The 63,728-nt window shown below is 37.5% G+C and overlaps 2 long non-coding RNA genes and 1 other non-coding gene across 3 annotated transcripts; 1 reads left to right on the top strand and 2 right to left on the bottom strand.

The window, feature by feature from the left end:
* Positions 1 to 19,143: 19,143 nt before the first annotated feature.
* On the bottom strand, positions 19,144 to 19,305 carry LOC126957825 (U1 spliceosomal RNA). Its single transcript, XR_007726981.1, has one exon. It is a non-coding gene; the product is annotated as a U1 spliceosomal RNA (small nuclear RNA).
* Positions 19,306 to 19,666: 361 nt separating this feature from the next.
* Positions 19,667 to 46,274, top strand: LOC126956465 (uncharacterized). The gene is made up of 5 exons (XR_007726385.1): positions 19,667 to 19,791; positions 21,386 to 21,530; positions 28,074 to 28,166; positions 45,415 to 45,485; positions 45,632 to 46,274. It is a non-coding gene; the product is annotated as an uncharacterized LOC126956465 (long non-coding RNA).
* Positions 21,216 to 48,287, bottom strand: LOC126956468 (uncharacterized). Its single transcript, XR_007726388.1, has 4 exons — positions 48,200 to 48,287; positions 42,210 to 42,331; positions 21,833 to 21,907; positions 21,216 to 21,509 (listed from the first exon to the last, which is right to left on the bottom strand). It is a non-coding gene; the product is annotated as an uncharacterized LOC126956468 (long non-coding RNA).
* Between the last annotated feature and the right edge of the window lie 15,441 nt (positions 48,288 to 63,728).

Genomic DNA, 63,728 nt, shown 5'->3' with positions numbered 1-63,728 from the left:
GGATACATCCAGCTTAATTCCATGTACTCCCACAGTTTTCCTCAAGGAGGCACCAGCAGGAACCCTGGAGCATGCATTAAAGTGTGCTTTCAGATGCCTAATAGTTGCTTCTAGCTGGATAGACTTCATGAAAAAGTCCACAAGATTTTTTTTAAGGAGCTTTAGCATGCTTGTTTCTGTAAACAGCAATCTTGTTTCTGTAAATACCATGACCAGAGTTGGCAGTGAACCTACAATATCATTACCCGATGTACTTGCAAAGGGTTATTATGTTCCAAATTTAAGTGATGTGAATTTAGGTGATGCAAAGTCCAGATCCCCCTTAATGAAGGACTTGTTGGTAGTGCTGTCAGCAGATATCCTTCCCTTGTCAACCCTCCAGGGCTTGCCTCCATTGTGGACAGCCATCTTGCCCAAGGTCAGATCCTTTCCTAGATGACCCATGTCCAATAATAGATGGCAAATAAAAGTCTAGCTATCTTGGTTTAACTTAGGACAACGCTAATGTTCAATTTTACCTCCAAGGGTCCTCACAGGATTGGCCAATCTCTTTCGGGGCCATCACTGCAGTTTTGCCTTTAATTTTTCCCCTTTTCTGATTCCTTCCACTGCTCCCCCAAATATTAATTCCAAGAACACTCCTCATGAAACATCTTTCATGTAAAACTTTATGTCAGAGTCTGATATACAGACCAAAATTTGATTTATTACCTGGGGTCCAACATAATCATTTACCTGCTGGTTGGGCAATGCTAGGCATTGAAAAATGCATTAAAAAGTCAATCTGTTTTTCAGGAGAATGGAAAGCAGTGTGCATCATCAATATGACACCAAATTCTCTTCAACAATGATTAGAATATTCTTTTTTGTGTGTGTGGAATGTGGGCCAACCTCAGACCTCATCTATGTATTCTTAAGCAGTTTCCACTGAGTCATATCTAGGCAACCCTGCTGAGACAACTGGCCACAGAATCATCGATACCAGGCCCTGGGGAGGAGTCAGGACCCAACAGAGAAGTGAATGTGCTGTGGTGTCGGGTGGAGCTTGAAAGGAAGGCGGGTAATAGGTCTTTTTATTTATCCTCTTGCTATTGTCTCTCGATCAATTGGTGAGCACCTCAAAGCAGGTGCAATTTTTTTATTTATCACTGTCATTTTAGTGCTTATCTATGTCTGCCAAATTGTAGACAGTTTTCTTAACTTGAAATCATCTAGACAGACTCTGAGACAAGGACCTGAGAAAAGTAGTTTGGAAGGTTCAGGAAACACTGATGTAGAAGAGGGAAAGTGAAAAGAGAAGGAAGTCAGGACTACAAGGTGTGTATTATCAAGAAAATGTGACTGTGTATGTGCTGGGCTGTTGGAGATTAATTTCACAAAAATACCCTGCGAAACTTTAAGCACAGGTACCTCAAAGTTACTCCACCTTAGGGCCAAGGGAGGTGGGATATTTATGCCTCAATTCCTGTGGTTATCTGGTGAAGGCTTTTCCTGAGGAGTGATAAATTTCAGATTTTATAACTGCTCTGTTTGGGAAGAAAGGCCATTCCGGGTTTTGGAGAAAGTCCTCAGGTAAAGAGGGGCAGGTGTTGGCAGTTAGAAGTTAGGTCAGTGCATACTGAAGAGAGTCATTGATTGCGTCTGCTATGATAGCTAAAAATATATTTCTTAAACTCAATAGCTATAAATGAACCTCAGTACTCGTAAAAATATCACCCTCAATTGTGTAGGTATTTCAGGAATATTCAGAAAGACTAATTGGCCCCATGTTCAAACATAATTGCCAGATATGAAAATGATGACTATTCAAAATATCTCAAGAACAGACTGAACAGAAGCAGACTCAATTTACTGTTTGCTGGTAGAAGAAAATTCTGGATAAAACTCATATTTGCAATAAAATAGGAATAAAGAAAACTTCAGTATAAAGAAATGACCACAAAACAGAGGCAAAGCTCAGGGGAGAAATAGACTGAGCAACAGAAGAGACCAGAAGCAGGAAGGACAGAGAAAACAGGTGCCATGGTTCTGCATGTTTTTTAATGCTAAGTATTCCCACCACACAAGGTCTGGTTAGGGGAGCATCTTGGCCTGCCTGCAGCTGGTTACAGGCTCCCTGAAGGGTCAAGGGACTCTAAATAGTTATGAATGGAAGTGATTTGTGCAAGTTTGTTCCCGCTTGCTATAGGGAAAGTCAGATGGCTACAGGGAGTACAAGTACAGAAGGAGTTCTGTGGTCATGGTCTACCTGGTATTGCCACTTGAATGCTTTGATCAATGGTTCTAAATGAAGGATTAAAATTTACGCTTTCTAAATTTCCGGTTTTCTTGCCCATTTAATGTTCCTAATCAATGGGCATATTTATCTTGGCTACACTTGTTGGCGTAAAGTGCTAGGTGTTTCGGAAAGACTAAAGGTGAGGAGGAGACAGAAGTCTCCAAGGGACACCAGACACAGACATTTTGGGAAGTCATTTCATTTGAAATTAGCCCCCCCACCCCGCATTAAGTACCTTGCTCACTGTGGGAACAGAATAAATAATGAACTAAAATTATTCTATGAACTATTTTGGATCTGTGAAGGTATTGGAATTTAACCCAAAGCTTCAATTAATCACGATAGTTTTTCAGGTGTGACACTTTTCAAAAGAAACAGAAAACAGTGGCAAAATTAGCTGTGAAATGTAGTCATTTAAAAGTACCAATTTCTCACTTTATCTTAGAACCAGTCTATAAGGTGTCAAGTGTGATGACTTTGAAGAGTTTGCTTCCACATGGTCAATGCTGTAAAATGAACTGAGTTTACAGTTTTTCCCCAACTTCTAGAATGTAAAAATCTCTATGTAAAATGACAGCCCTGAGTCAAGTAAGAGTTTCATACAGTAAAGACTGATTTAACTATGTTTACAAGAGAGATCAGCTTATTAGAAACATGAATAGTTGAAACAAAAAAAAATTCTGATTTATTCTCTTGTTAACTAGACAATTCAATGAACAAACAAAAGCCTGCACCCTAAGGCGTCTTAAACTTTCATTAACCAGAGAGTAAAGGGGTCTTTGAAAGAGCTCACCCCTCGGGAGTCACTTCTAAATTTAACAGAAAATACTGAGAAAATCTCCTTCTGAGGGACAAAATTTTTTCTTCTTTGGATGAATGACTTAAGGAAAGGTTGGAAATAGAAATAGTGAAATATCAATTAGTGGCAGAGAAAAAGAGACAAGTGCTTTAATTATGAAGTAGACTTTTTGAAAACGATTGAGCCAAGTATGAGGAAAGGCATTCAACTTTGGAAGTAAATGGTTTATTATTTAGTGTTGGGAATTATATATGTATACATGTCTCTCTAACACAGAAATCAGGTATGTTCCATTAATTTTACTTATACAGGATAGATAATAGAACTACAGTATTTAGCACATATTTTAAATAATTTTTAAAATGTGTATAAATATTATTTAATTCTGTGACTTCCCACAATTTTAGAATTATTTTTATTTTACAGATGACAAAACTAGAGGGCCCAAAAGCTAACATTTACCCAAGGTCACATTTTTTAATTGGTAAAGGAGTTGTGGAATGTAGTCTTTGTTCTTCTGACCCCAAAGCCTTTTCCTGTCACCATACTTATAAGTGTGAATTGTTCTGGTAATTTGTAACAAGCCTGAAGAGCTGAGAGCCAAGGTACCTTGCTATTGCTGTTCTTTCCCTTCTGCAGATGTGGAATTGAGGAAGATAAATTCCTGGAATTGCTTCAGCTCACAGAGCAGTTCAGCAAAACAACTGGAATCAGGACAAACTGTCCTTGCATTCTCCCTTTCTCCTTCCTGAAGGGGAACGGATTTCTCACACATGTTCAGAGCTTGATTGGATTGGGCATGCCAGAGGGTGGTTAAGCACACTTTTTCCCAGGTATGACGTATATCCGTAGCTACTCAATACTAATGTTCTTTCTGAGAATTTCCTTCATGCTCCGTAACTTCAGGTCCAAGTAGTTAACATCTCCTTTTACCTTCTTGAGTTTACCTTAGCACACAGTCATAACCATTAAGCTCTTAAATAACAAGAAACTTTAGGAGACGGAAATACAGATTAAAGGTGTTTGCCGGAATTTCATGTGTCTTTGGGCAAGAGGCTCTAAGTTCTTTAGTTATGGCGCCTAGGAAAGGAGTATCCTGTGGACATAATTATTCAGCTTTCACAATTATGAGAACCATTTACTGTGGATTCTTTAGCAGCATCTTTGCTATTGTTCTTATCCCCCAGTGTGTGACACATCACGGGGCATGGCATGGTCTAACTGTGCCATGTGCTGGAGTGCTCTGCTAGACATTGCATTTTGATTGGTAGCAACATTTTGTGAAACAATTGCAAATAGTTTACCTGAATTTCTATTACTGCTTTTGAAATAACTTTCGCAGATATTTATGTTTATTATATGAATATCTTCAAATGTTGATACCCTGACACCTGGCACCTAACTAACCCAAACCTACACTAATTCCCACCCAAAAATCTGTTCTCATAAACCTGCTAATTATGGTATAGTCTATTTTCTTAGTCAGGGCGGCTAAAATCTTTACATCATCTTTGAATTCTCTTCTTTCTCAGGCAATCAAATACTGTTTTGTTGTTTCTGCCTTCTCAATGTTTCTATAATGCTGTGATTCCCAAATTCAGGTGCATGGAATACTAGTATACAGTGAGATGTTAACAGGCTTTCCATATGATCAAATGAATTTGGAAAATGGTGCATTAAATAATGTTAAATATGCTTCTCTATGGCAAGATTTCTCACGTCTTCAATATGTTTGTATGCCTCTCAAATGTTTAACAGGATAATGTAATAGATGATATTTCTAAAATTTGATCAAACACAATCCCTCCAACTTGCCATAATATAAATATTAATAATAATGTTGACTCTAATAAATATTTAAAGACGTTTATTGGTAAACAATAGTGTTCTACTGAATATAGTTTGGGAAATAGTGCTGAATCCACTCTTTATTTTCTTGGCACTTTTCTATTTGAACTCAGTCACCTTGCTATAGGTTTCTGGAGTGGACACTTAAGAGTTACCCTTATTTCTAACTTCTCGTCTCTAAATCTAGTGTTTTTGCTGGTAATACCTTTTCTCTTTCCAATAAATAGGTCAAATTATTTTATCCTTTTCCTGAAAACTATTTAATTTTTTCTAACGTCTCTAGAATAAATTATTTATATAATAAACTGTTTGGTACACATTCAAAGTCATTGCTGATCAAGCCGTAGTACATTTTCTATTTAATCTCTAAACAAATCTATATGCTTTGCTGATGGTACCCATTAACCTGAAGCAAACTTCTCTTCCTTTTTAAGATTCTTCTAGTGCGTCTGTAACCCAAGTATTACCTGGACTAAACTACTCCAGTATGACTTGCTTTCTCCACTTCTAAACATAGAAGATGATGGCACTAATTTTGAGCATTCTGCCTCACTGATACACGTTTCAAAGGAAATATAAAAATCAAGTGCAAGAAAATAGGAATCACACCCAATCCTGTCACTTAGTAATAACTGTAGTTATAACTTGCCATATAGATTTAGAGTAATATATATTTATATATCCATGTCTGTCTGTATATTTATATCTATATTTATATCTATACCTATATTTATCTATAACCATCTTCACACACATGAACACACACTGACACACATACACACATGGAGGTCATGCTGTACTGTTTTTTCCAGTTAATGGACATATTAGATGACAAAAACAAAATCCCATAGGGAGTTTGGAGCATTGTGTTGAATTTAACAAAATGCATTTAAAAATTGGTATATAAAAATAAATGCAAGTGGGTTGAAAATACACAAAAGAGGGGGTGGCTTTGTAACAATATGTGTAGAAAAGACTTAAAGGTTTTAGTCCAGAGGAGGTAATGTGTATCCAAAAGGGTAAAGTGTTAAGTGACTATCAAAAAGTTGATGGGACCTTAGCATTACTGAAAATTTTGTATCGAATAAGAGACAAATGTCAGTCTCACTCTAGTTTTCTTTGTCAAAATGTACAGACAGTGATGTGTTTTATTCTGGGCCCCAACAGTTAAAGAAATATAAACCATATAAGAATCTGTTCCTTGGGAAAGTGATCAAGGTGGTGCAGAAAAACAGATGAAGGCACTACCCAGGGCAGAGAAGTCCCAAAAAGATGTGAAAACAAACTCTCTTCTAATTTCTGAGGAGCTGTCATGTGAAGGAGACATTCGACTTACTCCAAGTGTTCAAAAAAAAAAAATAGTGTTTTGGTCAAGTACACGAAATACTATCAAAATTTAACACACTTAATTTGCATTAATTCAAAGATTCTCACATTTTGCTCTATATTGAACACCAGAATCAAATAACACATTTCTTCCCCTAACATATTGAATACATGATATTTCAAAGTATTGTTTTGTCTTATTGGTTTTTTAATAATACCTTAGCATTATATATATATTTTTTAAATGATTATTACCAATTTACCCTTTATAAACACATCCCTGTTGCTTTGTATCATTGCCAAACTTTGATATAGATACTCTTTTTGCTTTTGGCCATTCAGAAAGGTATCAGTTGGTGTCTGAAAGTGGTTATAATTTGCATTTCTTTGAATATATTTTAATATGTTTACTGCTTACTTGAATGTCCTCTTTTGTGAAGGGCCTGTTAAATCTTGTCCATTTAAAAAATAGCCTTTTTCTTATTAATTTTAAGGAGTCACTTATATGTTCTTGATACAGACAAAAGGTAGATACCAACTTCAGAAAGTACCTAAGATTTGACTTTTCTAAAAGCAAGAGGCTGTCTCTGGAAGAGTTGAATGGTTTGCTGGTACCTGGGAACCTCTGTACCACTGGGAGTGCCTTTTGTCTATGTGGCTGTGTGTGACCCTCCTGGTACTTATGACTCTATGTAGTCAGTAGGGTGTCCTAGAGGAAGACCTGGAGAGACTTCTTAGTGCCATTGCTCATTTCACTTGGGGGTCTGGGACACCTGACCATGCCTCATCTCTCAGAATCTAATCTCCCAGCTAAGATTTTGGGATGTGAAAGGGAGAAGAGATAGGGCTAGAGTTCAACAAAAACAGTATTTCCCTCTGTTTTTGGCTGATGTGTATCTCTACCAAATTCATATGTTGAAGCCCTAACCCCCATTACCTCAGAATGTGAGTATATTTGGAGACAGGGCCTTTAAAGAGGTGATTACATTAACATGAGGTCATTAGGATGGGCCCTAATCGAGCATAATCTGCGTCTTTATAAAAACGGTAATTTTGGATGCATGGAAAGACACCAGGAGTGTGTGAGGGCAGAAGAAAGACCATGTGAGGAAAAAAACAAGAAGATGGCCATCTGCAAGCCAGAGAGGGTTCTCAGGAGAAACCAATTCTTCTGACACCTTGATCTTGGACTTCCAGCCTCCAGAACTGGGAAAAAAAATAATTTCTGTTGTTTAGCCACCCAGTTTGTGGCATTTTCCTATGTCAGCTCTGGCAAACTAATATATCCTCTGATCATATTCCATATATATTTTACTACTCTCCATTACCACCTTTTCCTCCATTTCTCCTCTCTCCCTTCCTTCCGGAGATGTTGGAAAAGCACCTTACTCTGTGCATGCCCTACCCTAGGTACTGGGATCAGAGCAATGCCTGCACATTCCTGATGCCTGCACTATGGGACGCTACACCACAGCTATGAACAACTATGTGCTATGGCCAGAGACATTACTGTGGATGGCCATTGCTTCCTCCTCATGTGAAAACTGGTCTTGTCTCTCACCTGTTAGAGATTTACAACTGGGTTCTATCATTTTTTTCTCACCTATTGTGGATGACAAAATTCACCCCAAGTATACCAGTGGATCAGGGGTACTTAGAAGGAAGATGTCAACATCAAAGAATTTACCTTTCCCACTATTGCGATTTTACTCCCACTTTCTTCTTCAAAGACATCACGGGAAAATACTAAGCCCACATCTATTCAGGTCTAAAGAAACCAACAGCAAGCTATCCTATTTTTCAGCTACTGAGAGAACTGGGTAAATTTGAGGGTAGGGAGTGGTAGGTGGAGGGTGGGTGATCACTGCTTAGTGAGCAATTTTCAGTACCAGCCTATAACCTTCAAGTCACCCAGTTTGCTGGGAACCTGAAAAAAATCCCATTTCTTTGACACTTATCAGTAACCCAGGCCACACTTCCAGTGTCGTAGGAGCCACTAAATCATGTCCTACAGCTCTCAGGCTCCTAACACAGGAAAAAAACCATAGATCACTTGAGTGGTTCTGGGTGGATGGAGATGACACTTTGCTACGGCTAATACAAAATATTATCCAAAGGCTTGTTTGACATTTGTTTCCATCAGGCGTTTACCTTAGGATCCAGGGTTCTTAGCATGGATTTTATAAATTGACTTCACAAGTTCTGAAGCCTCCAGAATTCTATGCATGTGTAGGTCTATTTTTTTCCTCTGGAAAAAGATTCTCTGGAAAAATCTTCTTCTCTGGAAGAAGATTGTGATTCTTAAAGGGGTTCAGAGACTACCACAATAGTAAGAGTTGTTAATTTTTGATACCTACATAGAATTGACTTAAGCAGAAAATTTTGTACCTGTTTCTGTCCTTTTTCTAGGAGCATGGGGTAGAGAGTCTGTTTTTACAGTTATTCTTGGTAAAACACATGTGGAGTTGCCACATTTGAGTTAAATATTTTGGTATTACCACATATGTTTCAAATCATTAACATAACAAATTAAGGACTATAATTTTTTGGCATTTGTTATTTTAAAATAGTTCCCATAGATCTCCAAATTATCCCTTGATGAATTTCAGTTTCATAATATAAAAAAAGATAGTGTTTTCTTAACAGCGTTGTTTGATATGATTCCAGGCCCATTACCAAAAAGAAGAGCTTGTCTGAGTCATTCCAGGGGAGGCTGACCAATTTTTTTCATAAGAGTTTTTAAGGTATTTTTAAATTTTCAATTTTATATTTAGCTTTTCTTTTCGTGCTCTGCTTTTACAACAACTGACTCCAATTAGATTTTATAGAGATTTATAAAGCAGACACATATTTTTCATTTTTTGTCTTCTCATATGTATTATCCACTATATACTTCAAATTGTTTTTTAACCAAACAAAACACTGACTGCAGATTCCTGCCAATTATTTCATTTTCTCATAATGATTCAGAGCACATACAGAATATTTAAATAAAATTAAAAGTAGCAATTTATGTATTTATTTGAGACAGAGTCTTGCTCTGTTGTCCAGGCTGGAGTACAGTGGCACCATCTTGGCTCACTGCAACCTCTGCCTCCTGGGTTCAAGTGATTTTAGTGCCTTGGCCTCCCAAAACCCTGGAATTACAGGTGTGAGTCATTATACCCTGCCAGAAGTAGCAATTTAGTTGCAACAAGACATTGAAAAAATTTCAGATGGTTGTTAGGACTTTGTGTAGCTTTCATAAAAAAAAAGAAATCTTCAAACTGTTAAAGGCAGCTTCAAATTAAACACTAGAATATTTAATCAAGTTTTGTATTAAAACTACTAGCATCTTTTATGGACCTAAAGTAACCTTTTGACATATTATACTAACTTTTGTTTTTTTGGTTTGATTTCAAGAGTACATAATTACATTAATGTGGGTAATAAATTATGTGAGAAATATAAAGGAGATTGGAATACAATTTCAACCTGAGTCATCTTTCAAATTTAGTTTTCTTCATTAAATACGACTTTTGCTCTCCTGTTCTTATATAAAGGAGGAAAAAGTTGGGTTGTGTCAGGCAACTAGAGTGGAGAATTTAGCGTGGTTGGATGTTCAGTGGGTTTTCTTAATAACTTCTTCTTTCCCAATTTACGAGTATCCATTAGTTCAGGGATTGAGCAATCTCTCAGGGGAAGAAAGTCGGGGGAATTATTAAAAGTGATGATCCCTTCTCCTTCCCTTGGCATGACACTCATTTCCTTTCCACACAGTGTGTTCAAATGACCAACCATGGAAAGTATGTTTAAATGACCAACTGTTCCCTGTTCAGTCCTGTAGAAAGGGAGAAAGCGTTATCTAAATGGAGCATTTCTTTATTTAACTGTCTATTATGGATGGCAAGTGGATAGAGAGAGAGGCAGGGGTAACGACTGTGGAGAAAGTGCTCTGCTAGGTTCTTGTAACCCAAACCAGCAGTGCTGCAGGCGTCCAGCATGCTGCCCTCCTCCCTCAGCCTGGACAGCCACAGCTCCTTCCCTATTAGGTCTCTCCATTGCTCACTTACATAGCAGAATCCTAGGTATATTTGCACCATCTCGTTGGTTTTCTCTTTTACCTGCCTACGCTTCACCCCTGTCTACTTCCAGAGTTCTCTTTTCCAGCCATTCATTCTAACTCTAAATTCTTGCCAATTTCCCCTCCTCACTGACCTGGGTTTTCCCTTTTTGCAGCATTCATCATTTTCTGGGGAAGTCTTGTAAAAGACTTTGGGGGAGCTCCTGAGGTTCAGGTAGCAAGAAGCCTAACAAGGGGAGAGTGTGTCTCTCAACATTGTCTCAGCTATGTGATGACAGATGAAAACCATCCCACTAGCTGTGGGGCATTAACCAAATAAAACAAAGTGCTGTCTGGCTGAGCCTGGTCCATGAGCAGAGCCTCAGCTAAGTCAATTTAAATGACTTGATCTATATTCCTGAATACTTACCAAAGGTGGCAGATTGAAGGTGAGAGTCAACAGCTGTTGATTTGGCATAATGTAGGATGAATTTGCAAGATCACCTGCTCATTGAGTCATTGAATAGGAGATCCGGATTGCATTCTGGCTGGTTTCAGATAAATTTTCCCATTGTGGGCTTTAATTTCCTAACCATAAAACAAAGGCTATAGGGAGAGGTAAAAGCACTGGTTTCTAAAATTCTTTTTTAAAAATTTAATTTAATTTTAAATTTTCAAAAATTTTAGGCAAATCTCACCTGGATGGTTTCTAAAGTTCTGAGCTCCAAAATTTAATGATTTTAGGACAATTTTATCAAAATTTTGTTTTGTTAGCTTGCCCCTGTATTTAAAATTCCACATTTAGAGGTGATTTTGTAAAACTCATGTTGGGGAGGGACAATAAATTATGGCAGTGTTAGCATTGGAATACTTTTTTATCAGGAAGCTAGCTATAGAATGCAGCAACATGTAGGTGAAGCTTGGAAAAATATTGAGCTTATAAAGTACATTGGCAGGGGATAATTTCCCTATAAAAACCTGAGCCTCAAGATACTGGGTGCTGAGAAACGAGTAGAAGGCTGAGAGATGGAAGTCCCCAAGACCAAACCTATATTTATGTTTTTTCAAAAAGCAGTGTTATGTTGCAAGAAAATGGAACTTCCAGAGAAAGTTGCTATGGTTTAGATGACTCACTTCAAAGGTACAACGATCAGTTTCCCCAGGATTTATGCTACTTCTCGGAAGAGAGAGAGTTTGTAGAAAAAATGTTGATGAAGATTTAAAGATCTGTTCTATAAACCTAAGAGAGGAAGGAAGCAAAGATACTTGTGATTTCATACTACCTTCTGTAGGTTTCACAGATTTGAAATTTGAATCTACATCAAAGGAGCTGAAAAGAAAAACATTAGTCAAGGCAGATGAGCAGATCATACCACACCTCTGCCAGCAGCACCAGAAAACAAGGAACATTCAACGTGACACTTGGGCCCAGGAAGGAATCACTTCAGTGGGGGTCAAAGAGGAGAGGCTGTACAGGCAAGGTACCTGGGCCTGGTGTCAGATAGATTGGAAGTGAAACCTTACTCTCCCCTCCTAACTGTGTATTTAGGCAAGGGGATTCACTTCTGTGAGTTTCAGTTTCATTCTCTGTAAAATAGGGGTTGCCGTTTACTCCCTAAAGTTGGGAAGTGAAATGAAACAACTTGTAAAGAATGAGATATCACTTGTTTTCAAAGAGTTGTTACTCATATAATTAGCAGGAAGACCCTGTCCTTAGGTGGACACATCACATTTAAAAAATGAAAAAGTTCTTCCCAATAATACTGGTTAGTGTGAGACTAATTCCTCAAGATTGACTTTGCTAGCTTCAGTTCCCTCTCCTTGCCTTCTTGACACAGAAAGAAGTGAGCCATGAGCAGGATTTGCCGGTGTCTAATGTTCAGGCATGGAGAATTCCACGTAAGGGCCCAGGATCTCTAAGTTTCCAGAAAGTTCTGGGAGATATTTCACAATCTCAAGATGATCCATTGGGCACAGGATTCTCTCTCCCTTTACATGCATTAGTGAAGTCCAAATTGTGATCTAATATCCCATACATAGGAAATCCTGTCATGTGAGTTTTTAAAATGTGAAGGGGCAGAATTATGGAGAATTATATCTTAGACTATGCACACTTCAGTATGAGTGAGTTGCATGTGGCAATGTGCTGAGAGTGATGACCTTCCATTGTGTGCTAAAGTGACTTCCCGTGCATTAGCAACGTTTTTGGAATTAGATTATTTAAGTTGCACTTTCTAAAGTTCTTTATGTCTTACACATGAATTGATTGTGCTTTCCTATACTTCTGAAGCCATTTACTCTACCCAAAAAATAATTGAAGCCAAGTGTTACTGTCTCTTATTGCAAACAGAACATATGATTTGCACAATGAGATTTTATTGCTTGGCGCACATGACTTTAGCGTGCTTTAGTGTGAAGTAAGTTTTCCAAGTCTAGAGGATTTGGCAAGTATAAGAGATTGAAGTTTTCATTTTAGGTACCCCCTCCCCCAAGTGTCTCCAAAGATGACGGAGATGATTGATACACTAACAGATGTTTTGTTAACATCACATTTCCAGAACTCTTCTTACTCAGGCTGATAGCATTGCATCTGGTTAGCTGTACTTACCCTTTTCAGCTTGTAATTTTCCTTTGGCTAAATTATTATTGACATCAACAAGAGGTGGACTTCCTCAGGGTCATGTAGAACACAGAAGCATGCCTAAAAGAACACAGGGCATAGAGATACCTTTTCTATTCATTTAAATTTCAATCTCTTTTGACACGAGGTCTCGCCTTCAATCCAAAACACTTCAGCCTTCCTGGCTAAGAGGGCTAAATGTGCCCAAGGCAAAGAAGCTGCTGTTTTCTTCTCTTACATATTTCTCACTTCTTTCCCCTCTTTGATTCTGTAGTGGGCTTAATGGTAGCCACAGAAAGCTGTGTCTGTGTTTTATGTCTTAATTCCTGGAACCTGTGAATGTGATCTTATTTGGTAAAAGGGTCTCTGCAGATGTAATTAAATTAAGGATCACGGGAGAGTGAGCTTATCCTGGGCTATTCAAACACATGTATCTTTATAGGGTACAGATGCATAGGAGACACGCAGGAGGAGGCAGTGGGACTGCAGAGGTAGAGATGAGAGTGATGAGGCCACAAATCAAGGATTGTCAAGATCAACCAGAAACTTGAAGAGGCAGGGAAGATTCTGCCCTAGAGCTTTCGGAAGAAGCATGGCTTTGCTGAAAACTTGATGGTGGGCTTCCGCCTCCAGAACTGTGAGAATACATTTCTGTTGTTTTGTGCTTCCCAGTTTGTGTAATGGGTTACAAAGGATAGTAGTATAGCTCCTTTTCACTTTCTTTTCTGCTCCATTTCAGTTTTTCTATCTTTTCTGCACTTTTCCATTTCTCTCTCTCTCTCTCTCTCTCTGTCTCTCATTGTATCACTGCCAAGACAAAGTACATAACAGTAATTGATGCATGTGGGTATGATTTTTTGCAAAGTTGACTGACTGTTAAGCCAACTGCCCATGTTTTAAATATTAATGAAAATACAAATTACTTGGCAGTTTTGTTAAAAATGCAGAATCCCAATGTCCACCCTAACACATTTCTGATTTTATTGGTCTGATATGTGACCTGTGAACCAGTATTTTTTAACAAGAATCTGAGAGATTCTTTTATAGATGGCCAACAATCCATACTTAGGAAAGACTAAAGTAAGGCATGGTTCCCTTTGTCTGCTATCAATAACTGATACATATCTGGGGTATAGGATTGTCAGTCTAAAATCCCATTACAATCCAGGAAGTAGTGTCTATAGAATGCCAAATCCCAGGCCTCTGTAAAAATATAAGTAACCTCAAAAGGATTTGGTTAGACTCACATTTAACAATTCACAGTGGCTAATTCAAGGAAATGAGGGTGGTTCTTTAACCTTTGAGTGGAAAGCCTAGTTGGGGGGGTGGGTAGCATAACATTTCCCAGCATGTTCCTTACTGCCACTGCCTGGGAGCGAATTCTAGACAGGCCTGGCAGGCCCATGTTCCCACACACTGGGCCAATTTTTGTTCCTGGCTCAGTGCTGTGCTTACTTAGAGGGGTAATAGCTTTGTCTGTTTTGCTCCTCAGTGGGACATATCTCCCATCTATTTTGTTTAGGAACTCTAAACACGTCCAAAGGGAAGCTCAGCTGTGGAACTCTGAATAGGATCTGGCTAGAAGCAGCCTCAACACACTTTTTTTTTTTTTTTTTTCACTCTTCTCATAGTCCTTTTCAGACCTGGGAGGTTTTTCAGAAGACTTGCTGCTGCAGGCTGTTGCCTGAAACCACCCATCAAGGAGCATGTCCACCTCTTACTTCTTGGCTGGCTGTAAACCTTGGTACATTCAGCACAGAAAGTGGAGGCTGAAGAGGGTCATCAATTTGTGCCTGAAGGAGGCCGTTGTTTACCCCTTATGAAAGCAATGGGAAGCAGAGTCTTTTCCTCCTACTTCCCAGAAGCAGAGTAAACATACCCTTTTGAATGAGAAATGCTGGTATGTGAGGCAAGTTTCCTATAAGAACCCAATTGCATCTTGTCTTTACTCTTTCTGGATGCCTTCAGCTTATACTGCCCTTATCTCTTTCCTATCTCCTGATAGCCCTCCTTAGACATTTGACATGGTTTCCTGATGACAGCCTGTCTTGACTCATTGTTTAATTGCTGTGCAGTGCTCAAACTTCTCCTTCAGGCAAACAGCGTAAATACACAGCACATTCTTTAGAAATTGATTTAAAGTCTTGCTCTCTATAAACAAGTACCCTTTTTGTATAATGATGGATTTTTCTCTGGGTAGATACCCAGTAGTGGGATTGCTGGATCAAATGTTTTTTCTACTTTTAGTTCCTTAAGACGTCTCCACAATGTTTTCCATAGTGGTTGTAATTCACAATTGCAAAAATGTGGAACCAACCTGAATGCCCATCAATGAATGAGTGGATAAAGAAGCTATGGTATATATATGTATATACCACATATAAAATATATGATGGAATATTACTCAGCCATAAAAAGGAATGAATTGTATTCACAGCAACCTGCATGGGATTGGAGACTATTATCTTAAGTGAAATAACTCAGGAATGAAAAACAAAACATAGTATGTTCTCACTCGTAAGTGGGAGCTAAGCTATGAGCATGCAAAGGCATAAGAATGGCACAATGGACTTTGGGGACTCAGTGGGAAAGAGTGCGAAGGGGGTGAGGGATAAAAGACTACAAATTGGGTTCAGTGTATACTTCTTGGGTGATAGGTGCACCAAGATCTCACAAATCACCACTTACTCATGGAACCAAATACCACCCGTTTCCCAGAAACCTATGGAAATAAAAAATTTAAAAATAAATAAAGTCTTGGTCTCTTAAGAAGCTGAACTTTAAAGTATGGTGTTTCCTACCTATTCATTAAACAGTGTTTCTCAAACTTTATCTGAAAGATTTGTTGTAAATATCACTGAGTCACACTCCCTGAGTTTCTGATTATGATTCTGCTAGAATTTGCATTTCTAACAAGTTCCCAGCAGCTGCTGCCAACCCTGGAACCACCCTTGGAAAATCACTGCTTTAGGGAATGTATCCTTTTTACTTTGCTTTGTACTATGTGATACAAACGCTTGTATTTTATATCCCTTGAGAAATAAAAATGTCTTTGTTTGCAACTCAGTTACCCAGAGTGCAAAATGGGTGATAAGCCAAGCAAATGTGATAAGTACTTCTCTAAGTGTAATGATGCTTTAAAAACAGCCAACCATGACGGAGTGCTCAGTTGCAAATGATGGTTCCTTTGCAGCTCCGTAGGCTGCCTCAGGTGTCATGCTCAGTTTTCCATCTCCTGCTTTTTGGTCTGCAACTATTTTCCTATGGGCAGCCCCTCAATCCCATGTTACATGTTCTGACCACATTCCGTTTTATTTTACTCCAGTCCTCAGGGAGCTATCTTCAGCATTCCATACCTAAGGACTCTCATGGATTTGAGAAAATTTAAAAATAGTCTCTCTTCCTCCCAGTATCTACTTTAAAACACATGAGTTTCATGTGCTTTAAAGTATAATGTATATATACTCATATAGTATCATGAGTGTCTTAATGTGTATTGTGCACTTTTAATGCCATGGCAAGACTCTTCAAGTTAACATTACCTTCTTATTCCTATCCTCGTAAGTGTTTGTGAGCTAGATTGCAGAAAATTTGACATTCAAAAGCCCTTGCTCTTTGAAAGAGAAAACGTATTGTGAGAAAATATACATTCATTTTGATGAATGAAGCAGAATCGGATGAGATCAAAAGTTTTGGTTAATCCATAATATTGTGGGAGATAAGTACAACCCTCAAAGTTTCTACTATTTCAAAGCCCTTGTTCCTTATTAGGTTTCTCAGGGCAAGTTTGATCACTGGATGAACCTGTCCCCTCAACTTCAATGTTATCTGCTTAATAGATCAGACATTATAAAGTTTCTCCTTTTTCCTGAATTTCTATTGAAACTAACGCCTTTGTCACTCATTATGCAATGTTTGGCTCTTCATTCTTTGCACGTGGAGACTGACTGGCCTACCTCTCTGCACATAGTAGTTTCCACAGGTATAAAGTTGCAAATGTTTAGTTTTTCTTTTCCCTATTATAAGATTAAAATGATAAATAATGAGACTAAAAGAAAACAGAGACCTAACAAAGAGAAAGACTAATATTGTAATTAGTAAGCGGAAAAGCAGCAAGCGACTTTAAAAAAGACATCTTGCTTGGAATAGGTTGTGAAAACAGCTGCTCCAGAAACTACCACTCATATGTCCAGAACTAATAAAACTATTCTTCAGCTGTTTTCCATTGAAAAAAATGAGAAGAGGAGATTGCGAAAGAAAAACAAAAACAAAAACAAAAAACTGTGCACAAGTAACTACTCCAGACAAAGCTGCTGGCATTCTAAGTTCTTTGAAAGAAATACACCCTCAAAGTGTCATAAACAAAACCTCAGCTCCTCTTCCTTCTCTCAAATCCTTCACACCTCAAGATAAAGTAATACAAATTTCAGAGTTGTACTGCAGGTTTTATTTTTCTTTTTAATCATTTGTAATTAGGGAGATTTATTTGTTTAGTACAATGTGTCCAGCCAGTAACTTCCATGTGCCAAGCATCGAATGGCGTCCTTGGGCCTGTAAAAGGGAGTAGTAATTAGAACTGGGATGAATCCCATTTGACAGAATGGTCCGATGTCAGTCCACACCCTTGTTCTTGAAATTCAGAGAAAAGTTAAATTGGTACAAAAATAAATTCTCTTGAAACATTTCCTCCCTGTACTTGACATTTTGGTGCTCGGGTTCTTTTGATGTTTAGCACTGAACACCGAGGAGTAAATAACAATGGGAACCGTTCTGAGAACACCACATAAACGTGGTAATTTATAAAGCAGATGCTGCTAAATGCCCAGCAGTCTGCCATTTTAGACTGTTGTTGGAGTGATCTTTATGCTCTTGGATTGCAACTGCAATGTTCATCACCCTGCTCTGTTAACTGAGGGTCTGGAGTAGTAAAGGCATATCCCGTCAAATGTGAAGGCTATCTTACATTTGGCACTGGTTGCACAGTTCACTAACAGAGAGATTTAAACTGTATATGTTTGTGTGCCGCGTGTATATAGCTTAAAAATAACAATTACAAATACAATGTGCTTGAGGTCTTCAGAAAAAGAAATGTTTAAAAAGGAAAGAATGCCAGAGCTGGAAGGCTCTTAAAGTTCATGCTTTTTTTTTTTTTTTTTTTCCGGCCAGTCATTATATTTAAAAAAAAAAAACTGATGTCAAGAAAAGGAAATGATTTGTTCAAGGCCTCACAGTTTTTTCTGCCACTTTCTATTTAGAACCCCAATGAGATTTCAGCGACTTTCATTCTCTGCTATATCATTGCCAACACTTTTCAGAAATGAGACAGAAAAGAGGGCCATGAATGAGGCTGAAGAGTCCAGATGAAGAGGATTAGTTGTTGCAGAAAGAGCTGCATGTATCAGAAGGCACACCTGTGGTAGTGGCACGAGGGTGATCCTCCACCCCTGCCCCATCCCGCTCAGCTGGAGCCACCACCAGTGATTGCCGGTAGAAACAATCTGCACTGTGTTCAGGGAAGCATTCCTCCTTCATCTCAACCTTATGCTTGTTCCCATTTACCAAGATATCTAAAGTTGTTTTTCCTTCCTAAGGGTCAGAAATGCTCACTCCCATTTAAGATGATTTTTCAAAAGTCGACAACTCCACATCCAAGACTAGATAACAAAACTCTTTCCCAAAGGTCAAAATCCAACACAGTGAGCCTTGCTCATGGCACCGATTACTTTTTCAAAGACAGTGAACCAAGGGTGAAATGGAGGGAGGAGTCAGCAAAAAATGCTGACACCCAAAGAATAACCAGACTGTCAGAACCACAATGTGGACCTAGGGTTTCATTCAGCATTTTCCTCAATCTTTCAAACCTTTGACATTTTTTTTTTTTTTCTGACCAAATGTAGGAAAATAAGTCTTCCAGAACAGAGAGCAGAATATCTTTTCCGAAACATTAGATTAGGCAGGCTGACTGGGGATCAAAGCAGTTTTTAATGGGATATGGGATTAATGATAAGACTCTGTAGTAAAGAAAAAAAAAAAAAAAGAAACAAATTAGCTGAAGTTGAATTCAAGGTCAAGATAACCTAACATTATCCCAGAAAAAGTTAACTTCCTCAATCAATCTTTGTCTGAAAGGTTTTGAATAAAAATAATAGCATGCAATTAGTAAATAGATATTTTAGAAATCCCCAAAGATTTGAGGACATGAAGTTTCTTTTTTTTGATATCAAAAACATTAGGGGAGAGTGCAAACTCAGGCCCCCACTATCATAAAGTATGCAGTCGAGCGTCTCACATTTGGGGAAATATCAGGAATCAGCACCTCGGAGACAATGGTTAAGTCTCACTCTGAGAAAACCACCTTTGTGATCATGGGATCCCTCCTGCCAGGTACATATTATGCATGAGGTTTCTTGAAAAAAAAGGAAATTTAAGAAATGAATGGAATCAAGTACCTTATCTCGTAAAGAACTATAATACTATTGAGTGGTAGGAGGCCAAGAACTGTGTAGAAGAAACATTCTTAAACTGGGAATATTTTAGTATGGTGGCAAAATATGAATGAAACTGAACCTTGATAAAGAAAATGAAACTACCATAAAAGAAGATATTTTATTTTTCTAGGGTTAGAGTTCACAGAATATAGCAGGCATCTGGGAATATCTTCCAGTAAGAGAGTTCATGGGAAGTATGTATGCAAAGTGATGGAAGTGCCCATTTCCTGCCACTTGCTATGGCTCAGACTCTGGGTTACAAGTTTACAAATGATATCTAATTTAATCCTTAAAACAACCCAGTGACTCAGATGTTTTCACTTCTATTTTACAGGTAAAGAAAATAGAGGTTTAGAATGGTTAAGTAACATGTCCAAAATATTACAGCTGGTAAGTATAGGAGCTAGAATTCCAGTTCTTATCTGTCTAGCTCCAAACTTTTTACTTTAGCTGCTGCTGGGTTGCTGTGTCTGTATCCCTGGTCTTCTTTAACAATTTCTTCTTTAACCAAGTTCAATCCAAACACCTATCAGAAATATCTGTAAATCTGGAAAGTTAAACCAATTCTTTATTTTATTTTATTATTTTATTTTTGAGATAGAGTCTCACTGTGTTGCCCATGCTGGAGTGCAGTGATGGGCAACACTGCAGCCTTCACCTCCTGAGCTCAAGTGATTCTCTTATCTCTGTTTCCTGAGTAGCTGGGACTACAGGTACACCCCACTATGCCTGGCTATTTTTTTAAAACATTTTTGTTTTTGGAGAAACAGGGTCTCACTATGTTGCTTAGGCTGGCCTTGAAATTTTGGGTCCAACTGATCCTCCAGCCTTGGCTTTCCAAAGTACTGGGATTAGAGATGTGAGACACCACCCCCAGCTAAACCAATTCTTTTAAATTTCTCTGGGCTGGGTTTGATAGTTACTAATCAAAACACGGTGACCCTGAAATAGATTGAGATTTAAAATACATTTGAATTGTACGATGTTTTGCATATATATGTAAAAATATGCATAGCTTACCATTTAAAAAATATCCATCTACATTTTAAAATTTTCTAGAATATTTATATGAGGTTACTATTTTTAAAACTATGTCATGCTTTTCATCTAGCTTTAGTGTTTGCTAGCATAAGCATATTCATATTAGATTAACATTCCATTGGGTTCAGACATTTGTTTCAGCTTCAGTGAGTGCCTGTTAGTCACATTAGAAATCTGTTATTGACATTTGCTATTTAACAAGCCCATTATTTGGCAAGTGTTTTCTTAAAAGTGGCCAGTTAAAGAACTGTCTGTGATTTGGGTAGATTGTCTGAATAAATGAGGTTATGATGTTGCCCATAATCAGCTCAAAATTAAGCTTATATTTTATTTACGAGTTGGCAGTTGACACCAGTCTGATGAGAACAATGCTGCCATTGGAAAAAAGCAGACCAAATATCAAAGAGAAGCAGTTTTTTGTACATTCCATTTAGATACAGCTTGAACTAAAGGGCTCTCATTTGGCTCTGGTGATGGGGGTCCATGGTTCACCTTTAAAACTGATATGGTCCTTACCAACCTCATATTCTTTACAAAATCTTTGGTCAGTTTGCAATCCCATTGTATACTCAAACACATTGGTAAGCTGACTATCATGCAAGTACATCACAGTGTTCGAAAGATGGGTGATGATTTGGTGCAGAGCAGCGGGTAACTGTGTCCCCTGATAGGTACTGGGTAAAGGTGGGTAAAGGATTACAGAAAAGGTGCTATATGCTATGGGTTTGAAGGCTTTGGAACACGCATCAGGAGCGCAAAGCCATGCATCAGAATTTACTTTTGAGCAATTTTAATTATGGTTTTTGTTTACTTTTCCAGTAGAAATTAACTGTTATTTGTCCTTTTCACACAGAAATCATTTTCATCCTCTTTCCCCAAGTATTACTGTAGAATGTATGTTGGCCATCTCTGGGCATTGACTCTTAGGCTTGTCATTCTTCAGACATCCCAGGCTGCTGGAAACTTGACTGAGGGCCAGGCAGGGTGAATGATCTGTTCCGGGAGACAACATCTTCTTTTCGTATGGCCTGATTTCAGGAGAAAAAGCAGTTTCTGAAGAACTGGCCCTGGAAATCAGCATACTGCAAGTGAGAATGATATTGTTAAATCCACTGACAACAACTTAGCTCTCTTTCCATTCCTCAAGTCACTTCTTATCCCTAACGAGGCCACCATAGCAAAGAAGCTGGACTGTGGCTACTAGATTACCATGTTTAGCTTGGTTAAGCTTCAGAGTCTAATGATGACTGCATACTTCTACCCTACTGATACTGGCCAGGGAGCTCTTGTGGGCACATCCATACCCATTGTGTTAGGGTTCTTTAGAGGGGCAGGACTAATGGTATAGAGGTATATATGAAAGGGAGTTTATTAAGGTGTATTGACTCACATGATCACAAGGTGAAGTCCCACAATAGGCCATCTGCAAGCTGAGGAGCAAGAAAACCAGTCCGAGTCTCAAAACCTCAAAAGTAAGGACACTGACAGTGCACCCTTCAGTCTGTGGCCAAAGGCCTGAGAGCCTCTGGCAAACCATTAGCATAGATCCAAGAGTCCAAAAGCTGAAGAACTTGGAATCCAATGTTCAATGGCAGGAAGCATCCAGCATGGGAGAAAAATGGAGGCCAGAAGTCTTAGCCAGTCTAGTCCTTCTATGTTCTTCTGCTTTTATTCAAGCTGAGCTGGCAGTTCATTAGCTTGTAACCACCCAGATTGAGGGTGGGTCTGCCTTTCCCAGTCCACTGACTCAAATGTTAATCTCCTTTGGCAACACCCTCGCTGACACACCCAGGATCAATACTTTGCATCCTTCCATCCAATCAAGTTGACACTCAATATTAACCATCACACTCATCTTGTAGATTAGAAGGGCACACTAAGTTCTGGACTATGGTTTGAGAGAAAGATCACTGTTATCCTATTAGCTATGAACATTATTTTGTAGGAATTAAAAGGGTAATTGTATAATTTAGGGGGACAGCAGACCGTTATTGGTAGCCTACGTAATAAGCTTACAATTTGACTTTGTGATGGAGGGAAAAACATTTTCCAGTTGGGCTTGCTTTTTCTGGCAGGACTACACTAAGAGATCTCAAAGCAGTTGAGATTTACCTAACAACTGTGGTTCTTTGCCTTTTTTCCACTGTAATACATACACTCACATATGAAACAATTTCATAGGTGAATGTGGATTTAGACAGTTAAATTACTGTTAGAATAAAATAGATTTTTGGATAATGCATAAATGACATCTCCTAGCTTCTAATGTTTTTCTTCCAAAACTCCTTTGTCACACACCTGTGTATCTCAACTTCCCAGATGAGAAGAGATAAATGTAAAACAGTAATGGACTTTTTCTGTGCCCACATAGTGTTTCTGTCTTACACTGACACAAATTAAAAGACCAAGGACAGATGTCCAATGACGTAAGTGGAGGAGATAGAGTGGGGAGGACACACTAGTCAGTATGTGTTTTTTTTGCTTGGGATAAAAGTTTTTGAGAAACTGAAATGTGAGTTGGAGGGTATATTGAATGATGCCTCTTGCTAGGTGTACCCATGGAATTGTTACTGTGCATATTTACATATGAGGTGTAGCATAATAAAAAAGGTGGAAAATTCCTATTAAATGAATTTGCTTTACAATGATCATAATCTCAATGAAGAATGTAGTGATGTTACAGTGAGTTTTGTCTTTCTGGATTTGTGACAATTTGGGCTTGTCTTTAGTAAACTATTGATGGGTCAGAGTTGGTCTTGCGACTGGCATCTGGAGAACAATGTAATTTCAGACATTCATGAGAAAAGAGAAGATGTTGGAATTATATATAAATGTAGCATGAGAGTGACATTCTTTTTCCTGTTGGTACATGGAAGCATAGTTATTTGAAGAACAATATTTCAAATATATGGTCCTTTGAGTAGGAATGCTACTGTGTTACCCATAATTTTTGAGATTTTTTTAAAAGCTAAAATTAGCAAAGTTTTTGGTATTTGTTTTCAGCTACTCTGAAGACAAGCTAACTTTCTCTTTCAACATATATTGCATGTTTACAAAAGCCTTACCTAGTATTGCATAAATATGATGAGAATTGGAGTTGAGAGTCATGAAACCTGAATTTTATCGTTATTTATCAATTATTTATGAAGCCCCTACTACATGTTCTGTATTGAGAAACAAGGATGGAGTAGACTAGTTTCTGTCATCAAAAGTAGTAAAACCTTGCAGATTATAATTATCTATCATTGTGAGACATCTGCCCACCTCATATAACGAATAAATATACATAGGTATGGGTTCATAAACACAGTTTTGTTTTGTTTTAAGCTTATATAAGTAGTATGCTGAATTTATCATCTTGAAACTTCGTTTTTGTGCTTATTTTAAATTGCTGTTATTCTTTGTTGTTTAATTATTGTGAATCATCCCCTTATACAAATATATAAAATATATTTATTTCTTTTTTGATTAGTCAGAATTTTGGTTGTTCCGGTTTTTGCTGTTATCAACAAAGATGTGAATATTCTCGTCCATGTCCCTTATGCCTATGTGTGTTAAAGTTTCCAGGAAGAAACTTACGTGGTCATAGGAAAAATGCATTTTCAACTTTATCAGCTAATGCCAAATCATTTACCAAAGAGTATGTACCAATTCACGCTCATCAGCAGCATAAGAGAAGTAAAATAGCCTTATTGCCAGACTTCCAAATTTTTTGTCAGTTGAATGAACATGAACTGGTGTCATATGATTGTTTTAGTGATAATTGTCCAGAATTCTTTGAGTTGTGTTTAATATATTTATTAATACTTTTAGTTTCTTCCCCATGAATAATATTGACCTTTTGGTCATTTTATTTGCTTTGGATCACTCTTTTATTACTTATCGACTTGATCATTATTCTTTATATAGTAATCTAAATACTAATTATTTGCAATTTGTGGATAAATATCTTTTCCCGGTTTATCATTTTTCTTTCATTTTTGTTTATAGTGCCCTATCCTACTCAATTCAGTATATTTGAGCTTACCAATCATTCTCCTTTGTTTTGTTCCTTTTTCTCATTCAAAAAATATATTACTACTCCAGTTCATAAATTATGTTCTCCTATATATGTTTCTGAAGTCTTTAGAATTTTAGTTTAAATATTTGTTAATAACTCATCTGGAATATATCTAATGTTTGGTTTTTGTGCTACTTTTTCATATATTTTATTTCTATGCATGCTACAAACTACATAATGGATTATTATTTTTGCTTTAAGTAGGTAATTATTTTTTAAAGAAATTAATAACTAAAGCATTTCATACTTGCCATTTCCAATGCTCTTCTGTTCTTTCTGTAGACCTGTGTTTGTATCTGGTACCATAACTTAAAGCTGAAGTACTCCCTTCACCAATTTTTGTAGTGCCAATCTGCTGCCAATGAAGTCTTATTAGCTTTGTTACTCTGAAAATGTTTTTACTTCACCTTTATATTTGAAGGCTATTCTACTGAATATAGAATTTTAGGTTAGCAGTGACTTAAAAGATTTTTTAGCTCTTTAAAAATACTGTTTCATTGTCTTGTAGGATGCATTATTTCTCATATGATGTCAGCATTCATTCTTATTTGTATTTTTCTCCTTTGGTTCATTCTCTGTCTCTCTTTCACTCTCTTAATATATATGTTACACACACACACGGAAAAGCCAACGGTGTAGCTCTGGTAGGAGTCCGAAAATTTGACAATTGGTAGTGCTGATGGTGTAAGTCCCAGTCTAAGGGCAAGAGAAGGCTGATGTAGCAGTTCAAGCAGTCAGGTGTAGAAAGAAAATTCTCTCTTCCTCTACCTTTGTGTCCTATCCAGGCCCTCAGTGGATTGGATGATGCCTATCCACATGGAGAGGGATATCTGCTTTACTCACCATACTGATTCAAACATGAATCTCTTCTAGAAATACCCTCACAGACACACCTGAAATACTGTTTAACCAAATATCTGGGCATCTTGTGATCCAGTGAAGTAGACACATGAAATTAGCCATAACACATACCCATTCTCTTTTTCTTCTCTTTGGTTATATTTGAGGGCTTCCTCTTTCCCATATCCTATCTAAAACCGCCTTCCTTCCCTCCTCTCTTTCTTTCTCTCTCTCTCTTCTTTCTTTTTTCTTTCTTTCTCCTTCCTTCCCTCCCTCCTTCTCTTTTTCTTTCTCTTTTAATCTTCTGTCTTTCAAAAGAATTTACCCTGTTGGTTATACTGCTTCTCTTTGAGAATTGACACTTTATTTTATTTATAATTAATTAACACATAATTATATATATTTATTGGATACAATGTGATGTTTCAATGCATATACACATAGTATAATGACCAAATTGGGGTAATTATCATATCCATCACTTTTAAAATTTATTATTTCTTTGTTGTGACCATATTCAAAATATCTTCTAGCTATTTGAAATATGCACTGCATAGTTATAGTAACGCTGTTGTATTTCTTAATGATATTCTTATTGGCAGCAATTAAATATCCTCAGATCTATTCAACTCTTTAAAAAACACATTTTACCCCACCACCTTTTCCCTCTTTTATCTTAGTTTTCTCTCATTTCCTAACATGTCTTTCAAGAGAGTTGTATCTACTTGCAGTTGCTATTTCCTCAACTCTCCACTCACTCCTTAATCTGTTCCAACCTGACTGGCTAAAGTAACCAACCACCTCCATGCTACCAAATGCACTGGAGATTTAAAATTCTTTGTAAGTGTCTCAGCACAATCTGACATAATTGAATACGCCCCATTTATTTAAATGATCCCTTTATTGGTTACTGAAATAATATATCTTTCTGGTTTCCTTTCCTACCTCTTTGGCAATTACTCTCTTGTCTTCACTGGGGGCACATTCTTTTCATATTGTGTCTGGAACTGGTGGGTTCTTGGTCTCACTGACTTCATGAGTGAAGCCACGGACCCTCGCGGTGTGTGTTACACTCCTTAAAGATGGTGTGACTGGAGTTTGTTCCTTCAGACGTTCAGATGTGTCTGGAGCTTCTTCCTTCTGGTGGGTTCGTGGTCTCGTTGTCAGGAGTAAAGCTGCAGACCTTCCTGGAGAGCGTTACAGCTCTTAAAGGCAGCGCCTCTGGAGTTGTTCATTCTTCCCAGTGGGTTTGTGGTCTCTTTGGCTTCAGGAGTGAAGCTGCAGACCTTTGCCGTGAGTGTTACAACTCATAAAGGCAGTGTGGACCCTAAGAGTGAACAGCAGCAAGATTTACTGCAAAGAGCAAAAGAACAAAGCTTCCACACTTCAGAACTGGACAGAGCAGGTTGGCGCTGGCTGGCTCGGGCAGCCTGCTTTTATTCCCTTATCTGACCCCACCCACATCCTGCTGATTGGTCCATTTTACAGAGAGCTAACTGGTCTATTTTACAGAGAGCTGATTGGTCCGTTTTGACAGAGGGCTGGTTGGTGACTTTACAATCCTTGAGCTGGACAGCCTGCTAGACTGAAAAGTTATCCAAGTCCCCACTAGATTAGCTAGATACAGAGTACCAATTGGTGTATTTACAAACCCTGAGCTAGACACAGAGTACTGATTGGTGTATTTACAAACCCTGAGCTAGACCCAGAGTGCTGATTGGTGCACATACAATCCTTGAGCTAGACACAGAATGCTAGATGGAAAAGTTCTCCAAGTCCCCACTAGGTTAGCTAGATACAGAGTTAGCTAGATACAGAGTACCCATTAGTGTATTTACAAACCTTGAGCTAGACACAGAGTACTGACTGGTGTATTTACAAACCCTGAACTAGACACAGACTGCTGATTGGTGTATTTACCATCCTCTACCTAGACATAAAAGTTCTCCAAGTCTCCATCTGGCTTAGGAGCCCAGCTGGCTTCACCTAGTGGATCCCGCACAGGGGCTGCAGGCAGACCTGCCCACCAGTCCGGAGCCACGCCTGCACTCCTCAGCCGTTGGGCTGTTGATGAGACCAGGCTCCATGGAGCAGGGCGCAGCCCCATCGCTCCAGCAGCGCTGGAGCCCACGGCAGTGGGGAAGCCCAGACATGGCGGGCTGCAGGTCCCCAGCCCTGCCCCGCCGGGAGGCAGCTAAATCCTGAGAGAATTTGAGTGCAGCGCCGACTGGCAGGCAATGCTGGGGGACCCAGCACAACTTCCGCAGCTGCTGGCCCAGGTGCTAAGCCCCTCTCTGCCCCGGGCCGGTGGCGCCCTGCCGGCCACTCTGTGTGTGGGCCTGCTGAGCCTGCGCCCCTGCCCGCGAGAACTCGCACTGGCTAGCCAGCGCTGTGCGCAGCCCGGGTTCCCGCAGGCGCCTGTCCCTCCACACCCTCCGGCAAGCAGAGGGAGGTGGCTCCTGCCTCAGCCACCCCAGAGAGAGGCTCCCACGGTGCGGTGGCGGGCTGAAGGGCTCCTCAAGCTCTGCCAGAGTGGACGTGGAGGCGGAGGAGGTGCTGAGAGTGAGGGCTGCTAGCACATTGTCACCTCTCAATATTGGCCATTAATTACTGGAATTATTTGAATTTCATATATAGATCTTTTTTCTTTTCATAATCTTTACTTTTATATTAGAAAATCTCATCTTTTGTTTGTTTGTTTTTTGAGACAGAGTCTCGCTTTGTTGCACAGGTTGGAGTGCAGTGGCGCCATCTTGGCTCACTGCAACATCTGCCTCCAGGGTTCAAGATCGTGTCTCTGTCACCAGAGTAGCTGGGATTAAAGGTAGGCACCACCACACCTGGCTAATTTTTGTAGTTTTAGTAGAGATGGGTTTTCACCATGTTGACTGGGCTTGTCTTGAACTTCTGACTTCAAGTGATTCGCCTAACTCGGCCTCCCATTGTGGTGGGATTACAGGTGTGAGCCCCTGCACCCAGCCAGGAAGTTTTATTTTTAACAATGGCTTCAGTTACCATGTACCTATTTGTTTATAGCTCTTGGCTTTTTTTCTGTAGTCCAGAATTATTTTCTGAACTCCAGACACATATTGGACTATACACTTAATATTATCCGTCAGATATCTGAAAATATTCTCAAACTTCAAAGGTACAATATCAGTCTCATGATTTTGTTACATCAAATATAATCCTTTTCAATTATTTTTTATATGATGAATGGGATCATTATTCATCCATTTCGTCATGTTCAAAATCTAGGGGTCAACTTTTATCTTCCCCCACCCTCCCACATAAATCATACTTATTACCTAGTTAATTTTAAAATAGATGTTCATTCTATAATATCTTTATGTCCAAGTCTATTTATATTAACAGAAACTTAGTTCAAGTTGCCATTTTTCCTTGTCTGGACCACTATAATTATTCCCTGCCTGTTTTAAGATATATGTTTAACAGTATGTACATTGAGACTTTTAATTGTTTCCGAGTTTTTGCCAAAGCTCCAAAGCTGAGAACAACAAGTAAAAGATACCCCTTAATGCTGATGTGCTGCTAGACATCTTTGTAATGTATTAGATAAACAAATTTATGATTCCATACAACTTATGTAAGAGAATTCTGGAGTTTATTGAGAAAATTTAGAGAAGGAGAGAATGTTCCCAGGGCCCTCGTGCCTTCAATAAGAAAACATTTCCTATAGTTTTTAGGGTTGATAAATTCTCAGTATATTTAACCTGGCAGGGATACTACAGATTTTTAAACGACATTGTGGTTATTGTAGAGCTATTTTTAATTGCTTACCTCTCTCCTGAGACTCTTGCCCTTTCCTTTGACGTTAAGCTTCATCTGACACTTAGAGATTTTGCTGCCTTTCAGCTTCTGAATTGTCAGACATTTCTGTACAGAGATTAGCATGATTTTACAGGCAAAATTCTGTAGCCCTTTTCCCCCCCAAAGTTCCTGTATCTTCCAAAAATAATTTCAAGTATTCTCCCTCTAACTATAACAGGTATGTAAGGTTATGAAAGGAACCAAGGGAAGAAATCCCTTTCAATGTTTCAATTCCCTTGTACATGAGCTGTCTGGCACTTTGACTATGGGAACTGCTAACTCAGTTTGTTTGCTGACAAAATATACTTTGCAGAATTATCACACAGTTTCATGGTTTAAAAGTCAGATGGCAATATATCTCTTCTGTACCTAGTTGCATTCTTGTGGTTACTGATTGTTTGACAATATTAGCAAATTTTTATGTCATCCATATTTCCAGCATGGCCTCCAATGTGAAGCTAGATTCTTAATTTCACAAAACTCTCCCAGATAAAAAGGGTTAAATGAGATATGTCAAGCAAGAATTAAAAGATAGAAAATTAATGCTGATTCTTTCAGATAGCCTGCTCTTTTTTTTTTTTTTTTTTTTTTTTTTTTTTTTTTTTTTTTTCATCTCTACTAAGCCAAGTGACATTTGGTGTCAGAATTTTTCAGAAAGCACTAGTATCAAAGACATCTACAGAGTGGGAGGCTGTAACATGACTGTAAGTGTAACTTTTTCCATCCGTAGAATTGTTCATAAATTGTAATAAAATACCTCATGGAGTGTATTTTGCTGAAATACATCACATTTATAAGGGTCTGTTTTATAAATTAGACCACGTCAAGTACATTGAGACAATGGAGAACGCATTTCAAGTATTATTTAGGTTACCCAGAGGTGTTGTGGGAAGTATACAAAACCAAAAACTCTTAAGAAATTATTTTTGTTTTCCAAGAAACTTATGTGATGGCTTTAAGTGTCAGAACAGGGCAAAAAGGCAAACAGAAGAATGTATGGATCCATTTCACTGCCACAAAAGGTGCTGCCTGAAGAAGATGAATCACATTACAAATTATCTAATTTAAAGCAATTCAGAGATACATCAGTGTGAAATTTAGTATATTTATAATTTTGACAAATGATTTATTATGAAGTCTCTCATTAATTAAAATACTGCCAATTGAAATTAGAATGCTGGATTTTTTTAGGACAAAGACAATTTCATCATCTAGGTTTTGCTCCTAATGAATAAATAACTATGTAAATAATTTCTATTAATATTTTAAAATAGCCTTTATATTCTTGTTTTTGTAACTGCAAAGGAATCATACTTCATACTCAATCTCTATTAAGTCTTTAGTTCATGTCAGGTGCACAGTAAACTATTTACTAGAGATTTTAGTCACCATAATCAGAATAATAATTTGTATCTAGAAGAGGAGGGAAAAACACTCTTCTTATCAATCATCGAGGAAATTTAAATTTTTTTTTAACCTGAATCAAGACAGTTGGGGAATTTAAAACTGATTGTAGGACTTTAGTGAAAATTACAGATTAAAGTTTGAAAATTCTCTCTTCCGTAAAAGCAATGAGAAAATTGGCAAAAACTTGTTAAAATCAAAACTTTCAGAACTCTAAAAACTAACAAAAGGCTTGCAGTAATATGAAGCCCATTCCCCGCCTCGCCCCCTGCCCACCCCAGGGAAAGTGGCAGAATCTCAATGACCCAGCCATCCCATTACTGGGTATATACCCAAAGGATTATAAATTATGCTGCTATAAAGACACATGCACACGTATGTTTATTGCAGCACTATTCACAATAGCAAAGACTTGGAATCAACCCAAATGTCCATCAGTGACAGATTGGATTAAGAAAATGTGGCACATATACACCATGGAATACTATGCAGCCATCAAAAAGGATGAGTTTGTGTCCTTTGTAGGGACATGGATGCAGCTGGAAAACCATCATTCTTAGCAAACTATCGCAAGAACAGAAAACCAAACACCACATGTTCTCACTCATAGGTGGGAACTGAACAATGAGATCACTTGGACTCAGGAAGGGGAACATCACACACAGGGGCCTATCATGGGGAGGGGGGAGGGGGGGGGGGGGGAGGGATTGCATTGGGAGTTATACCTGATGTAAATGACGAGTTGATGGGTGCAGCACACCAACATGGCACAAGTATACATATGTAACAAACCTGCACGTTATGCACATGTACCCTACAACTTAAAGTATAATAATAATAAATAAATTAAAAAAAAAAAAAAGAACAGAAAGTTTTGCGATGTTTTAATTTATCATAATTCCACTTTCTAGCATCCAGCTCTGTGGTAGCCTTGAAAACTGACAGTCTGCATCAGAGTGAAAACCGGCAGCCTGGCTGCAACTGGAAGTAGAAAGGGTTTGGAGACTCTTCAAACACCCTTGCCAGAGCATTGCAATTGTTTGTCTTGTTTGATGGTTTACTTAATAGTCCACTTGCAAGACTGTTTTTATTTGACCTCAGTCAGAGCTATCAGTGCAAAAATCCTCTTCTCTGAGGCAGTTGCTTAACTTCATGTCTGACTGAAGCCATGAATAACTGTTGAGGCAAACAGTAGACAAACTATGAAGCTAAAAAGAAAAATCAGTTAAACAAAAATTCTGTAGGAGCTTTGGAGAAGCCCTAAGGTATTTCTGGGATTCTAAAACACTACAGGCATGCATGTGACTGTAAGCATACTCAGAAAAAAAGTGAAAAGTCCTTAAGCTCTTACTTCTCATTGATTTTTGTGACTGTGCAAACAGAAAATGAAGACTAAGAAGGAGTTATCAACTATCTGACTAAGTATTGAAAAATGTTATGGGAGCCCAGTGAGAATTAGAGCCATAAAGAAGGTGCCACCTGCGGAGAGCTTTAGCCTCCCGTTAGCCAAACCTAGCAGGAAGCCAGCTGATAAGGGGATCTAGGATTGATGCAAAATCTAAGAAAAGAGAACCCAGAGAGGTAGGTCTAGCTCTTGCCTTGAGAGTAGTTGTCCATCACGAGAAAATAGTGGCAAAACTTCTGTTGGAAGATTGTCAGGGCCCAGGGGAAAATAATAAACATTTCCAGAGAAATAAAATGATCAGTGGTTTCCAGGGGCTCGAGGGGAGAGGTATGATTGGTTACCAATAGACATAAGGAACTTTTGCCATAAAGAAAATATTTCTTATCTGGGTGTGGCATTTGTTAAACAGGTATATATTCATAATTCAACTCTACACTTAAAACAGATATATTTTAGTGTATATAAACATAACTCAATAAGTTAGACTTAAAAAACAAATGCTTCCTGAATCATAAGACAAAGATAAACAGCCCAGCTAAAAATAGGCAAAGAAAATTTAAAGGCAATTTACAGAAGAAAGAACTTTTGTGACCCTTCCTCCCCCACCAGAAAGAAGAAGGTGCTCAAACTCTGGAAAATTTAGTAAACTGTAGATTTATATAACACCGAGATAAATTTATATAACATCAATAAATTATAAATTTATACAACGCCAATAATTTATACAACACTCTCCTCCTGCAGGAATATAAAATGTTTCTACAGTGTATGTCTAGAAATGAAATTACTGGGTCATATGGAATGGACTTGTATAACTTTCAAGAGCTTCTTATTTTTTTTCTAAAGTTGTTCCAGATTACATTCTTACCCTGACATCTTCATTCTTCCACATTTTACACAAGTGTTTAAAATTTTTGCCAATAGAAAAAATCTGTTTTATTATTTATTATTTATTATTTTATTATTTAGAATTTTTTTCTAAATCTATTTTTGCAAAAATTTTTTCCTCCTAAGGCACCATTATAAACATGCAGTCAAATAGCATGCAAGGCTACCAAGTTTGTTCCTTCCCTTTTGAAGGAAGTACAATCTTCCACCTCTTGGGAAGCCACAGAGACACAAAGATAGTGTGAAGAATGCTTCTGTGGCATCTGATGCTCTATCCTATGACTCAATCCCAGAGCCTAGTATAAATTTAAATAGGCACAACTACACTCCCGTTGACTCTCATAAAAGGGGCTCTGTAGTGAATTATGCAATGATTTCCAACCTGCTGAAAAAGCTTTATAAAATAAATTATTACAAAAGTATCAAGTTGTTATAGTTTGATCTGTGATTGTTTTAATGCCCTAAGGAACTGAATGCTGTACAGACACTGATGCTGAAATTAGAGTTGTGAATGAGTTTCCAGTCTTGTGCGTCTGTCATTAGCCAATTAACAGAAACTCCTTCGTATGTGCCTAAGCACACTGGATCATAGTTAAAGGACAATGAGTCTACTAAAAAGATTAGCTGCTCCAAAATAAGTTTTTCAAGAGGCTTTTGAGCCAAGATAGAAAGACAGGACAATCTCACTTTATTGTGAAATAATATTCCATTAACTAAGGACTGAAGCAAAAAGCCAACCATTTCCAAGCTAAACATATTGAATGAATCAGTAGCCTAGATTATCCAAAATGCAACAATTATTTTTAAAAGATGTTACTTTTACAATTTGTCAGGAAGTCAAGGCATGAACCCTGAACAGAATGCAGTGGGCAAACGTCAGAAGGTTGGATTCTGAGTCCCAAGTCTGACCACAAGCTGACTGACTCTTGCAACCTATTTATTTCTAATAAGCTCTAGTTTCCAATAGGAGTTTGGTAGAACCATATGTCTTTGAAGACCTTATCCAGCTCTCAAATTCTATTAAGGTGTACCATATAAAATTGCAATATTTGATCAATTTTGTCTTCAGAAATGGCTAGGTCGTGTGGTTAAACCTAAAAAATATGAATCTGAGAGACTTTATATAAGGATGCTTGTAAAAACCTATGAGATTTTTTTTGACAAAGATTATTGAACATCCTGATTTCTGTCTACAAGTAACTTCAAAATATCTGATTGGAATTTGGGCATATTCAGTCCAATAAGGTTATTTTTATTGGAGAGAAAAACAATCAATTAAACATGTTATTTAATTGATTCAATTGAGCAATTGAATCAAAAGCCACTCTCTACTGCATAGATTATGCAATTCAAAATATGTGGTCCCCCCTTATTAGGTGCTAAAATACACATATCATATTAAATAGATTATTTATCCACATATTAAATCTCATTGGAAATTTTATATTTTACTGCTATACCTAACAAAAGCAAAGAACCATTTTTAAGTTAATATGTATTTTTCTAAATCAACTGAAATATTAATACGTATTAATGGAATTCTTATCAATCCCTTGTAAGTATAGCTGTCCTCAGGGGTTTCTCATGAGCAGCAAAGTGATTTGAATGGAGTTCATATTTTTTCCCATTTAAAATTGTCCTACATCAGATTAAATATGTAGCTTTTTCCTAGAAACTTGTTTTTACAATGTACATTTTGAAGGAGTGGGGAAGATAGTCCATTTAGTTCCTAAACTCTTGGTTTGGTTTAGTTGTGGTAGCATGGAATTGGGAAGGTGTTACTGTGATCCAGCCTTCACCCTGAAACCAAAATCATCTGCCCTACATTGCTTGGACACTGAGAACCAAAACTACCTAAACCCTCATCCCCTCCAAAACAAAACAAAACAAAACAAAATAAAGCAAAACAACTAAACCTTACTGTCTATATTGCTGGAAAGATCTTTGAAACCTTTGTGCCAACATCTTTACCTTTTTATTTCCAGCAGTCCAGAAAAGTTGGTCAATTCTTATGCAATCCTAATGAAGTCCTCCCTTTCACTTTTCCTCCATCTTACACAAAATTTCCAATTGTTAATAAATTCTGTTCTTGCCCTATTCCCTTCATGACACTGCTGAAACTTTGTGGAGATAGATGGTGTTGTATGTTATATTAAGCAATAAACTAAGTGTCTTAACAGGTGGTGTTAGTGATATTTGAGAGCTGGCATTCAACAGCCTACTTTACAAATTCACTAGCATGGTTAGGATTACATGCTGAACATTCGTGGCCTCAATTTGAAAAGCCGTAAAATTCAACCAGAGGATTGTAATCTTGCATTGCAATTATAAGTTATAATTTCACTAATTTGTCTTAATTTTGTAGGATTACTAAGAAAGTCTACTTAAGGACTTAGGTAGACTTTATGTTTATTCATTCAACATATAGTGTGTAACTAATTTGAGGCAAGCATTTTTCCAGGCTTTGGGGATATAGTGGTAAACAAGGTGGTATGTTCTTAGTGTTTATGGTGTTTACATGTCAGGGGAAGGAGATAGATAATGGTCATATGAACAAGTGAATAAACAAGATCACTACACGCTGTACTACTATAGGAAGGAAATAAACAGTTGAGGACCTAGCAAGGACACATAGGATCAGACAGACTGAACAAGAAAGACATTGTTGAGTAGGAGACATTTAAGCTGAGATCTGAGGGAGGGAGATCAGCCATCCGTTGAAGGGCCAGAGAAAAATCTTTTCAAGTAGAGAGAATAATGGGACAAGTGGAACCTAATTAAACTAAAGAGCTTGTGCACACCAAAAGAAACTATCAGCAGAGTCAACAGACAATCTACAGAATAGGAGAAAATATTGCAAACTGCATCCAACAAAGGTCTAATATCCAGAATCTATAAGAAGCTTAAATCAACAAGCACAAAATAATAGACTCCACTAAATAAATGGGCAAAGGACATGAACAGACACCTCACAAAAGAAGACATATGCGTGACCAACAAGCATATGAAAAAATGGTCAACATCACTAATCATTAGAGAAATGTAAATCAAAATTATGATAAGATACTATCTCATGCCAGTCAGAATGAATATTATTAAAAAGCCAAAACATAACAGATACTGGCACGGTTGCAGAGAAGGGGGAATACTTACACACTGCTGGTGGAAATGTAAATTAGTTCAGCCATTGCAGAAAGCATTTTGAAGATTTCTCAAAAAAACTCAGAACTGCCATTCAACCCAGCAATCCCATTTATGGGTATGTACCCAAAGGAATATAAATTGTTCTACCATAAAGACACATGCGTGTGTATGTTCATCGCAATATTCATCACTATTCACAATAGCTAAGACATGGAATCTACATAAATGATCATCAATGATGTACTGGATGTGAAAATGTGGTACATATACACCATGGAATACTATGCAGGCAACAAAAAATGAAATCACGTCGTTCGTAGTAATGTGGATGGAACTGGGGGCCATTATCATAAGCAAATTAATGCAGGACCAAAAACCCAAATACCACATATTCTCACTTATAAATGGGAGCTAAATACTAAGTACATATGGGAACAAAGAAGCGAACAGTTGACACTGGAGCTTACTTGAGGGAGGAGAGTGGGAGGAGGATGGCGATTGAAAAACTACCTATGGCATTTATGCTCATTATCTGGGTGATGAAATAATCTGTACACCAAAGCCCAATGACACACAATTTACCCATGTAACAAACCTGCACATGTACCCCCGAATCAAAAATAAAAGTTGGCAAGAGGAATCAAAGGAAACAATTTATCTTTCAAAACTGTATATGTGGGTGCCATTTGGAAACAAGCCTACTTTCCCTGAGACGTTGCTACAAAAATACTTGTCCTCCCTGTACCAGTTGAAAATCCAGGCTGTTATAGCCAAAAAGGGACTTGGCTAACTTTCCCAAAGCATCTTCATTTATATTAATTTACCCATTACTTAATATTCCATTGCACTAAGGACTTGCCTCCTTTGGCTTAATACTATTAAACCATCAAACAATGTAAGTAGTATTCTCCAGTTTCATCCTAACCAAGTCACTTTCAGAGTATTATTTGGCTTCCCATTTAGAATGAGTACTGAGTATTTAGAAGACAACAAAATAACCCTTAACATCATCATTTACTATGTGTGAATTTTCTTACTTAGTAATTCCACAATTTGCATGGATGATGTGTAGGTATATATATACATGTTTTAGGTCTGGGTGCTATGACAATGTTAGACTGGGCAGCTTATAAACAACAGAAATTTATTTCTTACAGTTCTGGAGGCTGGAGTCTGAGATCAGGGTACCAGTGCGATCTGGGCCTTGTGAGCATTCTCTTACAGGTTGCAGGCTGTGGCTTCTCTTTCTTTGTATCCTCACTTGTAGAAAAAGAACGTTAGCTATCTGACTTTTTCTTTTTTTAATTTATTTTAATTTTTTGTGGGTACATAGTAAGTGTACATATTTAGATCCCATCATTTCCAATAACCTGGATAGAAATGGAGGGTGGACTATCTCATGAGTTACATGAGATAGTTTGATACAGGCATGAAATAGGTGGTAATCACACCACAGTAAATGGCGTATCCATCAACTTAAGCATTTATCCTTTGTGTTTCAAACAATCCAATTATACTTTTAGTTATTTTAAAATATACAATTAAATTATTTCATACTAGTGTCACCCTGTTGTACTAGCAAATACTAGGTCTTATTCATTATTTCTATATTTTTGTATCCATTTCACATCCCCACTTCCTCCATACCCCTACCCCCCACCTCTCTTCCCAGCCTGTGGGAACCATCCTTCTACTCTCTACCTCCAGGAGTCCAGTTGTTCTAATTTTTAGCTCCTACAGATAAGTGAGAACATGCAGTGTTTGTCTCTCTGCCTGGCTTATTTCACTTACCATAATGACCTCCAGTTCCATCTAGGGTGTTGCAAATGAGAGGATCTCATTCTTTTTTATGGCTGAATAGTACTCCATCATGTATATATACTACATCTTCTTTATCCATTCATGTGTTTATAGGCCTCTACGTGGCTTCCAAATCTTGGCTATTGAGAATAGTGTTGCTAAAAATATGGGAGTGCAGATATCTCTTTGATATACTGATTTTCTTTCAAGTATATATAAAGAAATGGGATTGCTGGATCATATGGTAGCTCTATTTTCAGTTTTTTGAGAAATCTCTAAATTTTTCTCCATAGTGATGGTAGTAATTTACATTCTCACCAACAGCGTATGAGGTTTTCCTTTTCTCCACATTCTAACCAACATTTGTTACTGCCTGTCTTTTTGATAAAAGCCATTTTAACTGGGGTGAAATGATCTCTGGTAGTTTTGATTTGCATTTCTCTGATGAGCAATAATGTTGAGCACCTTTTCATGTACCTGTTTGCCATTTTTATGTCTTCTTTTGAGAAATTTCTATTCAAATATTTTGTCCATTTTTAAATTGGATTACTATTTTTTTTTTCTCTAGAGTTGTTTGAGTTGCCTATATATTCTGGTTATTAATCCCTTGTCAGATGGATCACTTGAAAATATTTTACCCCGTTCTGTGGGTTGTCTCTTCACTTTGTTGACTGTTTCCTTTGCTGTGCAGAAGGTTTTTAACTTGATGTAATCCCATTTGTCCATTTTTGCTTTGGTTGCCTGTGCCTGTGGGGTGTTACTCAAGAAGTCTTTGCCCATTCCAATGTCTTAAAGAGCTTCCCCAAAGTTTTCTTTTAGTAGTTTCATTGTTTTAGGTCTTAGATTTAAGTTTTTAATCCATTTTTATTTGATTTTATATATGGTGAGAGATAGGGGTTAGTTTCATTCTTCTGCATAATGGATATCCAGTTTTCCCAGCACCATTTATCAAAGAGACTCTCCTTTCTCCAATGTATGTTCTTGGAACCTTTGTCAAAAATGAGTTCACTGTGGATGTATGAATATAATTCTGGGTCCTCTATTCTGTTCTACTGGTCTGTTTTTATGCCAGAACCATGCTGTTTTGCTTGCTATAGCTTTGTAGTATAATTTGAAGTCAAATAATGTGAGTCCTTCAGTTTTGTTCTTTTTGCTTACGATACCTATGGCTATTCTGGGTCTTTGATTGTTCCATAGAAATTTTAGAATTGTTTTTTATTTTCTATTTCTGTGAAGAATGTCACTGTCATTTTGATGAGAACTGCATTGAATCTGTGTATTGTTTGGGGTAGCGTGAACATTTTAACAGTATTGATTCTGCCAATCCATGAACATGGAATATGCTTTTTTTCTTTTGTTTCGAATCCACTTCCGTTTCTTTCATCAGTGTTTTACAGTTTTAATTGTAAAAATCTTTTACTTCTTTAATTTAGTTCCTAAGTATTTAATTTTATTTGTAGCTGTTGTAAATGGGATTACTTTCTTGATTTCTTTTTCAGATTGTTTGCTGTTGACATATAAAAATGCAACTGATTTTTGTATGTTGATTTTGTATCTTGTGACTTTACTGAATTTGTTTATCAGTTCTAATAGTTTTTTTTGGTGGAGTCTTTAGGTTTTCCCAAATATAAGATTATATAATCTGCAAACAAGGATAATTTGACTTCTTCATTTTTTCTTTCTCTTGTCTGATTGCTCTAGCTAAGACTTCTAGTACTTTGTTGAATAACAGTGGTGAAAGTAGGCATCCTTGTCTTATTCCAGATCTTTGAGGAAAGACTTTCAGTTTTTCCCCATTCAGTATGATACTAGTTGTGGATCTCTTGCATATGGCTTTTATTGTGTTGGGGTATGTTCTTTCTATACCTAGGTTTTTGAGGGGTTTTATTATGAAAGGATGTTGAATTTTATCAAATGCCTTTTCAGTACCAATTAAAATGGTCATATGGTTTTTGTCCTTTATTCTGTTGGTGTGATGTATTACATTGATTGATTCATGTGTGTTGAATCATTCTTGCATCCCAGGGATAAATCCTACCTGGTCATGAAGGATCTTTCTAATGTATTGTTGAATTCATTTTGCTAGTATCTGGTTCAGTATTTTTGCATCAATATTCATCAGAGATATTGGCCTATGGTTTTCTTTTTTAATGTGTCTTTGTCTGGTTTTGTTATCAGGGAAATACTGGCCTCATAGAATGAGTTTGGAGGTATTCCCTTCTCATCTATTTTTTAGAGTAGTTTGGGTAGGATCAGTATTAGTTCTTCTTTAAATGTTTGATAGGTAGAATTTATCAGTGAAGCCTGGGTCCCAGGCTTCTATTTGCTGGAATACTTTTTATTACAACTTGAATCACATTGCTTGCTATTGGTCAGTTCAGGTTTTGAATTTCTTCATGATTCAAGCTCAGTAAATTGCAAGTGTTTAGAAATTTATCCATATCTTCTAAATTTTCTAATTTATTGGCATATGGTTGCTCATAGTAGTCACTAATGATCCTTTACATTTCTGTTATATCAGTTGTAATATCTCCTTTTTCATCTCTGATTTTATTTATTTGAGTCTTCTCTTTTTTTCTTAATTAGTCTGGCTAAAGGTTTGACAATTTTGTTAAACTTTTCAAGAAACCAACTTTTTGTTTCATTAATTTTTTTGTATTGTTTTCTTCAGTTCAAATTCATTTATTTCTGCTCTGATCTTTATTATTTTTTCTTCTACTAATTTTGAGTTAGGTTTGATCTTACTTTTCTGGTTTTTAAAGATGCATTGCTAGGTTGTTTATTTGAAACTTTTCTTCTGCTTTGATGTATGTATTTATAGCTATAAACATTCCTCTTTGTACTGCTTTTGCTGTATCCCACAGGTTTTGGTACATTGTGTTTTCATTATCATTTGTTTCAATACTTTTTTTGATTTTTTCTAAATTTCTTCATTGTCCTACTGTTCATTCAGGAGCACATTGTTTAATTTTTATCTATTTGTATAGTTTGCAAAAATCCTCTTGTTATTTTTGTTTTTTTATTCCACTGTGGTCAGAGAAGATGCTTGACATTATTTTAAATTTTTTAATGTTTTCAGACTTGTTTTGTGGCCTAACAAATGGTCTTTCCTTGAGAATGATCCATGTGCTGAGAAAAAGAACATGTATTCTGCAGCCATTGGATTAAATATTCTGTAAATATCTATTAGGTTCATTTGGTCTATAGTGCAGATTAAGTCTGATGTTTCCTTGTTGATTTTCTGTCTGGAATATCTGCCCAGTGATGAAAGTAGGTTGTTGAAGTGTGCAGCTATTATTGTATGGGGATTTATCTCACTCTTTCACATCTAACAATATTTGCTTTATATAACTGGTTGCTCCAGTGTTGTGTGCAAATTCATTTATAATTGTTATGTCCTCTTGCTGAATTGATTGCTTGATTATTGTACAGTGACCTTCTCTCTCTTCTTACAGTTTTTGTCCTGGAGTCTGTTTTGTCTGATATAAGTATAGCTACTCCTGCTTTTTGTTTTTGGCTTGTTTGTTTCCATTGGCATGGAATGTCTTTTTCATCACTTTATTTTTAGTGTACGTGTGTCTTTATAGGTGAAGTGTGTTTTTGTAGGCAACAGATCACTGGGTCTCGTTTTTCATCCATTCAGCCATTCTATGTCTCTTGATTGGAGAGTTTAGTCTGTTTACATTCAATGTTATAATTGAGAAGTAAAGACTTACTCCTGGCATTTTGCTATTTGTTTTCTGGTTTGTTGTGGTCTTCTCTTCCTTCTTTCCTTCCTTTCTATATTCCTTTTAGTGAAGATAATTTTCTCTGGTAGTATGATTTAATTTCTTGATTTTTATTTTTGGTGTATTTGTTGTGTTTATTTTTATTTCAGGTTACCATGAGACTTTGAAATACTATCTTATAAAACATTATTTTAAGCTGATAACAGTTTAACAGTCTTTGCATAAAAAACAAATATGCAAAAAGAAAACTAATACAAACTCTACACCTTAACTTCATTTTCCTGCTTTTTAACTTTTTGTTGTAGAAACAACAAAATTTTATTGTACTATGCCTTGAAAAGTTGTTATAGTTATTATTTTTGATTGGTTCATCTTTTAGCCTTTCTACTTAAAAGTAGTTTATACACTATAGTTACAGTGTTATAATATTCTGTATTTTTTTCTGCGTACCACTGAGTTTTTTTATCTTCACACGATTCCTTATTACTCATTAAAGTCCTTTCTTTCTGGCCGGGTGCGGTGGCTCAAGCCTGTAATCCCAGCACTTTGGGAGGCCGAGACGGGCGGATCACGAGGTCAGGAGATCGAGACCATCCTGGCTAACACGGTGAAACCCTGTCTCTACTAAAAAAAATACAAAAAACTAGCCGGGCGAGGTGGCGGGCACCTGTATTCCCAGCTACTCGGGAGGCTGAGGCAGGAGAATGGCCTGAACCCGGGAAGTGGAGCTTGCAGTGAGCTGAGATCTGGCCACTGCACTCCAGCCTGGGTGATAGAGCGAGACTCCGTCTCAAAAAAAAAAAAAAAAAAAAAAAAAAAAAAAAAAAAAAAAAAAGTCCTTTCTTTCTGATTGAAATACTCTCTTTAGAATTTCTTGTAGGAAAGGTCTGATATGAATGAAATTTCTTAGTTTTAGTTTGTCTTGGAAAGTCTTTATTTCTCATTCATGTTTGATGGATATTTTCACCAGATATACTATTCTAGGGTAAATGTTTTTGAGCACTTTAAATATGTTATGCTACTCTCTCCTGGCCTGTGAGGCAGCAAGTTCTCTTCTGGCCCAGGGTGTGTCTAGATATGTTGTCTGGGAACTAGAGCCTGGAACGGGGACCTCAAAACTCTGCCTGGTACCCTATCCTACTGTGGCTGAACAAGTATCCAAGATGCAAGAGAAAATCTCTTTGCTCTTTCCTCTCCTCTCCTCAAGCAGAAGGAAGGACTTTTTTGGAGCCATAAGCTATGCAGACTAGGATTGGGGCAGGGGAGGCATAAGCACTCCCTTAGCCACCATTTCTGGTATCTCAGTAGGTTGCGTGCCCCCTCAAACTGGCTTTGAGTGTAGCTCAGCAATAGAATTCTCCTAGGAGTTGAAATTCTTGTGGCCTAGACTGCCTTTCAAATTTATTCAGAGCCCCATAGCACTTTAGGTTGTGGTGGCATGGCTTGCCAGAGCTCAAGGTTCAACCACTGGGATGGGTAATTTCCTTCTGGCTAGGCCCAGTCCAAATGCTCCTCCTGTGGATGGGCATTAGCTAACTACAGCTCAGTTCTGCTTTCTGCTGTGACAGGGCAGAACCGAGTTCAATGCAAAGTCTCACAGTCATTGTGTTCTTCTTCCACAAGTGCACAGGTTCTCCATATCACACAGCCACAGGGGTTAGGGGGAGGGGTGACTTTAGTAATGCAAGACTACTTTTTCTCCCCTTCTCAGTGCCTCTTTCATCAACACGAAGTTAAAACCAGGTACTGTAAGTGCTCACCTGATTTTTTGTTCTTATGAAGGTGCTTTTCTTGTGTACATAGTTGTTAAAATTTGGTGTTCCTACATGGTGGGGACAATCAGTGCAGTCTCCTATTCTGCCATCTTGCTCCACTCCTGGACTTTTCTTTTAAGAGTACTAATCCCATTCGCAAGCGCTCCAATGTCATGACCCAATTACTTCCCAAAGGCCTTCCTTCTAAATACCACCATGTCACAGGTTAGAATTTTAAAATAAGAATTTTGGGGATACACACACACATGCACACACACACACATATATATATACACACACACACATAGATGTACATTTATAGTCAAAATTTATTATTCACAGTTTCTATATTTACAAATTCACCTACTTGCTGAAATTTATTTATTTGTAACCCAAAATAAATGCTTGGGGCACTTTTGAGGTTATTCACAGACATGAGCAGAGTGAAAAAAATTTGACTTGTTCAATACACATGTGCCCAGCTGAGATTAAACAAGGAAGCACTCTGCCTTTTTGTTTCATGTCTAATAGTGTAAACAAGGGTCCTTCTATAGTCTACTTATTGCCATGGTTTTTGCTCTTGTGTGCTTCTTGTTAGTGATTTCACCATTTAAAATGCCCCCGAAGTGTAGTCCCAAAGTGCTGACTAGTATTCCTAAGCACAGGAAGGCTGCAATGAACCTCATGGAAAATATATCTGTGCTTGATAAGCTTAATTCACATATGGCCTATAGTGCTGTAGGTCATAAGTTCAATGTTCATGAACCAACATTTATTTACTCAGCAGTTCTTCAGTCAACCTTTAAGCAAAGATATCTTTAAACAGAAACATTCATAAAACAAAGTTATATATTGATCTGTTGATAAAAGTGTGATCAGAGACTTATAGGAACCTCTTCCTGTCTTTTCTCTAGGAAGAATGTGTCAGTATTTGCTAATTCCATGCTCACAGCATTTTTTTAAACATAATTCCATGAATATTGAGAATTAACAGCATAGATTACATCCATAGATGTATAGTAATTCTATAAGTTGAAAGGAAGTTTCTGTCTATCTGTCTACCTATTTATTCATACATTTATCTGACATCAGGTGTGGGATATTTCATATTAATAGAAGTCAAGCACATATTTCTGCAAAATTAAAAACCACTGAGCCCTAAGAACTAGCATAGACTTAGCATAAGCCTTAGCCAGTTTTGTGTTTCCATGTGTGTGCTATTTTTATTTTTAAAATGCATTACTTGGCTGTATGCTTTACTGCCCTCCTTCTTTTCTCCCCATATCTGATATCTTAGCCGAATATGTCTGACTGCATATCGTTGCCTCACACCCATAGGGTGTTTTGTTTTGAGACAGAGTCTCACTCTGTCACCCAGACTGGAGTGCAGTGCCACCATCTCAGCTCACTGCAACCTCTGCCTCCTGAGTTCAAGCGCTTCTCGTGCCTCAGCCTCCCAAGTAGCTAGGATTACAGGCATGTGCCACCACGCCCAGCTAATTTTTGTATTTTTAATAGAGACAAGGTATCACCATGTTGGCCAGTCTGGTCTCGAACTCCTGACCTCAAGTGATCCTCACACCTCAGCCTTCCAAATTGCTGGGACTACAGGTGTGAGCTACTGCAGCCACCACCCACAGGGTTTTTCACCTTTATGCTTAGCTCCTATTATTCTTTTTACATCAACTACTTGGCTCTCTTTACATGCACAGACCTGAACTATTTTCCTTGATGTATTCCCCCATTCTCACTTCCCTACCTCCGGACAGCTATAATCTCTCACTTCTTTAAATACTATGGTCTCTTCATCTCTGTGGCAGTAGCATATTGTACATTTGATTTTGATGATTTAGGTACTTGTCTCACTCATTTTGTATTTTCCACTTTGCCTAACCCAAGACCTTGAACTTATTCAATATATGTTTACAGAATAAAAATATTTAGTTCTCAACAATTTTAGGTCACAAACCTCTTTAAAAATGATTAAAGCTTATTCTCAGAAAAAAAATGCAATTTAAAAGTTACACTGCATTTCTGAGTATTTGAAGCTCTCTTCTCCATCACCGCCACCTCTCAAAGTCCACGAAGTCTTTGTTAAAAACTTCTTATTTACTTCAGTCTCCTGAGAATGACAGTGGAAAGTTGATGTTCGCAGAAGTCAAGTAACATGTCTCAGGCTAGTGGAAAAGGTAAGACTGGTGCTAACATTTTACAATTTTCATGATAGAGGGTTTTCTATGTGGGTGACTTATTCTTGACCATAATAATGTTCTCCTGTTTTTTCTAAATGAGAAGACAGACAACTAAAGGTAACTTTGTTCACTCTTAACTACAGACGACTGTGCTGGTGGATGTTGTTAAAGTCAACAAGGAAAAAAGTATCATGTAGAGTCAATAGAAAGCAGTGGACAGAGAAGCAGGAAATTGATTACAACCCCTCAAATCTGTCATTTACCATTTCTGGGTCTCTACCTCAGCCAAAAGGTTTTGGGGGAATAAAGAGTCTAATGACCCCAGGGAATTGACATGTGTTCTTCAGAGGAGGTCAGTAATCAGACACTAGTCTAGTTGGTTTCATCCTGCAGCAGAAAGTCAGGTAAAGTACTTAGTCTCAACATCTCGGGGGTGCTGACTCATTTCCACTTCCTTTAGAGGAGCCACTCAAACTCTGTCCACCTTGTTTCTCCATAGAAATATGATAAAGATCAGTTCTCTGGAAGCATTCATATTTCAAGAAGCTCTGTATGATACGCATTAAGGTAAATATTCCTAATCCTTGTCTGCAGGGTTATAGAAGTTTGGACTGTACTTTGCTGTTTTTAAGCCTGTAGCCAGACTAAATTCACTGTTTTTCCTTAACTCAGCATACCAGATGACCCTTGGTTGTAGCTATAACCAATCCTTTCTCAAGGACAAAATCACACCTGCCTCTCTTTTCCTTTCCAGGCTCTGAGCTAAAGTCTTGGCATCTTTCTTGAATGCCCTCCAAGGAGTAGTCCAAAAAGATACCCAAACTCAGATTTTATGGAAATAAGATGTTTCCTGTAATACCTTTTATCTTGGCTTTAACAGTATGCATTTAAAAAAAATATTGACTTAAATTTATGTGCATGTTTATGTTACTACTCACTGATGACCTGCTTGATTGGATTAGACAAGTTTTTTTCCAGTTGGTTTGAGGTACTAGAATTTCAGGAAGTCTTCAGTTTCTTTTTCTTTTTTTTTTTTTCCAGTAGCAGAAATTTTGGGTCAAAATGTCTAGGCTCTGTAGTGCTTGGTGCTGTAGAAATTAAGACATTTAGATATTCTGGATGACCCAACTTTAATTGTGATAAAATATATGTTAGATATATTTTATTGGCTTTTTTTTCTTATCTACTGACTTTTATTTTAACTTTTTAATACAAAATCTCCTCTATTGATTGAGAATATACAAAATTACAGTTTTTATTGGATTGAGTTTGAAATATATTCTGATAAAAAGCAGAATTTAAATGTTGTAAGTTGCCAAAAAAGGGTAGAATCACAACTTGATAATAAAGCTAAATATACATTTAGAAATCAAAACATTAAAAAGTTAAGAATAAATAGAAGTTTTTTTGGTCTTCTGTTTTCTTCCTTTGAAGTATAAAACACTTCACAAGTGCATTGCTATAGTAAACATTTAAACCTTATAAAAGTATATAGATAAAAATAGCAACGTTTTCTTTTTCTTTCAAATATCACTCAGTTCTCTAATTTTAACCAGTGGGTGATATTAACATTTTCAAAGGCTAAAAATAAATAATACTTAGAGTAAAGGCAAGAATACATTTTCTAATAGGAAGAAAAGTGATTTTAAATAAAAAATATGTTGAAATCAATGAAAGAATATTTAAAGCATGAAGATAAGGGATAAACATTAACAAGTAACTAATAAAAGAAAATATTAAAACTTAGAAGTCATTAGAATTTATGCAAAAAAATATACACTAGAAGATATATAAATTGATAGATAATATTCTGATTATATATTTTTGTGAAATACATAATTATATATAATAATAATACATATATCTCTATACTATAAAACCTGGTGACTTAAGCAAAACCAATGTACTACATCTCACAAATTCTAGGGTTATGAATTTGGGCAAGGTTTAGTCGGCAATTCCTTTGTTCCACATGGCATTAATAGGAGTTACTTGGTATTCATCTGATTCCGAGCTGTTCAGGAAGGTCAATGTCAGACTCAATGATACCCAGTATTTTGATAGGGATTACTGGAAGGCTGGGTTCAACTGGATCCCCCCTTTTCCATATAGTTTCAATACCTCTCTATATAGTCTTTCTGGAAGAGTAATTGGACCTCTTGTATGACTGCTTAGGGCTCAAGAGAATATGGGGGCAGGCCCGGAACTGGCATAGTGTCAGTTCCACATTCTGTTGGTCAAAGCAGTTGTAATCAGACCCAGATTCCAGAGGAGGGTGAATAGATATCACGCCTAGATGGGAGAAGTTTCAAAGAATTTGTGGCCATCTATAATCTGCCACAGATGGTAAAGTCAATGTGTAAAGTATGGCAAGAATGTAGAAAAAAACAAAAGCAGATGAGCAAATGAAATGAAAATCTTCCATCAAAGCAGAACCAAGAGCAGTTTAAAAATAGAATATCTATATTGTCAATAACAATAAGGAGCTCCAATTCATCAAACAAACAAAACTATAACTTAAACTAGTCAAGTGGCATGGATCCTCAGTAGAACTAACTGAGGAGAAACAACATGGCAAGGCCAAAACCCCAGGACCTTTTGTTTGTTTTTTATATGAGGGCGCATTATTGTATTAGTTATCTATTGTTACCCAATAAAAGAACTGCCACCACCCAACCACACACACACACACACACACACACAAGTCTTACCATCTTGCAGTTTTTGTGAGTCAAGAATCTGGCAGCAGTTTAGCTATATGGTAGGCTCAAGATTTCTCAAGAAGTTTCAGTAAATACTGCCAGCAGGGTTGCAGTGTCATCTGAAGGCATGACTGGGAAGGGTCGCTTCCAAGATGACTCATGCAGTTCTTGGCAGGAGGTTTCTGTTTCTGGCTACATAGGCCTGATCATAGAACTGCTCATGACACAGCTTCCCCCCAGAGTGGGTGATCCAAGGGCAAGAAGGTGCTCATCTAAATAAGATGATGCAATATTTCTACAATCTGATTTTGGAAATGACATATCATCACTTCTCCTGAATGCTATTGGTTACAGAGAGTGACCCTCATCCAAAATAAGAAGGGGGTAAACCAGGGTGCAAATACCAGGAGGCATGAATTATTGGGACCTCTGGAAGGCATGTAGAGGAGTATCCAAAGAGTAAGGGAAACCTTTGCCTTCACTCTTATGTCACATCTGAAAACTTACATCTTTTGCAAAAAATAATGATTTTTTTTCTACATTTTTACCTTAAATTAAAAGATGCAATCCCTCTTGGAAAAGAAAGGCACAGGGGCTCTTAAGACAGACTGTGCAGACACAAATTCTTTGTTCTATGCCAGCTTCATGGTTATGGTTAACTGCAATCTACAAGTGCCCACTGCAAATACTATCCTAAGAGAACAAAGGACTGGTAAATATCCAATGGCTTGCTCTTTATGAAGATAAAAGTATAACAAAACTTGCAGTGCATTGCAAATGTGTTTTGGAAGATAATTTCATTATGGCCATAAAAAGTATACAAAGTAGGTTTAGGTAATGCTTTTCACTCATAGCAAAAGTACCAGGTAACAAAAGATATAAAAGAAAATGGGGTATGTATCACATCAATATTTAGGTCTGGAAGTAAGATTTAAAGGTCAGCTAGCCTGATACTTTTCAATTTGTTGACTTTGCTGAGTTATTTTAAATGTTAATTTGTATACTATGAAATTTTCTTTCTGGAATACAGTTCTATGGCTTTTGACAAATGCATAGAGCCATGTATCTACCACGATACTTGTGATATGTAACAGTTCCATCACTCCCAAACTTTTTTGTGTGTGGTCTCTTTGTTGTTAGCCCTTTCCATCCCCCAAACCCTAGCAACCATTAATCTTCTATCTATCCCTGGAGTTTTACCTTTTCCAGAACATGCTGTAAATGAAATAATAGAATATGTAGTGTATTGTGGCTGGCTTCTTCTACTTTACAAAAAAATTGAGATTCTTCCATTTGTTGAATAGATCAATAGTTAGTATCTGTTTGCTTTTATTTTATGTCAAATAAAATAAGTTCTGGCCTTCTGATCTCTTTTGCACTTCATTGTCACTAAAGTAGTTTTTGATTTGGCTTTTTCCCCCAATTTTGGTCTTGGTCTGTTTGTGGGTTAAAACACCTTGGTTCTGTTTAGGACTTTGGGTAACCTATGTTCTTAATAGTTGTACTAAAGGGAGAGATGAATAACTATTGTCCTGTAAATGATCCAATATATGTTTTTGTGTCAGATCCACATTTTGTTGGTCAGGTGTTGCCACAATAATGCTACATAAAAAAACCACTCTAAAAACAAGTGGCTTACAGAAATTGCGTTCTTTCTTATGCTCCAGGATCTGTGGATTAGCTGGGGTTTGGCTGATCTAAAGTCAATTCAGCTAGGTGGCCCTGCTTCAGGCTGAGGATTGGATGTTTTTTTCCAGGCTGTGGGTTGGATATAGTTCTGTCCCTTTATGTTTTCTTCGGTTTTCCTTTCTAGTCTGAAATAAGTGGCTGTCTGGGACATATTCTACTCATGTCGGATCATTAGAGCCCAAAAGTCAAGCCAAGTCATGCAAACATGTGAGGACTGTGCTTACATTGTGTCTCCTAACATTCCGCTGGCTAATACTGGTCTCGTGGCCAAGTCTAATATCAGTGGTGCAGGCAGAAATGCTCTAAGCAAAGTGTGAAGGAGAGGTAGAATGAACTTTTATTGAACAATAATCCTAACTACTGTCTGTGCTCAGCAGTGTATCTAATTGAATTGACACAAGATAAATCAGAATTTTGTATTTTCCCAGACCTAATATTTATTTGATAGGTCATGAGGCAAGTTCCTGACTCAAGACTGAAACATTACACAATTATTCCAAGTTTTTGTTTGACTCATTGGCTACCTCACTTCAACACATTGACTTGAAGCAGACACAACGGGGCAGTGAAACTAAGAGTTCAATCCTGAAACCAGTGTCTTTGAGAACCATCATTACATATGTACTGGACTTTCATAGGCTGCCTGATGCCAGTTTAGGTGCTGTGATGTTATATAATTTAGATTGGGAATTATTACTTCTTTTGGGGAGTTTACACTCAGAACAGACTAAGATGGTATTTAGTCACACAAATCAAATACAAGTAGAGAATAATAGAATGTATAGCTGGAAGGAATTTAAACCACTACTCTAATTTCAAAGATCAGAAATTACAAACCCAGAAAGATTAAATAATTTTCTGAAGGACAGAAGCAGTTGATGTAAGATTTAAGTCTAGAAGGTGGAATTCTTTTGTACTGGTGATTAGAGGGTGAAAACAGCACTCACAGGTATCCGAATTTATTGAAGGCGGGGGATTTTCATGCCCTTAGTTTGTCTAAGTGGGGTAAACTATTTAGCAGTTAAGGCACACTTGCTGTACTGACAGAAGATTTCAGACAATGCAAAAATGGAAACAATATGTCTGAATGTTCAGGTACGTTAGAAGAACTCATAGGCCCATTCGCTGAATGAGGATATTATTAGTCTGTAGCCGTGCTTTTGATCAAGGGGCTAAACTGGGTCCGTGGGATACAGCTTATCACAAGTAACAATGGAGGAGAGAAACTGGTATTTGTGGTATTTTATTACAGGAAACAGATATGTTCTCATGGTCATGAGGGCATTCTTAGTTTTTGGAGTGTTTGTGAGCAAGCTGGGGTGCTCTTACTCTCATTCTGAATTGCCAGCTTCTAGATTGTTCTTCCCTCTCTGCTGCCACTAATTATGAGCTCAGGGTAAGGAACTCAGGAACTGTTTCTTAGTAACTTTGTTCTAAGAAAGACCAGTTGGGCAGACTCTTGACTACCTTGTTCAACCAAGTTGAATGTCTTTCTTGATCAATCCAATCAGAAGATTATAAATAAAATAAATAATCATGTTCATAAATGAAAAAAATCAAGAGAAATAAATATACCTTACACACTTTGGGGGGCTCTCTATTATTTGCCATGTTTCATAGTAATTGATTGAAATGTGCAGTTGACCATTTACAATCAGCTTTTTAAAAAGCACCAGTTTATTCACATTGTATTTTCATTGCTCCATTGTTAAAAAAAGACAACTGTGTAGGAATTCATGAATATGTATGCAAATTCATTCTTTTCTCTTTTTCTTAGCATTTTCCCTGATAATATTTATAAGTTATAACTTACAAATTTAGTTCTTCCCTTCATCCGAGATAAGCATTCTTAAACTTATATTGAAATCGGAAAGAGATTGTACATTATATTAAAATGATCTTAAGAAGCACTTTTCCCCATACGTGTTTCGTTGCTTTAGTGGTTTATGTCCTATATGAGGGACTTGCTTTTGATTGGAATTGTTAGGTCTTTTTATATCTTTTAAATATTTTGTGATTTTTATTCCATTATGCCCTATAAGTCTTGTGGTAGATGTATTTGTGTGGAAAACAGAAACAGATGTATGTACCAAACTCAATAAATGTCCTTTCACTTGTTCACAAAGATTAGTTTAGTAAAATTAATTGGGATTTGATGACAGTGTGACTTAGTAAATCAAAGAAGACTTCCAAAAGGATATGGATTTTAGACTATTTCCAAGAAAACCAGAGGAACATGGAACTGCAAGAATGGAGAGAGTCAAGATGAGGGTGAGAGCCAAAATTAAAACACACACACACACGAGCAATAGAAAACATGAAAAGGAAGGAAATAGAGTGATTATAATTTTCAACGAAGTATTATTTGACTAACAACAATGGTAAAATTTCCATTCTCCAATTACATGCTGTCTTTATGTTAATAATAGCATCTAAATGTAGTGTTGGTTAAAGTGAAATAAACGCCAAGTTGTTTGGGAACACGTGAATACAGACCACAGGATGATTCATTTATATTTACATATGGGGCTTCACTTACCACAGCAGGACTCCACAATTTACCAGAAATCTTCTGGAATTTTATAGTTTTTGACTACTCTAATTAAAAAAAAATTATTTTCATCAAGGGATAGGCCCTATCTACATGCCTCTTGGAAACAGTATGAACTGGATCTTCATTGCTAAATTACTCCACTAAAGGGAACATGTCTGACCTCTGGTGTATAAGCTCCTTGTAGTTTTGCAGAGTTTGAACACTGAGGGGAAGTGGTGCCCTTTGCCTGGTGGTTCCTATCTTGAAACACTCAATGCAAGACTCTAAAGGTTGAACTAGAGGTCACCTGGTGTTTAAATATTACGTTGATGCAAAAGTAAATTACAGTTTTTTGCAATGAAAGAAATGGCAAAACTGCAATTACTTTTGCACTAACCTAATAACTTAACACAAAACTCACCCTACAAAATAACATTGGCCTAGCGAAATCTAGGAAACATATTGCACTATTTGCTTTAAGATGTAAACCAAATTCCAAATGTCTCATAGCTTATACAACAGCACAGCATTTACAGAAGAACCTGAGTCGCAAAACATATGCATCAAATAGACTGCATTCAGGACAAATAACATTACTTGTGAGTTCTTTGTGGCCAATATTTATTGACCATGCTCCCTCTGTCACTGAATATAAGTAGGAGGGCTTGTTCTTGGGATTTAGCTCTTAGTTTTCTGAATGCACTGAAGGGAACTTCCTAAAAGTGATACCACCCTCCAGAAAGCGAGGAAGGTAAAAACCATTTGCTGCAGGCTCTCAATGCTGTAAACCTCACCTCTGCCCCCCATCTGGGGCTTCTTGAATCAGATCTCTGAGGGAGCGTGGGGGCAGTGGACTGAGTTGTGCAAGCTCACTGGCCACCTTGTTGACAAAAGAGGTTTATTGTTTGGGGATTGTTGTCAGTTGGCAGTACCAATGCCCAGACTCACCTCAAAATTGAACGGTCCACTCTGTAAAAGCTGGGAGCTAGCATGGTGAAACCCCATCTTTACTAAAATACAAAAAAAAAAAAAAAAACCAACCAAAAAAAAAAAACTAGCCGGGCATGGTGGCATGCACCTGTAGTCTCAGCTACTTGGGAGGCTGAGGCAGGAGAATCTCTTAAACCCAGGACACGGAGGTTTCAGTGAGCTGAGATCGTGCCATTGCACTCCAGCCTGGAGACAAAGCAAGACTCCATCTCAAAAACAAACAAACAAACAAACACACAAAGAAACAAAGCTGGGAGTTTCTCCAAAGTTCTATGCCATGATAGTACTTTCCAATAGAACCTTCTGCCTATTCTATGGGGGAAATGTTCTATAACCTATGCCATCCAAATAGAGAAGCCACTAGTTACACGTGGCTATTGAGCACTTGAAATGTGTGACTGAGGAACAGAATTTTAAATTGAATTTATTTAATTCTAAATGTACACAGCGGTATTTGGCTAGTGGCTACCATATTGGATAGTGCAGGGCCAGACTTGGTGGCTTATATATGTAACTCTAGCACTTTGAGAGGCTGAGGCTAGAGGATTTCTTGTGGTCAGGAGTTCTAGACTAGCCTGAGCAACATAGTGAGGTGCCGTCTTTACAAAAAATGAAATAGAATACATTGGCAGAGTATGGTGGTGCATGCCTGTAGTCCTAGCTACTAGGGAGGCTGAGGCAGGACTGGTTGAACTAAAAAAATCAAGGCTACAGTGAGCCAAGATTGCACCACTGTACTCCTGCCTGAGTGAACAGAGTGAGACTCTGCCTCTAAAAAGAAAGTGTGGATTTTTCATAACGCCTTGACATCCATATGACCCTGACCCAAACTTACTGAATATTGTATAGGTAGAAACATTGTGCTTTATAGTAAGAACATTAGTGAAATGACAACTTTGTAAAATAATTTGGACGTTGATATAAAAAGATTTATTTGGGAAGCAAAGCATTGACAAATAAAGAAATCTACAAAAATGGATTCCAAATATTCATTAATTACATATTTACTGGGAGGCAATTAGCAGGATGCTGTGGGCTATGTGTTAGGAAGACAAAGATGAGAGACTTTTTGCTTTTAATAAGCTTCCAATCTAGTGGGAAGAAAGAGACAAATAAGGGGATATTTGCAAAATAATGTGATGAGTGCCTGGATGGAAGAATGAACTGCAGCTAAGGCAAAATAAGTGACTTTCATATGTAGGGTGTCCCATCATCTATTGTGTAATTATAAACAGTTTGGACATAGGGTATTATAATGCAAGCTGTTAAGTTCTATTAGGGATGCAAAAATGAATGAACTAGTCTGTGCCTTCAAGAAGATTTCACTACAAATCCTCACTAGCTGCAAGCCCGTTGACCTTGGACTTCTCAGCCTCCAGAGCTGTAAGAAATCAACTTCTTTGGTTTATGTGGTATTCTGTTACAGCAACATAAAATGGACAAAGACAATAGGTTAGGTAGTGTACGATCTGTGCAACAGTTAAATTGTGTGAATGTGTGATTTATGCTTAGAATAACTTGTAAGAATACATTATTATGTGTGCATCTCAGAATATATCCTGAATTTCTTCATTCTTCAGTGTCCTAGGATGTTCATCCCCACAAGTAACCTGTATTTTTAAAAGAGTAAAATCTTTTTTATTGAGTATGACCCCTATCTGTATGGATAACATCCTTGTTTTAGAAAACCAAAAAAGGCATCACTTAAATGTGAATTCATCAGGACCTCATTCATTCATGAGAAGGCCTGACCAGAAAGGAAATCAGTAAATACCTTTGTGGCCACTTTGATTCTTTCATGAAGCACTTGCATGTTTTCATTTTGAAAGACATGAAATTCTCTCTCTTCCTTTCCCCTTTTTCTTCATTTTTCTTGAGAATGTCATCCCATTTTTAGTAGTTATTATTGTTGTTGTTGCTTTCCAACAATTATAATAATCTCATTCTTTTATAATTCTTAGTGGCCCCCAAAGTGATAGAAGGCCATGTGTCTACTTACTAATGCTTACTAATGGCAGTCTGTATATCTTGTTTGAGAAAATCTGGCACAGACCTGCCTTGTTCTTTCTCCATTAATATTTCACTTACTTAGAACAGGAAAAGACATTATCCAAAGTTAATGAACTGATTCTAACCTTCTAGAAATGAAGACAGGATCGTGTTATCTGCCACTTCCATCTGATTCTTAAATTCAGTGGCTAAAGAATTTATTTACTTCTATTGAACTGGAAATTTGAATTTCAAAACGACATTTTTCTTGGGCAAAGTCAAGAGTTATCACTGAGACAAAAGTGGTGAAGGTAGCAATAAGGTTTCTGGGTAAGTTTTACTCTAACAATCCACAAACACATATTAATACATTTTATATACATTATAAGCAACAAATAATCCACACCTTATTTCCTCCTCCCAAATCATAATTCATTAAAATGCTTCATAGATGACTTTTAGCCAGTTCTTTGCCTAATACATTTCCTGTAAAAATTGAAGGATGTGGTGGGGCGCAGTGGCTCATGCCTGTAATCCCAACACTTTGGGAGGCTGAGGCGGGCAAATCACAAGGTCAGGAGTTCGGAACCAGCCTGGCCAACATGATGAAACCCCACTTCTATTAAAAATACAAAAAATTAGCTGGGCATGGTAGCATGTGCCTGTAATCCCAGCTACTTGGACTGAGGCAGGAGAATCTCTTGAACTCGGGAGGGGGAGGTTGCAGTGAGCCGAGATCACACCACTGCACTCCAGCCCAGGCCACAGTAAGAGACTCCATCTCAAACAACAACAACAACAACAACAATTAAAGAATGTATTTTATGGCTTATTTTCATTTCTTTCCCTATTAAATTATGTATCATAATATTCGGAACTACTGTAGCTTTTAAAAAATTAGTGTAGTGAAAAATTTTATCTAAGGAGGTTGTGCGCATGCAGATACAATGTAACTGTTATAAGTCTTGACTGATACCAACTTCAGAGAAGTAAAAAGATGTATAAGAATCAAACTAGGTAACAAATTCACCAAGAGCTGTCTTCCTAAAATCTTCTGATATGGAGTCAAAGGAAAGAGAGAAAAAATGTATCTACATTCATTTACTGGAAACATTGTTTTTCAGGATATATACATAGCATGATATAAATATAAAAATTAGATTTCTAGGATCTCACTGAATACAAAATTAAAATCTTGTTTAATATTTTTATATGCTATCATTTTAACTTAACATTATAAAAGGCATAAACTTTACAAACAGTTTTTAGATATCGGTCTCACTCTGTCACTCAGACTGGAGGGCAGTAGTATGATCATAGCTCACTGCAGGCTTGAAGTCCTAGGATTAAGTAATCTTCCTGCCTCAGCCTCTTCAGTAGACAGGATTAAGGGCACACACCACCACACCACAGAAATTTTTATATGCTATTATTATTTCTGTCATATAGACTTTTAAAATATTATATCGTTTTTAAGATGGGCTATTACTATTTCTATTACGATTACATAGTTTTCGTGTATGTGTGGCTTGTTTTTGGTATTGTTCATGGTATGGTTTTGTCGTGTTTTGCTATGTCATTCCCAGGATGGATTTTAAGATGGCTTCTTCCTTTCTTCCTTTTATTTATTATTAATTTACACTCCCGTGATATCTCTCTACATTAATGTTTGACTACATCTCATATTATTTTATTAGAAAACATTTCTAGATGTGGGCATCAGGAATCAAAGTGTTCAACTTTTTATGGTAGTTGATGCGTGTTGCCAGATAGCTCTCTACAAATTCCTTGCTCCCAAGAAACCTGTTACTGCATTCATGTTACTACAGCTTCACCAATATTTAGTTTTCTTCTTTATCATTACCAACTTGATAAGGTGCCCCTTAAACATATTTTATTGGTTAATTCACAGTTCTTTGTCTATTAATTAGGTTTTAACATTTTTCACATTTCAAATTTGTATTTATGTGGCTTTTTTATAATTTCAATCTATTTGTGAGACTCCATATACTTCCTACCAATTTGTAGGCTCTATTCCAACTCTAAGGAAACTGTAGTGAAAACATTTTAATCATGTGTCATGATTTCTCATCTGGCTTCATTTTTTGTATTCCTCATTGCTATACATCGTGCTTTATATCATAGTCCTTTAAATTTCTAGGATGTTTTGATGCTTCATCCAGAAGAAATCGGCAAATACAGTGCTAGTACAAGAGCAAATGACTAGATTTAATGACTGTAGTAGCATTAAACCACGTAGGCAAAGTCGCACAGCTGTTTTAGAATGGAGTTATGGCTAATATCGGTTTACTAAATAATGTTTGTTCATGTGTTGGTGGCAGACTCAAACTTCTTATAGAGCCTGTACCTCATAAAACAAAATAATTATGTGTCAAATATGATTAGATCAAGTGCATACTACTTTATTTATTATGGAAACTACCTCATTCTGCTCTTCTTTTTCTTTTTTGAGACAGAGTCTCGCACTGTCTCCCAGGCTGTAGCGTAGTGGTGCGATCATGGTTCATGGTTCACTGCAAGCTCTGCCTCCCGGGTTCATGCCATTCTCCTGCCTCAGCCTCCTGAGTAGCTGGGACTACAGGTGCCCGCCACCACACCCAGCTAATTTTTTATGTTTTTAGTAGAGACGGGGTTTCACTGTGTTAGCCAGGATGGTCTCGATTTCCTGACCTCATGATCAGCCTTCCTCAGCCTCCCAAAGTGCTGGGATTACAGGTGTGAGGCACCACACCCAGCCTGGAAATTACTTCATTCTGAATGTGTCATCTTTTTTACTAAGATAATCATTTTTCTTTTATTCACATTGTTTTAAATAGAGTGCTTTGGATACAAAGACTATTAGGAACTGTTCATAAATTGTTGGTTTTGAAGATTGAATTGCGCTGTGAGTATATATTTGTTACATATCTATAATTAGTAATACATATTATCAATTACTGTGTAAAAAATTACAAACTTAGCACCTTGAAACAACAAATGTTTATTATTTTACAGTGTCTGTGGGTTAGGGGTATGGACATGTCTTAGCTAGATCTTTGAAAGCCTCTTATGAGGTTGCAGCCAAGTGGTTGACCAGACCCAGAGTCATCTCAAGGTTACATTGAGAGTGCGTCTTCTTCCAAACTCTCTCACATTGACCTGTCCACAGGCAGGCTTCAGGAAATGTCATTTGGCTTCCTCCACAGTGAACCATCCAAAGGGACAGAGAGAGCACTGGTAGAGAGAACAAGAGAATGCCCTAGACAGAAACTGCAGGCTTTTTGTAACCTAACCATGGCAATTTCCACCAGGTGTGCTGTATTTAATTGATTAGTAGCTAGTCATTCAGTTTGGCCCACACTCAAGGGCATAAAAAGCAGGAGGTGGAAATGATTGTGGAGAGGTCATCTAAGTGGTTACTTCCTCATCTGTCATTAGCTTACTGCTCTCCATTGACAGATAATCACTCAAACTCTCTCATATGCACACAATGTGAGATGCACATTAAGAACTACCTAGAGCCCAAAAGATTTATACTTCATAAATCTCATAAAACCTGATAAATGATTTTTACATTAGTTTGGCAGTTTGCATAGATTTAGACCATTCAGGTCTCATCTTTCTATCAAATTATCACTTGGCCTGACTAAATGGAGTTTTCTTGAGATGTTTTGTAACTTTTCAGAATACACACAGCCTGTAAAAAAAAGTCCAGAGCTCTTAGACTCCTGATTTATTGCCTCTTTTCCTGTTATATTAGGGAGTACTAGAAAAATATAGCTTGGTATTTGTAATAATACCAAGCCTATGGCAGAAAGCCATAGGCTGTAATGTGACTTTTGTGTGTACGAAAATAATAGCTATTTAGGTGAATCCAAGATGTTTTGTTTTTCCTAGCCTCTCTATTAAAAATAAACATCAAGAGTGTTGGCTTGGTGGTTGGGGAAGGAGTAGGGAGGGGATAGGTACTTGTTAACATTTAACTGGTGTAGCAGTGATACTGATATGCCACTGAGAGATGGTGGTGCTGCTCATACAAACACAGGGAAACAAGGTAAATGAAGACCCTGCAGGAAATAGGTAATGGTTTTAAGATACAGTCTAATTGAGGCTTGACAGGTAGAAAGCCAGAAAAAAGTCTCTTGAAAGTCTAGGCAGCTTGAGAAACCCCAAACGGAAATTACATAGAGGCTTCAAACTGAGCAAGTGTTAGGCTGACTAATGGTCCCCCAAAGACGTCCATATCCTAATCCCAGAAACCTGTGAATATGTTGTTCAACAGCAAAAATGACATTGCAAGTCTAATTAAAGTTACAGACCTTAACATAGGGAGATTATCTTAGATCATTCAAGTTAGCCCAATTTAATCGCAATTTTTTTTTTTTTTTTTTTTTTTTTTTTTTAATTTGAGGAGGCAGGAAGGAGATGCAGCAGAAAGGGAAATCAGAGAGATTCCAAGCATAAGACGGATTTGGTGCACTGTTGCTGGTTCTGAGATGGAGGAAGCCACGTGCAAAACTGAAGAGAGGCCTGTGGAAACTGAGGATGGCCTGCAGTTGACAGCCTGCAAAGAAATGGAATCTCAGTCATATAACTGCAAGGAATTAGACTCTGCCAACGTCAGTGAGCTTGGAAGCAGATTCTTTCCTAGAGCCCTAGTCAGGGACACAGCTTTGCTGACACCTGGATTTTAGCCTGGCGAAATCTGTGTGGGACTTCTAACCCACAGAAGTGTGAGATAATAAACGGATGTTTTTCTTTTTTTTTTTTTTATTATACTTTGAGTTCTAGGGTACATGTGCATAATGTGCAGGTTTGTTACATATGTATACTTGTGCCATGTTGGTGTGCTGCAACGGATGTTTTTCTAAGCCACTAAACTTGTAGTAATCTGTTATGGCAACAATAAAAAATGAAGACAAAGTTTACGAGATACAAATCTTTTTTTTCTAATACACAGGAGTGAGGCAGGCAGCTGGTTACGGTGATAGGTGAAATTCTCCTTAGGAACCAATATTTGAGGGGAGCTCCAAGGTGTATACAAGGCTCTATCAACCTAAGGAATTTAGTGCACACAGAAAGGAGCGTGAGGGATGTCCACAGAAGGCACTAACTCATTTCCCACATAATGCGAAGCAGGCTGCTCAGCTGAGTCTAGTTTATATTGCACCGCCCCCCGACTCCACCACCACCCCTTTCTCATAGACTTGGGAGAGTTTCAGCCCAGCCCAGCCCTCAGGCCCCTACATGGATATTGAGAGCAGCTGGGAAGTGGATGAAACAATAAAGAGCTGACATTTAGGTAATAAAAGAGGGTAAGCATAGCAGCCAATAAACCAAACAAGAATAGACCTCATCAATTAACCCCCACTAAGGCAGGGTCCCAGCATGAAAACAGATTCATCACGGAGGTATATAATGCATGAGACAGGCAGAAAATATTTAATAAAGTAAAAAGAAAAAAGCTCCACCCTCTATTAAAGAAACAGGTGCTTCAAATTAGTGATGTAACAAACATATTCCTTAGCAAAATGAGAGTCATTCTCTATTAATGCGCCTTATGTTTTGCATTACATCAGCAAAGAAGGAAAAACAATTCATAAGATTCAATTTAGACTGGAATTTGTCTCTAATATGTGGTGGGAAACTTGGAAATTTCTATTGCAATGGCCCAACAGTTGTGTAGAGTGATGAATGAAAATATTTCAACACTGTTTATATTTGAAATGTTTCTCCTAAAAATGTGGTTGGCTTTTATCTCATGGTTATTGTGTATCTTGGAACAATCATATTGCCTCATTAGGTCCCTGGGTTGCTCAGAACTAAAATATCAACCTATCAATGAGGCTTGCATTTCTATCCCTAGAGTCACCCGGTTTTCTCACCTTCATTTTGATCCTATACTGATTTCGTCATCTATTTATTTCTATTCTGTTGCATTCTGTGTATGTGACCATGGATTTCAGATTCCTTTTTAGAATGAGACTAAGAAAGAAAGAGTAAAGGAGAAATGGAAGAGAAAGGGATGGAAAAAACATACAGGCATTTATTTCCCCTAACAGATGGCTGGGCACAGCCTTAATCTGGGTACATGTCTGCTATAGACGTAACAGGAAAAAGTTAAGTGTGTTAATTCCTGGGTGCACAGCCATTTGTAAATATTAAGGGTCATTGACTGGTTTGAAAATTTCAACTGTGACATTTCTGCTCCTTTGGGTGACTGAATTCATTTGTTGATCTGGTGGAAAGTCTTGCTTGACAGAGAAACTACCCCTATTACCTTCCTTCCTAAGTTCTGTGTTTTGAAAGTGTTCTATGCCCGGTAGCAAATGAGACACATCAGACACTCCACATATACTTACATTTTGAGATGGTCTTTCCATCTTTTTGAAATTTATGCAATTAGCCTATGGTAACTCTACTAAAAGTAGATAGTAATAACTTTCTTTTTATCACATGTACAGCTTATAATATGCTTTCAAATATATGATTTTATTTGATCTAAACAGGCTTATAATGAGGTATGTTTAACAATTTATAAATCTGAATCACAGCCAATGAAATTTCTAGCCAAATATGTTCTTATGTCTTAAGAGCTCCAAATTTCATTTTCCTCATTTTCCTTTCCTTTTACTTACTCAATTTAATACTTTTTTCATTCACTCATTGATTTTCTTATTCGTTTACTTTTTTTTCATTTTTTTTTTTTTTTTTTGTGAACAAGTTTACTGTGCTTTAAAATGCAAGAAGTCATCCTCCTGTACCCCATTCCCTTCCTGTTTCATGGACTAATAAGAGGCTGGTGCAGAAATCTACTTTCTGTTTTTCCTTTCTGTGATAAAAGCATGGCGTGGGCTTCTGTTCTGTCACAGGTAAAAGGCGTAAATGCAGTCTTTCTTGGCATGTGTTTTTATCACCTCCCTCTCACTCTGATGATTTGCATCAGAGCAGCCTTCGTCCAAAATGCAAAGAAAGAATTCTTAGTTACACTGGGCGGGGAAAACCGTGATAAAACAAGATATCACCACTTAATCTCCTATTATACTCTAAGACCTTCACTGAAAAACTATGCTTCTAGCTGTTTCGGACACTTGTCTACTGATTTATGAGAAAGAATATTTTTAGGTATTAGTTGACATCCTCTTCTCACAGTTTCTTGCATGTATCTTGTGACTCTACTCCATACTGAGGAAACTATGGCGGCCCACAGTTAGACTTCAGGGAATAAAATAAATAACACTGCTGAGTGCTACTGTTTACTTTTCTAGTCTTACCCCTTGACCATCTCCTACTTCCTTGCAATTTAATCTTCAGTCAGACTGAATTATACATACTCTCCCTACTTCTGAGGTCACTTGCATAAGCCATGGCTTTATTAGGGACATTGTCTCACTCCCATCTCCTTCATTCTTACCTCAATAATTCCTGTCCATTTTCTAGAATAGATGATACTTTCTCAGTGTCACCTTTTCTAACTGTTCAAGTTGAGTTGATTAATCCTTCTGTGCATCTTTTCATGGTCCTACAGAGTCCTACATCTGTAGTCCTACAGAGTCCTACAGTTACTCAGTCCTACATCTGATGCAGATGTCAGAGTTTTACTCTCTCCATGGAGCTCTTTGTGGCTTGCGTCCACAGCCTATTCCTACTGCCTTTGGTCCCAGGGTCAAGTGATGTAGTAGCAGAAAGTCTAAGTGCTTCCAAAACCCAAGATCACACAGGTTTACAAATTAAAACCCAGAGTTCCTGAGTATTGGCTTCTATCAGACTAAAATAGAAATGTATGTGTCAGTGTGTATGACCAACTGAATATTCTTCCAGGTCTCTATTAGATTATATGTATTAGAGGGTGATATGGTTTGGTTGTGTTCCAATCCAAATCTCATCTTGAATTATAGCTCCCATAATCCCCACGTGTCATGGGAGGTACCTGGTGGGAGGTAACTGAATCACGGGAGCAGGATTTTCCCATGCTGTTCTCATGATAGTAAATAAGTCTCATGAGATCTGATGGTTTTAAAAAGGGGAGTTGCCCTGCACATGTCCTCTTGCCTGCTACCACGTAAGACATGACTTTGCTCCTCTTTCCACTTTCACCATGATTGTGAGGCTTCCCCAGCCATGTGGAACTGTGAGTCCATTCATTAAACCTCTTTTTTCATTATAAATTACCCAGTCTTGGGTGTGTTTTTGTTTGTTTGTTTGTTTGTTTTGGAGTCTCGCTCTGTTGTCCAGGCCGGAGTGCAGTGTTGATCTCGGCTTACTGCAGGTTCTGCCTCCCGGGTTCCCGCCATTCTCCTGCCTCCTGAGTAACTGGGACTACAGGCACCCACCACA

The sequence above is a fragment of the Macaca thibetana genome, chromosome 6 (genome assembly GCF_024542745.1).
Source record: "Macaca thibetana thibetana isolate TM-01 chromosome 6, ASM2454274v1, whole genome shotgun sequence".
Classification (NCBI taxonomy): domain Eukaryota; kingdom Metazoa; phylum Chordata; class Mammalia; order Primates; family Cercopithecidae; genus Macaca; species Macaca thibetana.
This window is presented reverse-complemented; position numbering and strand designations above follow the sequence as displayed.